Here is a 72,089-nt window from a genome sequence, read left to right on the forward strand (position 1 = left end):
TGAATAGGAACAGTCAGCATGGTTTTGTGAGTGGAAAATCATGTCTCACGAATTTGATTGAGTATTTTGAAGGGGTAACCAAGAAGATAGATGAGGGCTGGGCAGTAACGTGGTCTAGATGGACTTCAGCAAAGTCTTTGACAAGGTGCCGCATGGGAGGTTGTTATATAAGGTTAAATCTCACGGGATCAAAGGTGAGGGAGCCAATTGGATACAAAATTGGATTGACGACAGAAGACAGAGGGTGGTTGTGGAGGGTTGTTTTTCAAACTGGAGGCCTGTGACCAGCGGTGTGCCTCAAGGATTGGTGCTGCGTCCGCTGTTATTTGTTATTCATAGTAATGATCTGGATGAGAATTTAGGAGGCATGGTTAGTAAGTTTGCAGATGACACCAAGATTGGTGGCATTGTGGACACTGAAGAAGGTTATCTAGGATTGCAACGGGATCTTGATAAATTGGGCCAGTGGGCCGATGAATGGCAGATGGAGTTTAATTTAGATAAATGTGAGGTGATGCATTTTGGGAGATCAAATCGGGCCAGGTCCTGCTCCGTTAATGGTAGGGCGTTGGAGAGAGTTATAGAACAAAGAGATCTAGGAGTACAGGTTCATCGCTCCTTGAAAGTGGAGTCACAGGTGGATAGGATGGTGAAGAAGGCATTCAGAATGCTTGGTTTCATTGGTCAGAACATTGAATACAGGAGTTGGGATGTCTTGTTGAAGTTGTACAAGACATTAGTAAGGTCACACTTGGAATACTGTGTACAGTTCTGGTGACCCTATTATAGAAAGGATATTATTAATCTGGAAAGAGTGCACAAAAGATTTACGAGGATGCTACCGGGACTTGATGGATTGACTTATCGGGAGAGGTTGGATGGACAGAGACTTTTTTTCCCTGGAGAGTAGGAGGTTTTGGGGGTGATCTTATAGAAGTCTATAAAATAATGAGGGGCATAGATAAGGTAGATAGTCAAAATATTTTCCCAAAGGTTGGGGAGTCTATAACGAGGGGGTATAGATTTAAGGCGAGAGGGAAGAGATACAAAAGTGTCCAGAGTGGCAATTTTTTCACTCAAAGCGTTGTGAGTGTCTGGAACGAGCTGCCAGAGGAAGTAGTAGAGGCGGGTACAATTTTGTCTTTTAAAAAGCATTTGGACAGTTACATGGGTAAGATGGGTATAGAGGGATATGGGCCAAGTGCAGGCAATTGGGAGCAGCTCAGTGGTATAAACTGGGCGACATGGACATGTTGGGCCGAAGGGCCTGTTTCCCTGTAGTAAACTTCTCTGATTCTCTGATTCTATAAGTTTAGTATTCATTTAAAAGCAGTGGTGCCTTTGAATTGCGTATTCATTTGATATTTGACGTTCTGTGATTGTTTCTTGAAGTTATAATTTTTAAGTGCTGGGGTTTCGAACAGTTTTCTTGTTGGAGAACTGCACTGATGTGAATGATTTGAATATTGAAATGCTCTTTATTTTCTCACTATATATTTATCCTGGAAGGGCACGAATGACTTGTACCGAATGTCTCGTGCTGCTTGATCTGGGGAGCACGCTGATTGTGCACGAGTGAAGTCGGACGCGGGAATCAACCAGCAAGCGATGTGCATGAGGAAAATTCATTGAAAAACGGATCTTAGACATGTCAGTCACGCTGACAACGCAACTACATGAAATGATGACTGTGGATCAGGAGAGTGAGACCATCTATTGGACCACTACTGACTTGAAACTTGTACTCAAGGCTCTGACACATGCTTCATAGAAAAAAACGACCTTCTGCATTAAGCTTAATGAAAGAACCAGGATGGTGTTCAACACACTGGTACCGATCAGAGCTATTGAAGTTAAAATAGAGAAGGGCATCAAATTGGAAATTCAGAATTCAGAATGAAACCTCTAAACATGAATTAAAATGACACGTAATATGGTTAAGAGTAAAATTGGACAGGAGGATCTTTTAAGTCGAATTGATGACGTTTTGATATATGGAAGTGCACGGGGAGAAATAGGTTTTGAGCCTTGTTTACCATTCAATGTAAAATGATATTCATAACAATTTTAATGATATGTTATGCCTAATTGGTAGAATTCTGTTCAGTATTGGCCTTAAAAACTGTAAAGACAACAATGGGGTGATTGTAAGGGAAGGGTTAATCAAACTGTCCTGAAGCTCATTAGTGTTATTCTGCTATTGATTTCTCTTTATACTTTAGTAATTTTAACCTTTAGCCTTTGCCCTTTAAACGGGGAAGTTTGATTCATTTTCAAATAACATCGGCTATTGGGCCTGGGCTCATCCTGCAGCAATGTTCACTTTCAGGATATAGTAATAAGAGATTCAGTAAAAGACGTGCCATTCCATGCGGAATCACTTGATAAACAATGAAACAGCGGTGAACAGTTACATCTGCAAACGGAAATATCATACATCACGCGGCATACATCACACTTCCAACTGGTTCGAATGATACAGATACAAAGACAGAGTTATAATTAACGGTTTCAGTTGAAATATAGAAGTAAGATTGAACAAGATTGAAACTGTCGATAAGATAACAACGTGGCGGAGTTGTACTTGTTCGCTCAACGGAAATGGAGCTCATTAATTAAGGAACTCTAAATTTATTGATAAGAAATAAGTGAATTAAACTTGTCTTACATGCAATTGTATTTTAACTTTTATATAATTTTATAATGCAGAATAGTGTGGATTTCATATACATATATAGAGAGAAATATATTAAATTTGCCAGTTTATAATGATTGCTTTCATTCGTAAAGGCCCAAGATACTGAGCCCAGAATGGTAATACGTTTGGATCCCCAAACAACCATCATCAGGTGTGGTTGTACGTATTGCCTTTTAAGTGTATGTTTACGTGATGTGATATGAGAACATAAGAACATCAGAAGTAGGAACAGGAGTAGGTCATATGGCCTCTCCCAAGCCTGCTCCGCCATTCAATTAGATCCTGGCTGATCTTCGACCTAAACTCCACTTTCCCAACATACCCCCATATCCCTTGATTCCCTTAGTGTCCAAGATCTATCTATCTAAGCCTCGAATTTACTCAACGACTGAGCATCCGTACCCCTATGTAAGTAGATAATTCCAAAGATTCACAACCCTCTGAGTGAAGAAATGTTTCTTCATTTTGTCCCTAAATGGCAGACCTGTTATCTTGAATCTATATCCCCTCGTTCTAAACTCTTCAGCCAGGGGGAACGGCCTCTAAGTATTTACCCTGGCAAGCTCTATAAGAATGTTATACATTTCAATGAGATCAGGTCTCATTCTTCCAAATTCCTGAGAGTATAGGCCATTTCTATTCAATCTCTCCTCAAAGGACAACCCTCCCTCCCCAGGAATCAATCTGCTGAACCTTCGTTTCACCCCCTCCAAGCAAATGTATCCGTCCTTAGGTTAGCAGACCAAAACTGTACACAGTAGTCCAGGTGAGGTCTCACCAGAACCTGATAAAATTGAAGCAAGACTTCATTACTCTTATACTCCAACCACGTTGCAATACAGGCTAACATATTATTTGCCTTCCTAATTGCTTGCTGTACCTACATGTTAACTTTCTGTGATTCGTGCACAAGGACACTCAAATCCCTCTGATTAACCACATTTCTCAGTCTCTAAACTTTTTTTAAAAAATTCTGTTTTTCTATTCTTCGTACCAAAGTGGATAATTTGACATTTCACCAGATTTTACTACACCTTCCACCTTCTTGCCCCATCTTAACCTGTCCATATCTCTTCCCAGCCTTTTTGCATCCGCCTCACAGCTGACTTAACCACCTAGTTTTGTATTGTCAGCAAACATGGATACATTACACTCGATCCCTTCATCTAATTCATTGATATATATTGTAAACAGCAGAAGCCCAAGCACCGATAATAGTTACAGTCTGCCAACCTGAAAATGACCCGTTCATTCCTACTCTCTGTTTTCTGTCCATTAACCAAATCCCTATCAATGCTAATATATTACCTCAAATCCATGAGTCATTATGTTGTGTACAACCTCTTCTGTGGCTCCTTACTGAATGCGTTTTGAAAATCCAAACATACTCCATCCATTGTATGTGTAATAATTCAGTGAATCCTTTCATGTCACATTGAATGTGATAATGTTCACATGTTTAATGTTTGAATGTTGTGGCACCCTTAATGTTGAACAACCTTATTGAAAACCTTTTGCGGACAGGACTGTTGGAAAGATTTCAGATCTTCATAACATTTAATGAATTTAACAATTATATCAAAGGGAAACTTCACCGCATTCTTCAACTGCTCTCTGAATTTCGTCTGGGTCACAGCATAAATACAGGGGTTCGTGCAGCATCTCAGGAGCTGGAACATGAATCCCAGTTCTTGTATAAATTCATGATAAATATTCTGAATAAAAGCCCAATAAATGCATTCGGTTCCATATAGAATACACCATGAAAAATCCCCATGACAGTATGAAATTCCCCGAGATAACAAACAGTAAAATAATGGATTTCCTTCTGCTCTTCATCTCTGGGTCACTTGGACTCTCCCAACCGCTGTGAACACGAAGTCTCCTGCGTGCTTTCCTGACCACTAAAATGTGTCGGACGGTTAAAGCATTGAGCAGCAGAATAAGAACAAATGGGACCCGCGGGGTTAGAATACAATGAAGGATTTCAACAACAGCCCAAATCCGTGAAGCCATAACACTGGGTGTGACAGCACAGAACCAGGGTTCATTGCCAAGCACGTAGCCACTCGTATACATAAAGTACCAGAACGTGTCCTTTAAACAGCTCAGCACAGTCACAGTTCCTAGAACCACAGCCGCCGTTTGCTCGGTGCAATACTTAATTTTCAGCTTCTGGCAACAAATGGCCACAAATCGATCAAAGGTAAAAGTGACGGTGAACCAGACAGAACAGTCTGTAGCTGCATAAAGCAGGACGGCGTGGATATTACACACGGGGATGGACTGCACGAATTGAAACTGGGAACAATAAGCAATTGGAATCTGCCTCAATGTAAGATCGGTGATAATGACCACTAGATCCGCCGCTGCCATGGCCACCAGGTAGCGAGTGACACATTTGGAGAGACCGCACTGTCCCCGAGATAGGATCACAATCGTCACTAAGTTAACTAAATGAAAAAGAAGAAATAAACGCAAGAAGGAAACATTAAGTGTGAGGAACAGTGTGATTGGGTTGGCAGTTAAATGTCCAGCTGTGTTCCTCCATTCAGTGATCGAATCTGATCATTGGGTCAGTGAGAAGCTCCTTCTCATCACTCTGCAGGTGATGGGGGTTTCCTCTGATCATTGGGTCAGTGAGAAGCTCCTTCTCCTCACTCTACAGGTGATGGGGGTTTCCTCTGATCATTGGGTCAGTGAGAAGCTCCTTCTCACTCTACAGCTGATGTAGGTTTTTCCTGTGATTATTGGGTCAGTGAGAAACTTCTTCTCCTCACTCTACAGGTGATGGGGGTTTTTCTTCTTCTGTCACTGGACCGGGGCCGCTTTGTTTTGCTCAGAGTCCGCTATTAAAATAGAAATAATCATTGATTAATTCGCAAAGAAATAAATAGATGGTAACAGTAAATAATGGAATGAAGGATAATGAAACGGGAGCTTCCCCCCACCACTCTGACTGGACTGACTGATCACTGTTTCATCGATCTATAAAGACCAGAAACGTTTGTTGAGTTAGTCTAACTCAGGTAGTGCGGCTATGGCAGCAGGTTTGGCCGAAATATCCACTTCCCCAGCCCACAGATTTAGGGAAGAGGTGTCTCTGTTTGTTCTTGTGATCTCTGTACAGAGGTACAAGCTGAAAGGCTCCAGTGCCTGGAGGCGAGATACGGACAGGATTGGACGCGGCTGTCATTTTCCACAGTCCGATGGTCTTCAGACTTACACTGCCAGGCTCACACGAGAATGAGGTTTTGCCGAAGTTACCAGAGGTCAGTCATGGCTTTAGGATGTGACCGGGGGAAGAGGCAGCGCTTTCAGGAGAGGAAAGAAACTGAATCATCATAGCAATAATAATAATAATAGTAATAATAATAATAATAATAATAATAATAAAACATACTAATAGAACAATAAAATTAATATTCATAACACTCGTAATAATTATTTGAACAGCTGAAATGGGCTCTTCGTCCCAACAGGCCACTGGAAGTGCACAATGGGGAAGGAGAGGGACATGAGCAGCAGAATGTGAGCAGAGTCCTCCACAGCGACAGCGATGTCAGATGTTCCATTGTGGACTGGAACATCCTTGGCTGTGATTCCCCAGAATGCACTGGAGGGGACCCAGGGGTCAGGAACCGAGCTGAGAACTTCAGGGCGGAAAGCTGATTGTATCATAAGGAGTTTCAGACGATTCTTAAACTGCTAATGTGGCGCCTTTCACATCTTACTGGAAATCATAAATGTTTCCACTGAACACAAGAATTATTGCAGCTCGTCAACTGGATAATGTCTATCGAGGGACACCTGGAGATTGTAGAAAGTCGGGCTCGGGCTTGCTGACAGAACCATTGGTCTGATCGAAGAGGGCTCGTATTGTTATCTCAAAACTGTGATTCAAAATAAATCCTTTGAAAGATAACTGAATATACATTTCAAACAGCTGACTGGAAACCTAATTAATAGTGAAAAATGTCCAAACTTTCTGAGTGAACTATGGTCTGTCTGTCAGGACTGGTCTCTGCAATTCGACAGAATTTACCCTCCTGTGGAAACGAAAATAAATCAGGTGAACACATAGACCACGTGACCAGTGTTCCACCCGTGTTCAGTGCAGCCAGCAGATTGCACGCTGTCCTGTTCAAAGATTCATCAGTAACATTGCTCGTGGTGGGGACTAAACGGACAATTAATAAAACCGGATCATACAGAGCTGATAGGGAGGACTAAGAATCTATTACTCATTCAACAGAGACCTGTGAATGGCCGACTGTGTACCAATCGCATCAAGGGATCACGGTGGATTCTCAAACACACAATAGGAATACATGAATTAAAAATAATAGCTGGATAAAATCACGAGAATAATACAGTTAACAAGTTTACAGAATAGATAGTTGGATAGAATGAGTTACCAGGAACACCAATAGCAGCGAGAATGGGATAGTAAATCATCTCTATATCCCAAAGAGCGAATAGAACCACCATATCTGCTCAATCGCGACACCTAATTTTGTTGTTCATCATTGATTCTTGTTTGTGATAGAAACAGTGCTCCAATTTATACTGTGAGGTTATATATTGAAGGCAAACCTGATTCATAAGGGAGGGAATCCCTCCGCAGAGACAAGCTGGGGCCATGGAGAGTTCCATTAATCACACTCCTTGAACAAACAGGTTCTGTTTGCTCATTTCAGCCCAACCTTTTTTTCTGCTTTTCTTTCTGCTGACCAAAAAACTGAAACCACCAGTAACTCCGAATCTCATTTTTTGGAAATATTGGGATGGCGACTAACCGTGAAACAGATTTTTTTCCAGCACTGATGTGACGTCAGAGTCTGATATCATCTTACCATTTCAATAAGGTTCTAATCCACGTTCTCGTGATGAAGTGTACCCACAAACAAGGGAATTTATTGATTTAAGTTACCAAGGGCGTTGTTTTTTTCACAGAGATCTCTCCTGTTTATCTCTCCTCCTCACTCTATTCACTCACGATGCGTCTGTTGATAAAGTAGAAATCAGTGTTCGGGTATTGCAGTATGAACACATAACCAGTTCGTCACACACTCTTCAATCACTATTATAATTCTGCTGTGACAAAATGTATTAATAAATGTTTGCACCACACACTTCACATGCAGAGCAAAGCTCCACACTCTCATGTTAAGCATTTGTAAGTCAGGCATATGCTAACTGAATTTGAGTATAAGACTCGCTCGATACTGTCCCATTCTGTGCACCCAGTTCAGGGACAGAAGACATTGAGTGCGAAATAAAGCGCCCTTTTGAAAGTATGAGGCGCTGGAAACTTCCCAATATGTTTGGATACGAGGATCACTGGAAATTCTGCTGGCCTCACGAGCCCTGTTCATGGCCGATCAGGTTTTAATGTTACAGACAGGGCTTTCCGTGTGCATGTCTGTGTATGTGTGTTGGGGAGTGTGGGGATGGAGCGTGTCATGGTGTGAGGGGAGGTGGGTTGGATTGTGGTGGGAGTGGTGTTGAGTTAGGATGTTGGTGGGGGTGGAGGTGTTGCTGGGAGGGAGTGATGGTGGGTGCGGTGGTTGGGGGTGATTGTGGGAGGGCGTGATAGTGGTTGGGGTAATGGTGGGAGAGTGTGATGGTGGGAGGGTTCGTCGGGGGTGATGGTGAGAGGGAGTGATTTAGGGAGGGGTGGTTGGGGGTGATGGTGGGAGTGGGTGATGGTGGGAGAGGTGGTTGGGGTGATGGTGGGAGTGGGTGATGGTGGGAGAGGTGGTTGGGGCTGATGGTGGGAGGGTGTGATGGTGGGAGGGGTGGTTGGGGCTGATGGTGGGAGGGTGTGATGGTGGGAGGGGTGGTTGTGGGTAATGGTGGGAGGGTGCGATGGTGGGAGGGGTGGTTGGGGATGATGGTGGGAGGGTGTGATGGTGGGAGTGGTGGTTGGGAGTAATGATGGGAGGGGGTGATGGTGGGAGGTTTGGTTGGGGGTGATGGTGGGAGGGGGTGATGTTGGGAGGTTTGGTTGGGGGTGATGGTGGGAGGGGGTGATGTTGGGAGGTGTGGTTGGGGGTGATGGTGGGAGGGTGTGATGGTGGGAGGGGTGGTTGGGCGTGATGGTGGGAGTGGGTGATGGTGGGAGGGGTGGTTGGGAGTTAAGGTTGGAGGGGGAGATGATACGGTTGGGGGTGTTGGTAGGAGGGGGTGATGGTGGGAGGGGTGGTTTGGGGTGATGGTGGGAGGGGATGTTGCTGGAGGTGGGGATGTTGGTGGGAGGGTGTGATGGTGGGAGGGGTGGTTGGGGGTGATGGTGGGAGAGTGTGATGGTGGGAGTGGTGGTTGGGGGTAATGATGGGAGGGGGTGATGGTGGGAGGGATGGTTGGTGTTGATGGTGGGAGGGGGTGATGGTGGGGGTGGGGATGTTGGTGGGAGGCTGTTATGGTGGGAGGGGTGGTTGGGAGTGATGGTGGAAGGGGTGATGGTGGGGGTTGCGGTTTTTGATGGGAGTGCTGGTTGGGGGTGATGGTGGGAGGGTGTGATGGTTGGGGTGGGGATGTTGGTGGGAGGGTGTGATGGTTGGAGGGGTGGGTGGGGTTGATGGTGGGAGGGTGTGATGGTGGGAGGGTGTGATGGTGGGAGTGGTGGTTGGGGTTGATGGTGGGAGGGGATGTTGGTGGAGGTGGGGATGTTGGTGGGGGGGTATGATGGTTGGAGGGGTGGTTGGGAGTGTTGTTGGAAGGGGTGATGTTGGGGGTGGGGGTTTTTGATGGGAGTGGTGCTTGGGGGTGATGGTGGGAGGGGGTGATGGTGGGACGGTGTGATGGTGGGAGGGGTGATGGTGGGGGTGGGGTGTTTTGATGGGACGGGTGTTTGCGGGTGATGGTGTGAGGGGGTGATGGTGTGAGGGGTGGTTGGAGGTGATGGTGTGAGGGGTGGTTGGAGGTGATGGTGTGAGGGGTGGTTGGAGGTGATGGTGTGAGGGGTGGTTGGAGGTGATGGTGGGAGGGGTGGTTGGAGGTGATGGTGTGAGGGGTGGTTGGAGGTGATGGTGTGAGGGGTGGTTGGAGGTGATGGTGTGAGGGGTGGTTGGAGGTGATGGTGTGAGGGGTGGTTGGAGGTGATGGTGTGAGGGGTGTTTGGAGGTGATGGTGTGAGGGGTGGTTGGAGGTGATGGTGTGAGGGGTGGTTGGAGGTGATGGTGTGAGGGGTGGTTGGAGGTGATGGTGTGAGCGGTGGTTGGAGGTGATGGTGTGAGGGGTGGTTGGAGGTGATGGTGTGAGGGGTGGTTGGAGGTGATGGTGTGAGGGGTGGTTGGAGGTGATGGTGTGAGGGGTGGTTGGAGGTGATGGTGTGAGGGGTGGTTGGAGGTGATGGTGTGAGGGGTGGTTGGAGGTGATGGTGTGAGGGGTGGTTGGAGGTGATGGTGTGAGGGGTGGTTGGAGGTGATGCTGTGAGGGTTTGTTGGAGGTGATGGTGTGAGGGATGGTTGGAGGTGATGGTGTGAGGGGTGGTTGGAGGTGATGGTGTGAGGGGTGGTTGGAGGTGATGGTGTGAGCGGTGGTTGGAGGTGTTGGTGTGAGGGGTGGTTGGAGGTGATGGTGTGAGGGGTGGTTGGAGGTGATGGTGTGAGGGGTGGTTGGAGGTGATGGTGTGAGGGGTGGTTGGAGGTGATGGTGTGAGGGGTGGTTGGAGGTGATGGTGTGAGGGGTGGTTGGAGGTGATGGTGTGAGGGGTGGTTGGAGGTGATGGTGTGAGGGGTGGTTGGAGGTGATGGTGTGAGGGGTGGTTGGAGGTGATGGTGTGAGGGGTGGTTGAAGGTGATGGTGTGAGGGGTGGTTGGAGGTGATGGTGTGAGGGGTGGTTGGAGGTGATGGTGTGAGGGGTGGTTGGAGGTGATGGTATGAGGGGTGGTTGGAGGTGATGGTGTGAGGGGTGGTTGGAGGTGATGGTGTGAGGGGTGGTTGGAGGTGTTGGTGGGAGGATTTGTTTGGGGTGATGGATGTTCGGGTTGTTGATAGGTTGAGTTGGTGATGGTGGTGGGAGCTGTGTTGTGTTAAATTCTCCATTTATCCTCCTTTCGGTGATTGCTGACTTTATTCAGAGCAATTCGCCCGCCTTGGGGCAAGATTTGAACACAAAGAACAGACGTGAAAAGGTGAAAAGTCACGCACAATACACGGGAACACCTGCCCATATCCTGGATGAGATTTCAATCTGTCTTTCAGGGTACAAAGCCCAGAATCTAACACACTTTATCATCGACTCGCTCTCTGGGCTGCACTGAACCCAGGGCCAATGGTGAAAGGGAATTCTCAAACATTACTTTGTTTGTAATTATTTTGAAACAGCCATGAAACTCCCTTTTTACAAATATGTTCTGATGATGCGACTATATTTTAAAAGATGTTTTGAATAGTTAAAGGCTCACACTTGCATTGGACCCTCAATTATAAGACCTTTGGGAAATGGGATCTGGCGTTGTGATTCGCTGTTTAAACAGGGTCACTGTGCTAATGGTGAGAATCTCTTCAAACAGGTTCATGATGCTGATTGTGAGACTCTCTATAAACAGGGTCATGGTGTTCATGGTGAGACACGTTCTTTAAAGAGGGTCATGATTCTGGTGGTGAGACTCTCTCTTCAAATATAATCATGATGCTGATGGTGAAACTCTATCTTTCAACAGGGTCGTGATGGCGATGGTGAGAATCTATTTAAACCGGGTCATGATGTTGATGGTGAGACTCTCCCTTTCAACAGGGTCATGATTCTGGTGGTGAGATTCTCTATTTAAATATGGTCATGATATTGATGGTGTGGCTCGCTCTTTAAAGCGGGCCATGTTTCTCATGGTGAGACTCTCTATAAACAGGGTCGTGATGTTGCTGGTGAGACTCTCTCCTTAAAAAGGGCCATGATGCAAATGGTGAGAATCGCTCTTTAAACAGGGCCATGATGCTAATGGTGAGACTCTCTCTTTAAACAAGGCCATGATGCTAATGGTGAGACTCTCTATAAGCAGAGTCATGTTCTTGATGGTGAGACTCTGTACAAATAGGGTCATGATGCTGATGGTGGGACTCTCTCTTTAAACATGGTCTTAATGTTAATGGTGTGACTCGCTCTTTAAACCTGGTCACGGTGCTAATGGTGAGATTCTCTTTAAACAGGATTATGATGCTGATGTTGATACTCTCTCTTTAAGCAGGTTCATGAGACTGATGGTGAGACTCTCTCTTTATACCTGGCCATGATGTTGATGGTGAGGCACGCTCTTTAAACAAGGTTATGATGCAGATAGTGAAACTCTCTCTTTGAACAGTGTCGTGATGCTGATGGTGAGAATCTCGAGAAACAGGGTCATGATGTTGCTGTTGAGACTGTCTTTCAACAGGGTCATGATGCTGATGATGAGACTCTCTCTTTCAACAGGGTCATGATGCTGGTGGTGAGACTCTCTCCTTATAGCTGGCCATGATGTTGATGGTGAGAAACGCTCTATAAACAGGGACATTATGCTGATGGTGAGACTCTCTATAAACAATGTCATGATGCTGATGGTGAGATTCTCTTCCATCAAGGTCATGATGTAGATGGTGAGGCTCTCTATAAACAGTGTCATGTGCTGATGGGGAGACACGTTCTTTAAACAGGGTCATGACTCTGGTGGTGAGAATCTCTCTCATTACATCTGGCCATGATGCTGACGGTGAGACTCGCTCTTTAAAATGGGTCACGGTGCAAATGGTGAGAATCTCTCTTTCTGCCTGACCATGATGTTGATCGTGACACACGTTCTTTAAACAGGGCAATGATGCTGATGTTGAGACACTCTCTTTAAACAGGGTCATGATGTTGCTGCTGAGACTCTCTCTTAAAACACGGCCATGATTCCAATGGTGAGATTCTTTCTTTAATCAGTGTCATGATTCTGGTGGTGAGATTTTCTCTTTAAATAGGGTCATGATTCTGATGTTGAGACTCTCTCTTTTAGCAAAGCCATGATGTTGCTGCTGAGACTCTCTTTTTAAAAAGGGTCGTGATGCTGATGGTGAGAATCTCTCCTTAAATATTGTCATGTTTCTGGTGGTGAGTCTCTCTCTTCAAACATGGTCATGATTCTGGTGATGAGATTCTCACTTCAAACAGAGTCATGATGCTCATGGTGATACTCTCTATAAAGCGGTTCATGTGCTGATGGTGAGACTGTCTTTAAACAGTGTCATGGTGCTGATGGTGAGACTCTCTATAAACAGGGTCATGATGCTGATGGTGAGACTCTCTATAAACAGGGTCATGATGCTTACGGTGAGACTCTCTATAAACAGGGTTATGATAGTGATGGTGAGACTCTCCATAAACAGGGACATGATGCAGATGGTGAGACTCTCTATAAACAGGGTCATGATGCTTACGGTGAGACTCTCTATTATCAGGGACATGATGCTGATGCTGAAACGCTCTTTATACATGGCCATGATGCTGATGGTGAGACTCTCTATAAACAGGGCCATGATGCTGATGGCGAGACACTCTTTAAACAGGGTCATGATGCTGATGGTGAGACTCTCTCTTTAAACCGGGTCAAGATGCTGATGGTGAGACTCTCTTTAAACCGGGTCACGATGTTGATGGTGAGACTCTCTTTAAACCGGGTCATGATGCTGATGGTGAGACTCTCTTTAAACCGGGTCATGATTCTGATGTTGAGACTCTCTCTCTAAGCAAAACCATGATGTTGCTGCTGAGACTCTCTCTTTAAAAAGGGTCGTGATGCTGATGGTGAGACTCTCTCCTTAAATATGGTCATATTTCTGGTGGTGAGACTCTCTCCTGAAACATGGTCATGATTCTGGTGGTGAGATTCTCACTTTCAATAGAGTCATGATGCTCATGGTGAAACTCTCTATAAAGAGGTTCATGTGCTGATGGTGAGACTGTCTTTAAACAGGGTCATGATGCTAATGGTCAGACTCTCTATAAACAGGGCCATGATGCTGATGGTGATACTTTCTATAAACAGGGTTACGATGTTGATGGTGATACTCTCTTTAAACAGGGTTATTATGTTGATTTTGAGACTCTTTTTAAACAGGGTCATGATGCTGATGGTGATAATCTCCATAAACAGCGTCAGATTGCTGATGATGAGACACCCTCTTTAAACAGGTTCACGATGTTGATGGTTAGACTCTCTTTAAACAAGGTCATGATGCGAATGGTGAGACTCGCTCTTTAAAGGGGATTCACGGTGCTAATGGTGAGACTCGCTCTTTTTTCCCTGGCCATGATGTTGATGATGAGACACCCTCTTTAAACAGGGCCATGATGCTGATGGTGAGACACTCCCTTTAAACAGGGTCCTGATGTAAATGGTGGGACTCTCGATAAACAGGGCCATGATGCTAATGGTGAGACTCTCGAGAAACAGGATCCTGATGCTGATGGTGAAACTCTCTATAAACAGGGTCATGATGCTGATGGTGAGACTCTCTCTTGAGAGCTGGGCATGATGTTGATGGTGAGAAACGCTCTTTAAACAGTGTTAGGATGCTGATGGCGAGACTATCTTTAAACAGGACTAAGATGCTAATGGTGCGACACTCTCTTTAAACAGGGTAATAATGCTGATGGTAAGATTTTCTCTTTTAACAGAGCTACGATGCTTATTGTGAACATAGCAACATAGGAACATAGGTACAGGAGTAGGCCATTCAGCCCCTCAAGCCCGCTCCGCTATTTGATAAAATCATGGATGATCTGTGATCCAACTCCATATACCTGCCTTTGGCCCATATCCTTTAATGCCGTTGGTTGGCAAAAAGCTATCTATCTCAAATTTCAAATTAGCAATTGAGCTAGCACCAATTGCCGTTTGCAGAAGAGAATTCCAAACTTCTACCACCCTTTTTGTGCAGAAGTGTTTCCTAATCTCACTCCTGAAAGGTCTGGCTCTAATTAGTAGACAATGCCCCCTTGTCCGAGAATCGCCTAACACCGGAAATAATTTGTCTCTCTCCACCCTTTCTGTTCCCCTTCATATCTTATAAACTTCGATCAGATCAACCCTTATCTTTCCAAACTCGAGAGAATACAACCCCAATGTGTGTAATCTCTCCTCGTAACTTAACACTTGAATTCAGGCGATCATTCCAGTAAACCAACGCTGCACTCCCTCCAAGGCCAATATGTCCTTCCCAAGGGGCGGTGCCCAGAACTGCTCACAGTACTCCAGGTTCGATCTAAACAAGGATTTGGATAGGTGCAGCAGAACTTCTGCACCCTTGTATTTTAGTCCTCTCGATATTAAGGCCAGCATTCCACTCGCCTTATTGATTATTTAATGCACCTGTTCATGACACTTCAATGATATATGTACCTGAACCCCTAAGTCCCTTCGGACATCCACTGTTTTTAACTATTTTACCATTCAGAAAGTACCTGTCCTATCCTATTTTGGTCTAAAGTGGATGACCTCACATTTGCCGACATTGAATTCCATTTGCCACAGTTTTGCCCATTCACCTAATCTATCAATATCCCTTTGTAATTTTATGTTTTCATCTACACTGCTTTCAATGCCACCAATCTTTGTGTCATCAGCAAACTTAGATATAAGACTTTCGATGCCTTCATCTAAGTCGTTAATAAATATTGTGAATAATTGAGGCCCCAAGACAGATCCCTGCGGGACTCCACGAGTCACATCCTGCCAATGTGAGAAACTACCCATTATCCCGACTCTCTGTCGCCTTTCGCTCGGCCAACTTCCTAACCAAGCCCGTACTTTTCCCTCGATTCCATCCGCTTCTATCTGAGCTAACAGTCTCTTACGTGGGACTTTATCAAATGACGTCTGGAAGTCCATATAAATAACATCCATTGACATTCCCCTGTCCACGACTTCAGTCACCTCTTCAAAAAAAAACAATCAAGTATGTCAGGCACGACCTACCTTTCACAAATCCATGCTGGCTCTCCCTGACTAACTGAAAATTCTCGAGGTGTTCAGTCACCCTATCCTTAATTATAGACTCAAGAAATTTCCCCAAAACAGATGTTAGGCTAACTGATCTAGAATTCGCTGGTTTCCCTCTCTCTCCTTTCTTAAAAGGCGGAGTAACAGATGCAATTTTCGAATCTGCGGAGACGTTTCCTGAAACTAGTGAACTTTGAAAGATTATATTTGGGGCATCTGCAATGTGCTCACTTTAAAACCCTGGGATGAAAATCATCTCGTCCTCGGGATTTGTCACTCTTTTATGTTATTATTTTTTACATTACTGTAGTTTTACTTGTGTTAATTGTATTGATTCAATATTAGTTTTCTTGGGATTTCTGGCATCTATTTTTCAACTGTAAATACTGACGCAAAGTAATTATTCAACATTTCCGCCGTTTCCCCATTGTCAATGACAATATCCACCACGTTCAGTTTTTAGGTGGCCAACACTGCTCCTGACCACCCTCTTTTGCCTAATGTAACTATAAACGTTCTTCGTATTGGTTTTGATATCCCTTGCAAGTATATTTTCATACGCCCTTGTTGCACCTCTTACTATCTGTTTTGTGACCCTTTGTTGAACTTTATATCTTTCCCATTCGCCAGGATCTGTACCATTTTTTGCTTTTTTATGTCCTTTCCTTATGTCTTATACTGTCCCTTTCCTCTTCAGTTGTCCATGGCTGTTTTTTTGGCAAGTGCAGTTCTTGCCCCTCAGAGGTAGAAACCGGTTCTGTATCACATTAAATGTTTCTTTAAACATTTCCCACTGATCGTCAGTCGTTTTACCCATTAACAGATTTGCCCAGTTTACTGTGGACAGTCTCTGTCTCATCCCATTGAAGTCTGCCTTACCCAGTCTAGAATCTTAGCAGCTGATTCATTTATTTCTCTTTCAAACACAACTTGAACTCGATCATGTTATGATCGCTATTGGATCGATGTTCAAGCACAGTTAAGCTGTTAACTAAATCTGGTTCATTCGTCATTATTAAATCCAGGATGGTTTGCCCCCTTGTTGCCTCTCGGACATACTGCTGTAGAAAACTATCCTGGACACAATCAAGAAATTCACTACCTTTCTGATAGTTGCTTGTCTGCTTTTACCATTAAGACCACTATGCCTTTGTTACACGCATTTCTGATCTCTGGATTTATACAATCCAGCACTTCAGAGCTACTGCCAGCAGTCGTATAGACAACTCGCACCATAGCCTGAGATCATTTCCTATTTCTCAATTCAACCCATAAGGTCCCTATTTGGTGCTTACCTCTGGTTATATCATCCTTTATCATTGAAGTGATTTCATCTCTGATTAATAAGGATACTCCTAAACCTCTTCCATTTTCCCTGTCTCTCCAGTAAAACTTATAACCCGGTACATTTAGTTCCCAATCCTGACCATTCATAGGAACATAGGAACAGGAGTAGGCCATTCAGCCCCTCGTGCCTGCTCCACCATTTGATAAGATCATGGCTGATCTGTGATCTAACTCCATATACCTGCCTTTGGCCCATATGCCTTAATAACTTTGGTTGCCAAAAAACTATCGATCTCAGATTTAAATTTAGCAATTGAGCGAGTATCAATTGCCGTTTGCAGAAGGGAGTCCAAACTTCTACAACCCTTTGTGTGTAGAAATGTTTTCTAATCTCGCTCCTGAAAGGTCTGCCTCTGATTTTTAGACTGTGCCCCCTACTCCTAAAATCCCCAACCAGCGGAAATAGTTTCTCTCTATCCACCCTATCTGTACCCTTAATATCTTAGAAACTTCGATCAGATCACCACTTAACCTTCGAAACTCTATAGAATACAACCCCAATGTGTGTAATCTCTCCTCGTAACTTAACCCTTGAAGTCCGGGTATCATTCTAGTAAATCTACGCTGTACTCCCTCCAAGGCCAATATGTCCTTCCGAAGGTGCGGTGGCCAGAACTGATCACAATACTCCAGGTGCGGTCTAACCAGGGTTTTGTATAGCTGCAGCATAACTTCTGCCCCCTTGTACTCCAGTCCTCTAGATATAAAGGCAAACATTCAATTTGCCTTCTTGATTATTTTCTGCACCTATTCATGACACTTCAATGATCGATGTTCCTGAACCCCGAAGTACCTTTGGACATCCACTGTTTTTAACTTTTAACATTTATAAAGTACCCTGTTCTATCCTTTTTTGATCCAAAGTGGATAACCTCACATTTGTCTACATTGAATTCCATTTGCCACAATTTTGCCCATTCACCTAATCTATCAATATCGCTTTGTAATTTTATGTTTTCTTCTATACTGCTTACAATGCCACCAATCTTTGTGTCATCGGCAAACTTCGATATGAGACTTTCTATGCCTTCATCTAAGTCGTTAATAAATATTGTGAATAATTGAGGCCACAGGACAGATCCCTGCGGGACTCCACTAGTTATATCCTGCCAATGTGAGTACCTTCCCATTATCCCCACTCTCTGTCTCCTTTCGCTCAGCCAACTTCCTAACCAATCCGTACTTTCCCCTCGATTCCATGGGCTTGTATCTTATCTAACAGTCTCTTATGTGGGACCGTATCAAATGCCTTCTGGAAGTCCATATAAATAACATCCACTGACATTCCCCTGACCACTACTTTCGTCACCTCCTGCAGCCATGTCTCCGTAATAGCTATCATATCATATCATACCTCCAATTTGAATTTGTACCTGTAGTTCATTTAATTTATTCCTTCTACTCCGTGTATTTGTATATCGAACTCTTAGTTGGGCCACACACCCCAGCCTGACCTTTAGCTATGATGCTGGATTAATCGCTTTACACCTTCTAGTTTTTACTTTATCTGTAGTGCCAAAAGTACATTTTATTTCTGCTGCTCTACGCTTTTCCCTTTCACTTGTTCTTGAACAACCATTTGTACTGATTGTGTTGTAAATTTCTCTTGATCCTCCTCTCCCTTGTTGCTTTCAACTTTACTCTATTATGATTCCCCGCTCAAGTTCCCATCTCCCTGCCACTCCAGTTAAAACCCTCGCCAACAGCAGTAGCAATACCCTGCGAGGATATGAGCCCCGGATCTGTTGAAAAGCAATCTATCCGGCTTGTACAGGTCCCACCTTCCCAAGAATCGGTCTCAATTCATCAGGAATTTAAATTCCTCCATCCTGCACCAACCCTGCAGCCACGCATTCATCTGGCCCATTCTCCCACTCCGATACACACGAGCACGTGTCACTGGGAGTAATCCTGAGATAATTACCCGTGAGGTCCTGCTTTTTAACTTATTTCCTATTTCCTTATATTGTGCTTGCAAGACCTGGTTCCTCTTTTTACCTATGTCGTAGGTACCGATATGTACCACTTTCTCTTTATACCTGTCCGTGATGTTGATGGAGAGATACGCTCATTAAGCAGGGTCATGATGTTGATGGTGAAACACGCTCTTGAAACAGTCCATGATGCTAATAGTGAGACTCAATCTGAACAGGGCGATGAGGCAGATAGTGAGACTCTCTATAAACACTGCCATGATGTTGATGGTGAGACACTCTTTAAAAAGGGTCGTGATGTTCATGGTGAGGCTCCTTTTAAACAGTGTCATAATGAAGATGGAGAGAATCTCTCTTTAAACATGGTCATGATGCTTTTTAAAGTGGGCAATGATGCTAATGGTCAGACTTTAAAAAAAAATAGGGTCATGATGCTGATGGTGAGATTCTCTTTTAACAGTGTCATGATGCTGATGATGAGACAATACCTGTAAACAGGGTAATGATGCCATTACAGACCTCATTACATCCTTGGTCCAAACATGGACAAAAGAGCTGAATTCCAGATGTGAGGTGAGAGTCACTGCCCTTGACATCAAGGCAGCAGTTGACCGAGTGTGGGACCAAGGAGCCCGAGTAAAATTGAGGTCAATGGGAATCAGGGGGAAAACTCTCCAGTGGCTGGAGTCATACCAAGCACAAAGGAAGATGGTAGTGGTTGTTGGAGGCCAATCATCTCAGCCCCAGGACATTGCTGCAGGAGTTCCTCAGGGCAGTGTCCTCGGCCCAACCATCTTTAGTTGCTTCATCAATGACTTTCCCTCCATCATAAGGTCAGAAATGGGGATGTTCGCTGATGATTGCACAGTTTTCAGTTCCATTCGCAACCCCTCAAATAATGAAGCAGTCCGAGCCAGCATGCAGCAAGACCTGGACAACTTCCAGGCTTGGGCTGATAAGTGGCAAGTAACATTCGCGCCAGATAAGTGCCAGGCAATGACCATCTCCAACAAGAGAGAGTCTAACCACCTCCGCTTGACATTCAACGGCATTACCATCGCCGAATCCCCCACCATCAACATCCTGGGGATCACCATTGCCAGGAAACTTAACTGGACCAGCCTTATACATATTATGGCTGCGAGAGCAGGTCAGAGGCTGGGTATTCTGCGGCGAGTGACTCACCTCCTGACACCCCAAAGCCTTTCCACCATCTACAAGGCACAAGTCAGGAGTGTGATGGAATACTTTCCACTTGCTTGGATGAGTGCAGCTCCAACAACACTCAAGAAGCTCGACACCATCCAAGACAAAGCAGCCCGCTTGATTGGCACCCCATCCACCACCCTAAACATTCACTCCCATCACCACCGGCGCACTGTGGCTGCAGTGTGTACCATCCACAGGATGCACTGCAGCAACTCGCCAAGGCTTCTTCGACAGCACCTCCCAAACCCGCGACCTCTACCACCTAGAAGGACAAGAGCAGCAGGCACATGGGAACAACACCACCTGCACGTTCCCCATCAAGTCACATACCATCCCGACTTGGAAATATATCTTCATTCCTTCATCGTCACTGGGTCAAAATCCTGGTACTCCCTTCCGAACAACACTGTGGGAGAACCGTCACCACACGGACTGCAGCGGTTCAAGACGGCGGCTCACCACCACCTTCTCATGGGCAATTCGGGATGGGCAATAAATGCTGGCCTCACCAGCGACGCCCACATCTCATCAATGAATAAAAAAAAAATCCCTTAATACCTTTGGTTGCCAAAAATCTATCTGTCTCAGATTTAAATTTAGCAATTCAGCTAATATCAATTGCCGTTTGCGGAAGAGAGTTCCAAACTCTTACTACCCTTTTGTGTAGAATGTTTTTCTCATCTCGCTCCTGAAAGGTCTGCCTCTGATTTTTACACTGTGTCCCCGACTCGTAAAATCCCCAGCCAGCTGAAATAGTTTCTCTCTATCCACCCTATCTGTTCCCATTAAAATCTTATAAAGTTCGATCAGACCACCACTCAACCTTCGAAACTCCAGAGAATACAACCCCAATTTGTGTAATCTCTCCTCGTAAATTGATCCTTGAAGTCCGGGTATCATTCTAGTAAACCTACGGTGCACTCCCTCCAAGGCCAATATGTCCTTCTGAAGGTCCGGTGCCCAGAACTGCTCACAGCACTCCTGGTGCGGTCTAACCAGGGTTTTGTATAGCTGCAGCATAACTTCTGCCCCCTTGTACTCCAGTCCTCGAGATATAAAGGCCAGAATTCCATTTGCCTTCTTGATTATTTTCTGCACCTGTTCATGACACTTCAATGACCTCTGTCCCTCAACCTCGAAGTCCCTTTGGACAGCCACTGTTTTTAACTTTTTACCATTTAGAAAATACCCTGCCCGCAATATAATGGGAAGAGCGGACTTCAAATATCACCCTCTGAGTCTGAAGAACAAAATCTGCGCACAATATAATGGGAAGAGCGGACTTCAAATATCACCCTCTGAGTCTGAATAACAAACACTGCCCACAATATAATGGGAAGAGGGGACATCAAATATCACACTCTGCACAAACACAAGATTGCAGGGTGTGAGAAAGACAAATCAACGGTCTTCTGATCACTCGCTAAATAACACATTTACCTGGGGAAGAACAGAAATAAAACTAATTTCTTGGCATTATCTATATTTAACATTATAGCTGCGGCTTTAATTTTGAAAACCGCCCATCGCTGAGCTGTGAGTGCGACAGAAAACTCTGTCGTTCAAGTAAACGATCAGTTAACACAGTTGGTGTCGGGAACACATGAAAAAGAAACAAAATGGAATCATAGAAATGATAGAAATTTAACGCACAAAAGGAGGCCATTCGGCCCATCGTGTCTGTGCCGGCCGAAATAAGGGCTGTCCAGCCTTATCACACTTTCCAGCATTTGGTTTCTCGCCTTATAAGTTAAGGCAGTTCAAGTGGATATCCACGTAATTTTTAAACGCGATGAGGGTTTCTGCCTCTTCCAACCTTCCAGGCAGTGATTCCAGATCCCCACCACCCACTGAAAAACATTCTACTCTCCCCTATAATCCTTCTAACAAGTCATTCTTCAAAATCATCCACCTTCTTCAAAATCATGACGGGTCCAGACAGAGCAGATTGAGAGAAGCTGTTCCCATTGGCGGAAGGGTCAAGGACCAGAGGAGATAGGTTCAAGGTGATTGGCAAAAGAACCAATGGTGACATGAGGAAAATCTTTTTTGCACAGAGAGTGGTTCGGATCTGGAATGCACTGCCCGAGGGAGTGGGGGAGGCAGATTCAATCATGGCCTTCAAAAGGGAACTGGATACGTACTTGAAGGGAAATAATTTGCATGGTTACGGGGACAGGGCGGAGGAGTGAGACGAGCTTGATTGCTCTTGAATAGAGCTGGCGCAGACTCGATGGGCCGAATGGCCTCCTTCCGTGCTGTTACCTTTCTGTGATTCTATGAATATAAGTGGATGGAGCTTGCACGACTGAAACTGTGCTGTGTTGTCTCTGAACATCAAACTCACCGAGTCCCTTAACTGCTGTACGTTGGAGAGCTCAGACCACCAATGTGGAGACCATTGTTTTTTCCAGCTGTTATTCACAACTTCTCTTTCAGTAATTTTCCCGGTAGCTGAGAATGAAGTGAGCTGAAACGAGCAGGTCCAACGAGTTGGTTTGGAGCACAGGCCAATGACTGATCGCAGCTTGTTACTCAGTCAGTCAGCTCCGTTACAGCCGCTCCTGTCAGTAACAATTGAAGAGAAACTGTAAATCTGAAACTAAAATAGATAATTTACAATACTTTATATCATCCCACACTTCGCTGTTTCACAGTTTGTCAAACCCAAAACAGCCTCTGTCTGAGAATTGAATGGTTATCGGGGCCGTCACTTAATATCGGAACTCGTTGATTTTTCGGGGCTGATGCTGGTTTATTTCTTTCAGTGAGTGACCCATTTTACACCAAGTGAAGGTCCAATTCTCAGATCAGAGTCTGGGACACTCTGCTATGTCCAGTCTCCGTTTTGCGAAATTCTAAACCCCTCTGGTCCGGTCATTTCTTGGGAATGAGTCCGAAGCAGTCGGGCCACTCGTTTTTAATATCTGTGTCCTCACTGCTAAATAATAAGATTGCGGGTTTCCTTATCAATAATTGTAAATTATTATACTGACTGTTGAGAATCCAATGGAATTGAGCCCCAGATATTCAGTCTGTGCATCTCCTCATAATTGTTGGTGTTTCTCTACGAGTAATAAAAGCAACCGTCTGGTGAAGTAACTCATTGCACAAATATTCCCCGCAATTAATTCCTCTCTTGTTTAATGCAAGGCGAGTGTAGCTCGAATATTATTTTGACGACTATAATTATTTCCCGAATTTCTTTCCACATTGTGCTCCATTTTTTTAGGATGATTTGTGAATGATATTTACCAAATGAGCATTTCCTGCTCAGTGGTGATTTATATTTACCTCCAGCAAAAGCTGATTTCTCCTGACATATTACTCCTGCTCCGAACTACAACAACAAGCTTGGTGTGAAATATATGAACGAAAGTGTTTAATAAAATGGAATAGGGAGAATTTAGATATTTACAAAAGTTTGCCCAACATCAGATCGTCCCCAGATTCACAAGAACAGAGTGAAAGAAGAGGCTCTGTGGCGCGACGGAAAGCACATTGGACTTTTAGTTCAAGACTGTAACGACATTTGAAAGGTTCTGAGCTTGAGTTCTCTCAGAGTTATATTTCAGATCAGGCCTCCATAATCATGATGCTGTGTTCCCCCACAGTTAGATTTCAGATCAGGCCTCCATAATAATGATGCTGTGTTCCCCCAGAGTTATATTTCAGATCAGGGCTCCATAATAATGATGCTGTGTTCCCCCAGAGTTATATTTCAGATTAGGGCTCCATAATAATGATGCTGTGTTCCCCCAAAGATATTTTTCAGATCAGGGCTCCGTAACAATGATGCTGTGTTCCCCAGGAGTTATATTTCAGATCAGGGCTCCATAATAATGATGCTGTGTTCTCCAGGAGTTATATATCAGATCAGGGCTCCATAATCATGATGCTGTGTTCATCCAGAGTTATAATTCAGATCAGGGCTCCATAATCATGATGCTGTGTTCGTCCAGAGTTATATTTCAGATCATGGCCCCATAATAATGACGCTGTGTTCCCCCAGATTTATATTTCAGATGAGGGCTCCATAATAATGACGCTGTGGGTGAAACAAAAATCCAAGCTGATGTCCATGAAAGGCAACTGCCGCCCCGACACTTCCTGTTAAGCGAGTGGCGCCGGTCCACCCCGACTTTCTCAATCCTGAATTCCCTTTGATCTGGATTGACGAACCGCTCTCAATGATGACGTTTTAGGCCTGCACTGTTCTGGTCTCCATATTACGGAAACGGATATAGAAGCACTGGAGAACGAAAATAAAATATTCACGAGGATCATAACAATTCTAAGAGGTTATACCTATCAGGAAAGATTGAACAGTGTGGGACATTTTACTCTAGAAGAGAGAAGACTAAGAGGTGACCTGGTCGAGGTCTTTACAATTATGTCGTGGTTTGATAGGTGGGGATAGAGAAGATGATTCAACTTACGGGGAGCCGAAATTTTCGGGTGATCAGTAGAAAATAATCACTCATACCTTCAATAAGGAATTCAGGAGAAACATCTTTACTCAGACAGTAGTGAGAATGTGGAACTTACTGCTACATGGAGTAGTTGAGGAGAATATCTTAGAAATATGTAAGGGGACGCTAGATAAGTACACGAGAGAGAAAGGAACAGAAAGATATGCTGATAGTTTTAGATGAGATGGAGTTGGAGGAATATTGTGTGGAGCATAAACACCAGCAGAGACCAGTTGGGGCGAATGGCCCGTTTCTGTAAATTCTATCTGGAATCTATGTATTGTTTTATCGCAGGGTTACTCTGTCGTATTGTGTAGTGTTTTGTTTTAAACACAGGTTCTGGATCTGAGACAATATAGTACACAGGCGAAAGTAAAAGGTACTACTTTATTGTAACACTTATAACATACAAGTACTGTAACAGACAAACAATCAATCACAAGCTCACGTGCGTCTGCCCGTCGGGGACCCCTGAAGTCGACGGCTGGTAATTGAGCCTGTGGTTCTCCAAGGCACCGTATGCACTCGCAGTCCTCGGTGAAGTCCCCAGAGTCTGGAAAGTCCCCGATAGTTATACTGGGGCATAAACAAGTGCATTTGTGGCGGACGGCCAGGTCAAGCAGCTGGTGGCATGAGGCGTCTTGCGCGTTGAAAACACATTTAGCTGCTGACAACACTTGTGATATGTCATAGAGTTCACCCGAATGTTCCAGTGCCCACATGAGAACACGAAGAAGGAGATGCTTCAGGGAACAGACCAGCTGTCCCTTGAACTCCGGTGGAAATGTTAGAAGCAAAAGTTTAAACTGCTCCAGGTGAGGCTCGAACTCACAACCTCGGCATTTCTTGAGCCTGAATACTGTTATATAAGTACCGCGCGCTCACCGATTGCGCCACTGGAGCCGCGTTGCTTTAGTAGTCTCATCAAACACACTCATTTTCGGCCTGTAAGACTGCATATTCTTTCAGGCAGGTTTCCAAGTGGACAGATGCCGCCACCTGCCACTTGGGCATTGGTGTTTTGGAAATCGAATTCTTTCCTGCCACACACGAAGCAAGTGTTCGATTAACGCCCAACGTCGGAGCATTTTCATTCTGCATTCATGACATCGCGTGAATTGCGATAAATTCATATTCAGCTTCGATCTGCACAACATCTTGAGACACTTTCTTTTCTCCATGTGTGTTGTTTTCAGTTCACCTCGGCTTCTCTACGCAAAGGGTGGGAGACGTTTTGGAACGCTCTTCTGCAGATGGTAGTTGATGGTAGCGCACTTGTGAATGCTAATTCTGAGATTGATAGATTTCTGTGAAACAAGGGTATTAAGGGATATGGGGCGAAGCCGGGTACATGGAGTTAGGTCACAGCTCCGCCATGATCTCATTGAATGGTGGAACAGGATCGACGGGCTAAGTGTCACTGCCACTTGCTGCCTCCTGATATGCGCCACCTTCACCTGCAAGAAAGCGGGATGTGTGGCTGAGTGATGTGCCTGTCATGGTTAAATAGCTGCCAGTGTGTGTGACCTATGAGTTGTGGGTGGGCGGCTTGCAACAGTGGTAATGTGTAAGAGTGAGAGGAAGCCTCTGGTTACAAGAGTTGAGTGCTGATGGAAAGAGTTTGTTGGTATGTGGGGGATGGGGGTGTATTGCGTGGTGCATTTGGGCGGAGATGCCACTTGAGAGTTGCCCTCACTCACCTTGACCACTCACGTCAAAGTATTGAACGTGTTCCTGCACTGCATCCATGTTCATGATGCTGTGCGCCTGGCATTGACTTCGTCCCCCGCTGCCTCCCACTGCCTTTTGGATATATGTCTGGAGGGCCTCTTGCCCGCGCCCACCCCTGTGGATAAAGCATGCTCCTCCTCCTGTTCAACTGCACCACAGTCTCTCAGCATCATCAGAGAACCTTGGTGCATGCACCCTTCAGGCCTGGTACCAAATCAGATCGGCAGATTGGTGAGGTCTGGTGTGCAGATTGGAGGATGTGGGATTTAATTGTGCACAACTTATATTCAATGTTTCAACATAACTCATCAATTTGCAAACATTGGGATGGAACCTGCAAACCTGCATCTGTGTTTTATGTGTACAATGTCTAATCTCCGTTCAGACTCCGTTTGGAAAGTAGACTGTTATTTTAAGCAAATAACAGGTACCAGCTGTCTTTATTCGATTTCTGAGAAACATCCTCCTTTAAAGAGATTGAGCTCCCCCCGGCGGTGGAAAGTGCGAATTGCATTGATTCCACGTCCAAGGCCCGAAAGAGAACGCTGATTGCAGGTGAGTGCTCGGGCAGCTGAATCTTGCGTCCTGCCTGCCCAAGAGTCATTGGGCACGGGGTAACAGGGCATCACACTATCTGCGATCAAAAACTACCCTTATCCAATTTTCCCCCCAACGTTTCCTGCGTGCGCCAGTCGACAGGATTCGCAAATGGAGCCACTGGAAGAATGATTGCATTTTGATAGCGCCCGTCGCCACCTCGGACGTCCCAAAGCGCGTTACGGACAATGTAGCACTTTTTGAAGTGTAGTCACTGCTGACATGTAGGAAACGAGGCAGTCAATTTTCGCACAGCAAGATCCCAAACACAGCGATGTTACAATGAACAGATAATGTATTATAGTGATGTTACTGGAGGGATGAATATTGAACAGGGCTCCGGGGAGAACTGGTTCCCCTTAAAGGTGAAGACAAGGTGATTGTATCAGTTCGAGTTTTGACCTTTCTAATGTTTTTCTTTCCTTATTTTTATCTGTTTCAGATTCCAATTGATCAGAAACTGAAAACTAAATTCTTAATGAATTTTCGATAAATCTGTCACTCAAAATAAACAATGTTATAAATAAAGAAATAAACCGGATTGAGACGGTTCACTTCACTTCACTGAAACGTCTAATTCCGGTTGAACCGGCGCGGCGGAGTCACAGCAGCTCATCGCTGATCTGCACCTCAACTCCATTTAGCGAATTAGAAACTGGAAATCTCATGTTTCGAGACGAGTTTACTAATTTCCAGAAAAATGATTATCACTAAATCAGCAAAACATTCCCTGCCCTGATTAAACACACAGCAAGGGGATGTCTCGGATATATAGCAAGAAACCGGCGATTTCATTATTACACGGATAGAATCCCGTGCTCAATATTAACATTAACACTGAGCGCCAGGTCTGGATCTGACCCGTTTACCCCGTGGTGCGGGACCCCGTCCGCGTTTATATTTACCAAAAAAAGAAAAACAGGAAATAATAATCACACCCAGCAGAATTGGGAATTGTTCGTATTTTAAAGGACAGGATGAGGCCACTCGGCCCGTCGGGCTTGGATAGTAAATTCTGTTCACATTCTCCACTCGGTGTTGTTCTCCGTGTACATTTTTAGTGTACATGTTTGTCTTTTCTTTTATTTCCCCACTCTCCATTTTGCAGACAGAGTGCGAAAGAGATTCGCTTTCGAGGCTAAACATTTTGATCAAAGATTTGAACATTGTTTATTCTGATTGTAGGTTTCTCGGAGACCCAGCGGGAGTTCAGTTCTCAATTTCCTGATTAGTCGGAAACATCAAGGGAATATGCTGCAAGAGAGAAAACAATAAATTAACAAAATCAACAAATTGAAAGTAAGAGAAAAATACAAGCAGAGTCTTAACCATCCCTGCCTCGGGTTTAACATCATTTGGAGAGCGCTTCCCTCCCGAACCGCGTGGCCTAATGGATAAGGTGTCTGACTTCGGTATTAATCGAGTTGTTATCAGACGATTGCAGGTTTGAGTCCTGCCGAGGTTGTTTTACTCGCTGGGTGAAAATGTGTCCAACATGCGGCGGAACTGTTTTGCACCCGACCGTTTCCAACAATCGGATAGAACGGAAATCCGTAAATTCCTTTGTTTACCGATGTTGACTCTGCACTTTCAACATTGTCGATCTGGCTGCTCGGGCAGGACAGAGTGTAAAAGTGACTTTATTTCTACTGTTTGGATTCAGAAATGGTCGGCTAATCCACTGTGCTCTGCACGTATGCGTCCGAATCCCACCCTCGTCGTTATTGTATTGAACTTATGATGCAGCCCGACTGAAGTTTTGTACAATCAAAATGGGCTTGAATGCTATTATTATCAATCCGACACGGGAGTTTTAAGTCTGTGTCCCTGGATTGTTTATATTTTGTTTAAATGGAGAGGGATAATTTCAATTTTTCACTTGCTGTAATGGAATAAATGTCGAGTGGAGAGGACGGATCGGAGGTACATCTTTTTGTCCTTCCTTGCTTCCTCTGTGGTTTACAGCGAATGAAAGATTAACGGGAAATGCAAATGATGAGGGAGCTGGAACATAAAGGGTTAACTTTACCAATCAGGAAGAAATCTAATTTCAAAACTTTTTAACAATCTTGAACCAGTCCTGTTATTAGATTTGAACCAAATCTGCACATTTTTCCGTTCAATTTAATTCCTCCACCCGCTCATAATCAAGAAAAATTAAATTTCGAAGGAAGTCCGGTCCAGATTTGAGCCCCGGATCTCTCTCATTGTTAACAGTCTCCCGTTTTGAACTGGAATCTCACCCATGGCTCGGTTCCCAGTAACTGCTGCAGAGATTGAAGGACTTCGGTCCCTCCTGCATCTCGTGCATTTCACCATCTCCCGATTATTCGATCGGTATTTGGGAACATGGGAGAAAGGCTGGGTTTAATTCCCCAACATTTTAATCCCCAACAATCCGTCTGTTGATCCCATTCCACGGTGTCTTTAGTTAACAATAACCGCGGGAGCGCAATTGGAATCCAGTCCGCAGTTTGTTTCCTTCTCTGTTCCAGTTCTCTCTCGATGTCTCTAAAAGACGATACACTGTTTGGATCAGGAACCGAGTTCTGATCAGCCCTGTGACAGACAGACAAGAATCCGTCACTGAAACCCAGAGACACAGGGAATGCTGTTCATTCTGTTGCAGGGACACTTCGTGAGTCGCTGAAACGTTCGAATTCCCATTCCCACAAAGGACAGAGCCAAGCGGAGGAGGGACGTGTTTCTCAATGATCGGACATTGGAGCCCATCGCAGTGTGAGGTCCGATGGTCGATGGGTGGCTGTGGAACGCCGTGAGGGCTTTGGTTTCCTCCCTTAAACTTGGACCCTTCAGTTCGCTCTTAGTGTTCAGCTGTTTTTGGTGGTGTTACTGAGTCAGGAATGTTGGACAAGACAGCGGGAGCATTCCCTGCGCTTCTTTCAACAGCGCTGGGGAATCTTTAACATCCACCGACAGGGCCTCATTTAATCGTCTCTTCTGTAACCTCCCGCCACTTATCCCTCAGGACTGCACTGATCTGGGACACTAAGGACATTCAATTAATCAGCATTTTAAACAGAAAACATCAATCCCTCCCACATCCTGATACATTGTGGTATCTGTACTTTCATTCGTTACCTTGTTTTCTCTCCATGAACCGACTCTCATTCTCTACTCCTCCTTTTGCTCCGATGCTCTTTGCTTCCAAACGGTTCTGCCATGAGCTTCACCTGCCGGCTATTTCCCATCGCGCTCCCGGTAGCCTGCAAGTTCTGCCCCTAATGGGGAGCGCTGAATCCGTCCTGACAAAGAATGGGGAAGTTTACCTGTGCGGTGTGCTGGTTGCTACTGGAATTTAGTTGTTGAACTGCAGTTTTCCCCCTGCAGACACTCGGGGTCCCCAAGCCTGGGCCTTCCGAATCGGCATCAGGAGAGAGTGAGAGGGGGGAAGTTAGAAGGATAGAGAGAGAGAGAGAGTTTTAGCGAGAGAGATAGAGAGAGAGATAGAGAATGTCTGTACGAGAGAAAGAGATGGGGAACGCTCCATGTAATGGGCAAACACAATCTGTAACTGTGTAGATGATTCAGTCGCTGATTTGAGCACCCTCACTCCACAAATCACACTTGGCTTTCGAGCTGTTTATATTATAACGTGGCTATTGTGACGTATTGGGCTTTTAGATCAAATCCAAAACAGGGATTTTAAAAGTTGTGAGCTTCATTCCCAGTGGAGTCGAATTTTAGGCCAGCTGCTTTCGGCGCTGAAATCTTGCATTAAATCTTCAACTGGTTTATTCAAGTCCTTCGAGGAAGGGAAACTGCCGCCTCAACACTTCCCGTTGTACAAGTGGATCCTGTCCCAACCGTCTTTCTTGATGTGTCATTGTCTCTGAACTGGATTGACGAGACACTCACAACAAGAAGGTTTCACCACCTGCTCAGGGCAAGTTGGAAAAAAAACAAATTTTAAAAATTAGTACAAAGAAGTCAATCCTTCCAGACCGCTTCTGTCCATCCAAATTCGCTTTCTAATCTAATGTACAGCAATATCATAGAACTATAGAATCACACAGCCCAGAAGGAGGCCATTCGGCCCATCGTGCCTTTACCTGTTCTTTGATAGAGCTATCCTGTACTCCCCTGCTCTTTCCCTGTAGCACTGCAATGTTTTATCCAATTCCCGATTGAAAGTTATTGTTGAATCTCCTTCCACCACCCGTTCAGGCCGTGCATTCCAGATCACAACAACTCGCTGCATGAAACATTTCTTCCTCAAGTCGACTCTGGTTCTTTTGCCAATCACCTTAAAGAGTAAGGCAGTCTTAATGCAGTTGTACGGGTTTTAGGGAGAACTCACCTGGAGGTCTGCGTACAGCTTTATTCTCCTCATCTAAGGAAGGATATACTTGCCTTCCAGGCGGTGCAACAAAGGTTCAATAGATTAATTACTGGGATGAGAGGGTTGTCCTCTGAGGAGGGAATTAGTAGATTGAGCCTGTACTCTCCGGAGTTTAGAAGAATGAAAGGTGATCTAATTGAATCATATCATAATATGAGGGGCCTTGACAGGGTAGATGCTGAGAGGTTGTTTCCCCTGGCTGACGAGTCTATGATTCGGGGGAATAGTCTGAGGATAAGGGGTCGGCCATTTACGACTCAGATTGACGATCCGGATTCTTTCCCCTCAGTCTGGTTCAGTAATAACTGAAGTCGAATACATTTTAAAGTTCAACACATCTTTAATAGCAGGGTTCTTAGTCTGCAGCATTGATTTGGACTCCTGATAGAGTCCCTCTATGCTGGCAGAGCAAGAACAAAAACATACAGAAATCCACACGTTTTTATACAATCAATAGGGGTTGGAACATACTTAACGAGGGTCAACACCAATCATAAGCCGGGCATAGGTTGCCATGCGAGGTTACATTATTTCCGACCAATCATAAATCGTCCATGTGCTGATCATGCTGCTGTTAGACATCAAAGGGGATAACTTCCTCACTTTCCAACTTGGAAGGTTCTTCCCTGTTCCTTCTGTTCCTTATCTCCCAACCTGGAATGACTTTCAACTTTGGCTAAGCTCGTTACCTATATTGATCTGCCATAAACATGGAGACATTCAGACCAGTCCTTGACTCACATCAAAGACCTATCATTGATAAGACAATGCAGGCCTGCTGACTAAGCAAACATATGGCCCAGCAGGAGGGCCAGGCCACTTGTATCAATCTCAGTTACTAACTAATTAACCCTTTCTAACCATTTTGCATTCTGCTTCTTTGCCACGTAGGCATTTTAATATTTTACCGAAAACTGACCACGTAGGGATTCTCATTCCCCCCTTTTATCATTTAATGATAACCAATTATTACGGTGCTCACTGGTTCTGCAGCGCAGCAACATTTAAGTAAGCAATAAACTATAAGAATTATAACAATGAATATGACTAGCCCTTGAACTAGAGAAGTCCCAATAGAACACAGACATATTTCATCCATACGCCTTTGTACTCTTATCTGTTCTCAGGAACAGACTCCTTCTAAACATCTCTCAAATAAGCTGCGAATGTCCTTGGTCAGCTAAACCTATTCATGTTAGTTTGAAAAGGCTAACATAGTCAAATATCCTATGGTGATTTATATTCTGTATCCAGCCTAACTAGACTGAATGGTACCTTTCAGACCATTTTACACCTGTGAATTGGTGCCCTCCCCATTATATCCCTTCATCCAAATTCTCCCTACAATATCCCGTTAGATGCTGTACCTCATCCTAACCAGGTTCCCTTCGTGTTGGCCACCAGTCCGGGTGGAAGAGAGGCAGAGCATCTGATAATCCTATCAAACTATAATTGTCTTCCCTTTTACATGCACCTTACCCCAGCAGGTGCTACTCCCGGTACCATTAAGATGTGTTCTTAGTTGAAACCACAGAGACAATGGGGACATTCTCACCCAGGCTCTGTTTTACTATCTTTGCCAAACCCTTCATCCTCTGCTTACATTTCTTACATGCAATGAAAATCAAGAAGCACATTACAACAAACTGCACTACGACTAATACATATGAAACTAATCTAATCCAAAGATGGATCTGTATATTCAGTCCCAAATTCCAGAGGTCATTTCACCAGGTGGTGACTTTAATTTGGTCAATGTCATGCTTAATGTTGTTATTGTCCTGTTGTAGGTTATAATAAACCTTCTGGGAGAGGCGTATCTCCATTCGCAATGCTTTCAAGTACTTAGGCAACAGGGGTGTCAGATACCAAATGTGTCCTGATATGCTTTTAAGTCCTTTCTGACATTCTCAGAAACTTGTACGGTGGTGAGGTTATGCCGATGTATCTCTACCAGTTCCTCGGGTCCAATCCGAACCAGGACTTCAGAAATGGAGTAGAATTCTGAACTTAAAATATCACAAGTTAGATTGGCATATTTAAACGTTTTCAAATTAGTTGTAACACAATATTCGCCCTCTCCGGCATATGCCACTTAAGTGGGTTTTAGATCCGCCTCTAGGGCCTCCATGGTACAGTTAATATCCCGATTGGTACCGGTATTATTAAACCCACACTGTGCTTCTAGGCTGTGTCCAACACTATGTGGACACACAGTGACAGCATGTCTAGTAACACATCCCTTTAATTTTGTTCCAGCCAATCAGCTTAAATCTACGTCCTCTAGTTCTTGAACCCTCTGCTAGGGGAAACAGGTACTTCCTGTCTACTTTATCTGGGCCCCTCATAATCTTGTAATTTTGTATCCATCGTGCGGATATCTTCTAAATATTGTTTCTCCCAATTTTATTGTTAACTGACGGGAACCTAACCCTGAATTTTGGAAATCCAAATTACTGTGTCCCTCTTTACTTTAATTTCAGTCCTTTTGATTGATACCAGTGTTTCCTGACTGTTTCATTAATTAGTTGGTTTCTCTATGGACCATGTGTCAGTGCCTTGTTTAAAAGGATTTCTCACTCGCCTGGACCACATTAACCATTTTCCTGTTGTGCTGTTGTCAAGTAACTGAGCCTGTCTGAGACTCATTCTTCAATGTATCTTCTTCATGTATCTCCGCATACTAGCAGCATCTCATAGGAATGAGCTTAGTGTTCTTGGATATTAACTTTCTGCTGGCCAGTCTCTTCTTCCTCATGGTATTTCCGAACATTTTCCATGGCACACATCATATGTCCTGTAGGATTCAGTCCTGTAAAAGCAACTGGTTTGTTTAAAGAGTGGTTGCAATAGCTCACCAGGCCATAGGCCTTTGTAATCATGTTCTTCATCCTGATCTCCGTTTCAGATGATGGCAACATACATTTGTATCTTTTATGTCCACTGTAGCCATTCTTAGGTTTTCAGGTTATCTTATCAAAAAGATCAGGGGTGTCTAGAGTGCTTATCTCTCCCTGAATGGTCCCGATGTCAGGGTAGTGGCCAGGCTATTGAGTGTAGTTTTCTCATTATTCATTATAGCAAGGACACAAATATCTCCACGAGAAAGCTATCAATTTACTATTCTCAACTACACTTTCCTGACTTCCACTAGATTGTATATTTATGCCAGATTGATTTTTTTATCATGCCCAATTCAATGACTTTAGAGAAATTCCCATATCTCCCCACCTCGAGCATTCTGTCTCGGAAGACAACAAATAGGCTAAAACAAAACAAATCAAAATGTTTTCAAAAGAAGAGAATCAGGTTGATATCACCATGCTGTGAAATTTGGTATCCGCTGATGTCTGCAGCTAAAGTCTTAAATCTTTAACACCACTGGATCGTTTCCTGCACCAAATTTCTCCAGCAAAGGTTGCACCGTAACTTTGTAACTACTCTTGGTAATCCTGCACCATCAACACTCACGTGGTCCCAAAAAAAACCAGGGTCACCTGTTTTAAAAGAAACACAGAAAATCCATTGCGGCTCTTCTTGAGATCCCAAGTGATTAATTTGTCAAATCTTCATTTATTATTTATTTATCCAAAGGAATAATCACTATACCCGAAACAAATTCAGAAAACAAAACAGGAGAGAGAATTTGCCTAGTTCCACTCTCTCCCTCTCTCTGAAGCACGCAGCCTGTGTGAAATAAACACTGTCTCTCCCACATACAGATGTACGCAGGGCTGCAGACTGGAATTTCTAACTCCAAGTCCTAATCTCTGTGTTTTCAAGATGTAAACAATTTTACAACACCAAGTTATAGTCCAGCAATTTTATTTTAAATTCACAAGCTTTCGGAGGCTTCCTCCTTCCTCAGGTAAATGATGTAACCACATTAAGCAGATGTAACCACATTAAGCAGATATCATTAGCAGCCGCCTGCTAAGATACGTTATATTCCTCTTTTATTAAATTAATTAATGGTTTGGGCATGTGTTTCTAGCACTGTAGCTATCCTTTGCAAATATATGGTCAGCATTTGATCCTCAGACAATTCCTTATCTGTATTTTCATTTATCTTTTAATATATATTGAATGCGAGACCCTAAATCTCTGACCTTTTGATATAATGTTGTCAAATCAATGGTGTTAACAACTGAGGCAAAGGCAGTTGCTATATCACTTATCACAGATCTTTACCTCTCCATATTTGCCTATCTCTTTTTACGATGTCCACCTCCATTCCATGTGGCTCTTTGTTTTAACACTTGAGTTAGGAGGTGTTGATCTAATTGATGAGTTTTCTTAGCATTCTCAATGCGAGTTATATAATTTGTCAGGGAAGGTCTCCCCTCTCTGGTCAGATCTTGTATTCTACTATTAATTTCACATAAAATTGAATAGCCCCAGAACTTGTCAAAACTTTCTTATCATACTGTGGCAGGGTAAAACTGATAGGTGTTTAGTACCCTGTGTCAGTACATAGCTCAAGTAATGGACTTCCAATTGTCTAACCTATGCTTCCTTTTCATATGATTTGTTTTACATTCCTTTCTTATCAATTTTTCACTGTAGCTTGAAAACTTATCTCTCAGTCAATTGTAGCCTTTGGCATTTCCGAGTGATTGGGACAATTTTACTAATATAACCTATACCAATTATTACCTCATGTTCACCTGTGTTCTGGGCAAGCCTCAGACAGTTCTCAACCGACTGGGTCATTTCTATCTGTTTGAACTGGTCTTGGCATGACAGTCTGGCTTCTTGGGATGGAAGGGGTTAATATTAACTTGCTCTTGTGGTAGGAGTAACTTGATCCTTCTCCCTTTTGAGATTAAGTTCCTACCTTCAAAATTTCTCTTCACACAGGTTTGACTGATTGTTTTACTTCTCACGTTTGTGGATTGCTTTATACTATATTTTTGCACACTATTTTTTCACATACTTTTAGTGGATCTGATTATAATCAACGCTGCGAGCTGTTCCAGCTTTCCGACTTTTCCTATCACAGTGATACCAGATAGTTTTTTTAATGTATCCCGTTAATTTTTAACCTCTTTTTAAACCACAGCCAATCACAAAATAAACATTCAAAATGACAATTTGTTGAAGATCCCATGTCTGGAATTTAACATGCCCACACTTTATAAGAACCAGAATTAAATAGGTGACTTAACCTCAATAACTCCAATTTTAATTCGGCAGTATCAGAATTAAACACACGACAAGACAGATACATTACACAAAGGAAGAAAACACGCAAGACACAGTAAGAAGGGGGCGTGGCCCACAACACCAAAAAAAAACACTGATCAAGACAGGCTTTTTAAAGGGACATACACTTAAACAACAAAACCTTTCTTTTTCGGGTCTCTGTCTTTTAAACCTTTGTCGAGTCACTTAATTCTATCCATATTTTTTTACAGTACTGTCTCCATAAAGCAATTTGTTCTTTGGCTGAGGTACCTCTGTTATTTTTCCAAATTAATTCCTGAGCCTTTTTTTTCCGGCATCTAAGTTTTTATCAATAGTTCCTGTTTATATCCAATCACCAGGAACTTAAACCCTGACTACCCTCAGTGATATTAACCACTGACCTACCGCTTACAAGTTATTCCCTCAGTGATATTCGACCACTGACCTCTTCCTGCTATTTCTGTGTATTCGCCAGACTGACCTGAATCTTGTAAGGACGCCACGCGAGTGTTAGCCATTGGACGATTCGTCGTCAGACTGACGGATTGGAGGAAAACCGACAGAGTAAATTAAGACAACTTACATCGGGGCGCCATTTCCTTCCTCCGTGTCTGAGACAATCCGCCTCTTACTCCGCGAACTCTCGGTGAACAACCGTTAAGATCCCACCGCTGCCACCAAATGACGATCCGGATTCTTTCCCCTCAGTCTGGTTCAGTAATAACTGAAGTCGAATACATTTTAAAGTTCAACACATCTTTAATAGCAGGGTTCTTAGTCTGCAGCATTGATTTGGACTCCTGATAGAGTCCCTCTATGCTGGCAGAGCAAGAACAAAAACATACAGAAATCCACACGTTTTTATACAATCAATAGGGGTTGGAACATACTTAACGAGGGTCAACACCAATCATAAGCCGGGCATAGGTTGCCATGCGAGGTTACATTATTTCCGACCAATCATAAATCGTCCATGTGCTGATCATGCTGCTGTTAGACATCAAAGGGGATAACTTCCTCACTTTCCAACTTGGAAGGTTCTTCCCTGTTCCTTCTGTTCCTTATCTCCCAACCTGGAATGTCTTTCAACTTTGGCTAAGCTCGTTACCTATATTGATCTGCCATAAACATGGAGACATTCTGACCAGTCCTTGACTCACATCAAAGACCTATCATTGATAAGACAATGCAGGCCTGCTGACTAAGCAAACATATGGCCCAGCAGGAGGGCCAGGCCACTTGTATCAATCTCAGTTACTAACTAATTAACCCTTTCTAACCATTTTGCATTCTGCTTCTTTGCCACGTAGGCATTTTAATATTTTACCGAAAACTGACCACGTAGGGATTCTCAAGATGAGGAGGAATCTCTTCACTTAAATGGTTTTGAGCGTTTGGAATTCTCTACCCGAGAGGGTGTGGATGCTGAGTCATTGAATATATTCAACGCTGAGATCGATAGATTTTTGGACTCTGGGAGAATCAAGGGATATGGGGATCTGGCGGGAAAACGGAGATCAGGAAAAAGATCAGCCATGATCATAGTGGATAGTGGAGAGGGCTCGAAGGGCCGTCTGACCTACTCCTGCTCCTATTTCTTATCTTCTTATGTTCCGAAGCTTTGTATCAAATGTAAGCGAGATTGTTTAATGCAAAGCCGCAGAACGAATTCTGGTTGTTTTTAGATCCTGTTCTCCGCAGGAAAAGGATTAAAATTAAAAAGAGACATTTAATATTTTGAGATAACGCGCTACAGACCAGGCAGGAAACTGAGACGGGAAACAAAAATAACATCAACAACTTGCATTTACATAGCGCCGTTAACCTAGTAAAACGTCTCAAGGCTCAGTGAGTGTCGAATCCAACAGCGTAACCTTTCGCCGTAACAACCAGCGGGCAGGTAGCAGAGGCTGAGGCTGATCTGTTTCATGTGGGAGCAGAACACAATATTCCTGCTGTGTATATTAATTATCCTGCAGAATATTAAATAATGTTCTCAACATCTTACATTCCTGATAGGAACTTGGAAGGGGAAGAAGTTGTCGTGGGCCATGTTGGGAGCAATGACATCGGGAAGATCAGGGAGGAGGTCCTGCCAAGGGAATATCAGAAGTTCGGAATGAAATGAAAAGAAGAGAACCTCAGGGTGGTAATCTCGGGATTGCTACCCGAGCAACATAATAATTGGCACAGGGATAGGCAGATCAGGAAGGTGAATGCGTGGCTGAAAGACTGCTGTGTGAAGGAGGGGTTCCATTTCATGTGACACTGTCATCAGTACTGGGACAGGTTGGAGCTGCACCGCTAGGACGGGCTCCACCAGAACCGGAATGGGACCAGTGTCCTCGCGGAAAGGATGAATAGGTCTTTGAATAGGACCTTGTAAAATGGGGAGGGATCTCTTCAAAATAACATAAGTCTGAAGATAAAAGAAATAGGATATGAGAGTAATGATCAGACCAAGGTAAGAAACGAGCGTAACATAAACTGTCAGGGAACAAATACAGGTATAGAATATACGTACTAAATGACTGTTAAAAATTAAGGGAGGTGTAACAAATATTAAAAATGTATTAAATTGCCTGTACAGCATCGCGTAGAGCATCCAAAACAAAACAGAGGAACTGGAGGCAATAATTCGGAGCGAGGAGCCAGATGGTTTCGGGGTAACTGAAACATGGTTACATAAAGAACAGGACTGGCAGTTCAATATTGCAGGATATGACGTATTTAGAAACGATAGGGTAGGAAGGGGTAGCTGTAATAATTAGAGACAATTTAATGGCAAGAGAACAAAAGGGACATTATTAATATTAGGATAGAAACAGAATCCATGTGGATTGAGACAACGAATATGAAGTGATGAACCACGGTAATAGAGGTACACTGCAGACCAGCTAATAATGGAAGGCAAGTTGAGGAAGAAATATGTCCGCAACTCTATGAAATGAGTTAAAAACAACGAATAATAATCATGGGACATTTCAACTACCCCCAAATAAACTGACAGGAAGAGGTAGGGAAAGGGGAAAGGGAGATGTTGTTTTTACAGTGTGTGCAGGACTCCTTTCTTACTCAGTATGTGAGAAGCCCAACAAGAGAGGAATCACTGCTGTATCTCGGAATTGGAAAAGAACCGGATCATTGGGGAACATGTAGGCAATAGCGATCAGATCATTATAAGATTTAAAATAATGATTGAGAATGGCATAAATAAGACAAAGACCAAATTAATAGATAGGAAAAAAGGTAATTTTGAGGGGATGAGAATGGAACTGGTCAAGATAAACTGGAAAAAATGTAGAAACACGAAGAGTGAGAACAGCAGTCGGAAATATTTAAAATGGTGATCAGTAGAGAGAAGGAGAAATATATCCCTCTCAAAAACAAACGCAACTAGCCAATAATGAAACACCATGGATGAATAAGGAGCTGAGGGTAAAAATGAAACGAACGAAAACGACATCTTCTAAGTATGTAGACAATAAAGGAGAAGATGACAAAAGGGAATGAGAAGAGATTAGGAAAAATGTCAAATAATAATTCGGAAAGCAAAGAGGAACTACGAAATTAAAGTAACAAGGAATGTTAAAAACAATAATTAAAGTATTCTACAAACACATAAATAACAAAATATAAACCAGGATAAGGGTAGGGCCACTAAGGAATGCACAAGATAAGCTCACAGATAATGGCAGCTAAATGGCAGAAATATTGTTTCGTTAATTTGCCTCAGTATTTAGCAGGGAGACTGATAAGGTGGGTATGATATCAAATGAAAGACCATGAATGAATAGAGAGCGAATGGTAAAATTGAAACTAAAGAGAACGGATCTAAAGATATCGAAGATAGAAGGGGTGGAGATAATTGATAAACTAATCAAACTTAGAGAGGATACAACCATCAGTCCAGATGGATTACATCCATGAATGTTAAAAGATATTAGGGAAGAGATAGCAGAGGCACTATTGCATATATCTAAAAATTCATTAGAATAGGTAATAGTGCCGGAGGACTGACGGGCAGGTAATGTTTTTCCTGTATTTAAAAAGTGAGATAGAACAAGTCCAGGGAGCTATAGACCAGTTAGCTTACCGTCTGTGGTAGGAAAGCTAATGGAATCTGTACTCAAAGATGTAACAGAAAAGAAACATCTGGAAAAAGTAAATATAATAAAAATAAATCAGCAGAGATTTCAGAAAGGAAATTCATGCTTGACAAAACTTATTGAATTCTTTGAAGAAGTAACAGAAATATTAGAAAAGGGTAATACAGTAGATGTAATATATTTCGATTTTGAAAAGGCCTTCGATAAGTTACCACCTTGCAGACTCATGAGTAAGGTCAGTGCAAGTGTAGTCGAGGTACAGGTAGCAGAATGGATAGCAAGCTGGCTACAAAACCGTAAACAGAGAGTAGGGATTAAGGGTAGCTACTTCAAGCAGCGAAGGGTGGGAAGAGGTATTCAACAGGGATCGGTGCTGGGATCACTGTTGTTCACAATTTACATTAACGATTTGGACTCAGGAATTTCAAAATTTGGGGAATTCACAAATCTGGGAGGTGCAGTTAATAGAAAGGCATAATGTGTCAACATGAACGAAGACATTAATAAACTTACAGAATGGGTGTGTAATTGGCAAATTAATTTTAATATAGATAAGTGTGAGGTGATGCATTTTGGGAGGTAGATTAAGGAGGTCACATATTGCTTGGATAATAAGAGTCTAAATGGAGCACTGGAGCAATAGGTTCTAGGGGAACAGATACAAAATTACTAAAAGTAATGACGCAGGTTAATAGGGCGATAAAAAAGGCAAACCAAACATGGGTTTTATTTCGAGAGGGATAGAATTGTAAAGGAGAGCAGTTATGTTAAATTTGTATGTAACCTTGGTTCGACCACACTTGGAGTACTGTGCACAGTTCCGGCCTAAATATTATTAAATGGAGAGTAGGCAAAAAAGTTTCAAGAATGATCCCAGGACTGAGGTTATATAATTATCAGGAAAGGCTAAACGGGCTGGGGCTCTTTCCTCTAGTAAAGAGAAGGCTGAGAGCGAACGTGACAGAGATCTTGAAGAAAATTAACGAATTTGGTCGGGTGGACGTGGAGAAAATGTTTCCATTTGTGGTGGAGTCCAAAACTAGAAGTTATCAATGTAAGATCGTCACTAATAAATCCAATAGGGAATTCAGGAGTAACTTCTTTACCCAAAGAGTAATAAGAATGTGGAACGCGCTACCTCAAGGAGTAATTGAGGCAAATAGCATAGATGCATTTAAGGGGAAGCTCGACAAGCACAGTCGGAGGAAAGGAACAGAAGGTTGTGCTGATAGGGTCAGAAAAAGTAGGCGGGAACAGTTTTGTGTGGAGCATAAATGCCGAAAGGCCTGTTTCTCTGCTGGACACTCGATGTGACTCGATATAAGTATTGGAGATGTTTAGAATATTGCAATGATTGCTGAGATTTTTTCCCAATTTTATTAATTCCCTGCAAATTTAAAATAACTAAACCCGCGATACATTCTCTGCCGAGATTGTATACATAATACAGGGCATGTGTCGAGTAGAAAGCAAGAAACCCGCCATTTAATTTATTAAAGGGCGAGAGTACATATATTCGCACTGAGCGCCAGATCTGTATCGCAGCTGTTAACCACAAGTAAGGGACCCCGTCCGCCTTTAGATTTAACATAAAAAGAAAATCAGAAGCCACTCGGCCCGTGCGGATTGGACAGTAAATTCTGTTCACTCCATCAGCTCTGTGCTGTTCTAAGTGTGGAGTTTAATGTGACTAATTTGTCTTTTATTTTATTCCTTCACTCTCTATTTTCTGGGTGGAGTGTGAAAGAGGTTCGGTTTGGTGGCTACACATTAAATGAATGATCTGAACATTGTTTATTCTGATTGTAGATTTCTCGGAGACTCAGCGGGAGTTCAGTTGTTAGTTTTCTGATAATTCGGAAGCTGAAGAGGCAACTTACCAAATGAAGAGAGAAGACAATAAATGAACAACATCAACAAAGTGAAAGGAAGAAAGAGATGGAATCTGAGTGTTTAATCACTGCTCCGGGTTTAAGATCATTTGCAGACAACTGTTTATAATTGATCGCGTGGCGTAATGGATAAGGCGTCTGATATTGGTTCGTGTGCTTGATGTCAATCAGAAGATTGCAAGTTCGAGTTCTACTGCTGTTGTTTTATAAACTGGGTGAAAACGTGTCTTTCCTTGCCTGGAACTGTTTCACACCCGACCATTTCTAACAGCCCCTGACCTGATGCAACGAAAATACATTAACAAATCGACACAAAAACACACAGCAATTACATTTATTGAACGACACAGCCCGCCCCCAATCGCTTCACAGACAATTAATTATATCTTAACTATCATAGAAGGTACAGCAAAGGAAGAGGTCATTTGGCCCATCGTACCGATGGCGCCTCTTTGAAAGAGCGATCCAATTAATCCCATTCTATTCCCCTGTTCTTTTCCCAGAGCTCTGCAAATGTTCAGTGACGGAGTTGATCAATTGTCTCTCTGATGCAATCAGTCAGCGCGTTGGGCCATTAATTAAAAATGTTGTTGGTGATTCGAGCCCCTCCAAGGACGGGTGTTTCGAGTTTATTTATAACGTTCACAGTCTGACAATTTCACCTTTTCAATGTGCCTTTTGGCTGCACCGTTGTGCTGAGTACAGGTTAAGTTGCGGCACCTCCCGCAACAAAAGTCCCGGGAAACATCTGCCTCCCGCCCATAAACACTCTTGTCACCGGCACCGAGACATCCGGGATCTCCTCTTCCTCTCGCCCCTTAAACACACTGGTCACCGGCGCCCACAGTCCCGGGACGTCCTCCACCTCCCGCCCCATTAACACATTGATCACCGTCACTAACAGACCCGAGATCTCATCTGCTTCCCGCCCCATTTACACAATGGTCACCGGCATCGACATACCCGGAATCTCCTCTACCTCCCTGCGATTAACACACTGTTCACCGTCAGCAACAATCTCGCGATCTCCTCTACCTCCCGCCACATTCAAACACTGGTCACCGGCACCTACAGATCCGGGACCTCTTCTACCTCCCGCCCATTAACACACTATTCTCTGGCACCTGCAGTCTTCCTATCTCCCCAACCTGCGGCTCTTTGAACACACTGTTCACCGGCACCTTGCATTGTTGTTTATTTTATTGCCTTTTAATTATTTCAATATTGTCAAACATTTGGTTCAATTTCTAGCCAAATATTATTTTACAACTTGAGATACAAACTTTGACAAACGCTGCAATATGAGTTCATAAATACCCTCAGGTTATAAAGGGTTCAGTGTTTTCAGAATAAACACATCCTGTTTTGTGGAATCACGGTCTGGTGGGGAGAGAATCAGACACCGTATGACACATAAATGATTCAGTTCATCGAAAATCTTCATATCTTCTCATTATTTGATGAATTTAACAATTTGAATGAAGGGATATTTCACCACATTGTTCAACTGCTTTCTGAATTTAGACTGTGTCACCGCATAAATACAAGCGTTTGTGCAGCAACTCAGGAGCTGGAGAATGAATCCCAGTTCTTGTACAAACACAGGTAGAAATATAGATCGAAAACCCAAAAACCACATCCTGTGCCATATAGTAAACACCATAAACACCACCCATAACAGTATAAAGTTCCCTGATATAACAAACAGTAAAATTATGGATTTCCTTCGGCTCTCCATCTCTGGGTCAATGGGACTCTCCCCACTGCTGTGACTCCGGAGTCTCCTGCGGGCTCGGCTGGCAAATAAAATGTGCCTGACGGTGAAAGCATTGAGCAGCAGAACCAGAACAAATGGGACACCAGGGGTGAGAATATTATGAATAAATTCAATTGCTCCCCACACCGGGGAAGTTAGAACATTGTCTGTTATATCGCAAAACCAGGGGGAATTACGCGGGGTATATAGACCAGTGAACATAAAGTACCAGGAGATGTTCTTTAAACAGCTCAGCACAGTCACTGTTCCGAGAACCACAGCCGCCGTTTTCTCGGTGCAATATTTAATTTTCAGCTTCTGACAACAAATGGCCACAAATCGATCAAAGGTGAAAGTGACGGTGAACCAGATAGAACAGTCTGTGGCTGCGAAAAGCAGGACGGCGTTGATATTACACACGGGAATGAAGAACCTGAAATCAAACTGTGCAGGATAAACAATTGGAATGTGTCTGAGTATCAGATCGATGATAACGACCAGTAGATCCGCCGCTGCCATGGCCACCAGGTAGTGAGTAACACATTTGGAGAGACCGCATGTTCCCCGAGACAGGATCACAATCGTCACTAAATTAACTGTAAGGAAGGGAAATGAAGAGGGAAAATATAGATCAGACTGGGGTGCCCAGTGTATATTAATACCGTCTCTAAGTCCACTGTAAATATTAGTAGCGTCTCTGGTTTCGCTGTAAATGTTTGTACCGTCTCTCGCTCCACTGTAAATATTAATACAGTCTCTGGATTCACATTAAAAAGTAATACGGTCTCTGGAACCCCTCTAAATATTAGTACTCTCTCCAGATCCCCTGTAAACATTGGTACCGTCTGTGTAACGCCTGTAAATATTAGAACCGTCCCTGCTCCGCCTGGAAGTATTAATACCGTCTCCGGAACTTCTGAAAGTATTAGAACTGTCTGGTTCCCCTTTAAATATTAGAACCGTCCCTGCTCCGCCTGGAAGTATTTGTACCGTCTCTGGAACTTCTGAAAGTATTAGAACTGTCTGGTTCCCCTTTAAATATTAGAACAGTCTCTGGATCCCTGATATATATTTGTAACATCGCTGCAAAGCACATAAATATTAATATCGACTCTGGGTCCTCCTGCAAATATTAGTACTTTCTCTGGTTCCCCTTTCAATATTAGTACCGTCCCTGCATCCTCTATAAATATTGGTAACATCCCTTTATCCCTTGTAATTATTAGTGCTGTCCCTGGTTACGCCAATAAATATTAGTCCCGTTTCTGCATCCCATCTAACTATTAGTACCTGCTTTGCATCTCTTGTAAATATTCGTACCGTCCCTGTAGCCCTGTAAATATACGTACCATCTCTAGATCCCTGGTAAATATTAGTACCTAATCTGGATTATCTATAAATAGTAGAACCGTCTCTGGTTCTCCTGCAAATATTCGTACCATCGCTTGATCGCACTGTAGACATTAGAACCATCTTTGGATCCCTATAAATATTCGGACTATCTCTGGAAACCACTGTGAATATTAATGCTCTCTCTGAAATCGCTATAAATATTGGCATAGTCTCTGGTTCCCCAGTAAATATTCGTACCATCTCTGGACCCCTGTAAATATTAGCACAGTCTCTGCATCCTCTGTAAATATTAGAACCGTCTCTGGATCACCTGTAAATATTAGTAACTTCTCTGCATTGCATTGTAACTATTAGTGCCGTCTCCGGATCCCTTGGAAATATTAGCGACTTCACTGGATTCCACTGAAAATATTAGTACCTTCTCTTGATTCCCCTGTAAGTATTAGTAATTCGCTGCAACCCAATGTAAGTATTAATGCCGTCTCTGGATAACACTGTAAATATTAATACTTTCTCCGGATCCCCGGTAAATAGTAGCACCGATTCTGGATCTTCCTGTAAATATTAGTACCGACTGTGCATCCCCTGTAAATATTAAAACCATCTCTGGATCGACTTTTAAATATAAGTATAAACGCAATGTAAGGTCTTCTACAAGTATGGAAAAGCGAAGAGAGGAGCAAAAGTAAACGTTCGTATATTAGAGGCTGTATCTGTCTTCACAGTAGAAGACAATAAAAGCATATAAGAAATAAAGGGAACTAAGGGGCTCATGAGAATGAGGAACTTAAAAGAATTAATATCAGTGGAGAAAAAGTACACGAGAAACTAATGGGACTAAAAGCAGATAAAGCCCCTAGACCTGATGGCCTATATCCTCGTGTTCTAAAAGAGGTGGCTGCAGACATAATGTATGCATTGATTATGACCTTCCAAAATGCCCTACATTGTCAAACGGTCCCAACGGATTGGACGGTAACAAATGTAACCCCGCTGTTCAAGAAAGGGGTGAGAGAGAAAACAGTTAACTTCGGGTCAATTAGCCTGATATCAGTCGTCGGAAAAATGCTGGAATCCATTGGTAAGGAAAAGGTAACATGGCACTGAGGACATCATAATGTGATAAGGCAGAGTCAACGTGGTTTTATGAGAGGGCAATCGTTTTTGACAAAGTTATTCGAGTTTTTTTGAGAATGTAACGAGAAGCGGAGACACATGGGATTTTCAAAAGGCGTTGGAATAGGTGCCACATGAAAGGTTGTTACGCAAGGTAAGGGTTCATGGGGTTGGGGGCAACATATTAACATGGATTGAGTTATGGATAACGGACAGAAAACAGGGAGTAGGAATAAACGTCCCATTTTCAGGTTGACAGGCTGCAACTAATGGGGTACTAAAAGGATCGGTGCTTGGGCCTCGGCTATTTGCACAATATGTTCATGACTTCAAGGATGGGACCTAGTGTAATATGTCCAAGTTTGCTGACGATACAAAGCGAGGTGGGAAAGTAAGCTGTGAGAAGGACACAAAGATTCTGCAAAGGGATATAGACAGGTTAAGTGAGCGGGCAAGAAAGTGGCAGATGAATTATAATGTGGGGACATGTGAGGTTATCCATTTTGCTGGGAAGAATAGAACAACAGGATATTGTTAAATGGTGAGAAACTAGTAAATGTTGGTGTTCAGAGAGATGTGAGTGTCCCTGTACAAGAAACACAAAAAGTTAGCATGGAGGTACAGCAAACAATTGGAAAGCAAATAGCATGTTGGCCTTTATTGCAAGGGGGTTGGAGTACAAGTAAGGAAGTCTTACTACAATTGCACAGAGCTTTGATGAGATTGCACCTGGAGTACTGCGTACAGTTCTCGTCTCAATATCTAAGGAAGGACAGACTTGGAGGCGGTGCAACGTAGGTTCACTCGATTAATTCCGGGGATGAGATGGCTGTCGTATGAGGAGAGTGACGAGACCGGATTCTTTACTCTTAGTCTGGTTCAGCAAAAACTGAAAGCGAATACACTTGAAAGTTTGAACACAATTGATTAGCTGCAGCTGACCCTATCTATAGAATTGATTTCAACTCTTGACAGAGTCTGGTCAATCTCATAGAACAGGCAATTTACACAGTCAAAGTTCACACAATTATACATTTTCAGAGTGGGGAGGGACATGAGTAGCAAGGGGTTAAAACCAATCATAAGCTGAGTCTGGGCAAGCCATACTAACTGACATAATGACCGACCACTCACAGGTGATACCTGTTCATACGTAGGTCACAGGAAAGGGAGTCTCACTTGTCTCAGGCCTGGGATGTTTTTCGACCTTGTCCGAAATAAGGATCCATTCATCAGGTAGCTGCAAAACAACACTCCCTACACCTGCTTACCCCAGAATTCAGCTTATCATATCGCTTTGCTTGATTCATAATAAAGCATACATTTTCATACAGGAAATTAATAACATAAACGAATGATCAAGGATAAACTCATTTGAAAAGCTCATTGTTCTAATTCTAGCCAGCAAAATGGGCCACTTAGATTAACCCTTGGTTTACCATACTGCCATTTTGTTATGGAGGCATCTTATTGAGCTACTGAAAGCTTACTACATATGCATTTCATTGGAGGGGCACCTCGTAGGTATTCTCATTCCCCCCTTTTATCATATATGATAACTAATCTTTGCTCAATCAACAGTTCTGATTGGTCAAGGCTCTATACTCGGATTTGGTTGATGGCTATCTTGCAGACAATTTTGATGCTAAGAACGGTTATGGCGAAAATGAGTATTGCTGCAATTAGGATAACCAATCCATGCACTAGATACGCTCCCCATGAGGTACCGAAAAGCCAGTCTAACCAACCCTCCCTTGGGGTTTGGCGTAATTTCTTTACTTCGTCCCGTATGTGCTTAGCCAGATTAGTTATATTTTCTGAGTTATCTGGTATGCAGGTGCAGCACTCTGATCCAATCAGCGCACATGTTCCCCCTTTTTCGGCCAACAGATAGTCCAGAGCCATGCGATTTTGCAAGGCCACTGTACGCATGGCTATCATTTCGGCGTTAATGTCCTGCAGTGCGTCTGCTGTTTCATTAGCTACCTGTTCTAAGACGGAAGCGATAAGCCGAATTTCCTTGATTGTCCTGCCCACCCCATACCCAGGGAACAAAATAGCGAAGTATCGTTCTGTCTCTGTGATTTCCCTTTTGGGTCGGTAATGGCGATGATCTGCTAGGGAGGGCAAGTGATGGATGTATGGTACCACATATCCCAAATAGCAGGACCCAGTCCATTTCTGAGGCAACCATGGGTATGCCTTATGGCCGCATATGAAATACGTACCATTGTAGGCTGTCAGATTGGAGGGCAATTCCGTGAATGGGGGCACCCCGTCTGGTCCCAGAGGTTGTTCCCCCCCACCCCCGGAGTCTGTGCTGCAATACTGACCCATTTCCGCAGCCGGTCCATTGGATGGTACTGGGGCTGGCATACATTGTCACATTGATGTATTGAGTACAACTGCTCCATCCCATTACGAGTCCACCCGTGGTGTTTTTAGAGAGGCATATGACCCCCTGAGGCCTTGACGTGTTGGTGAGCATCAGGAATGGGGGCTTATAGGTACGATTGTAATTGGGTTGGTACCACCCCTTAAATTTGATCCCACACTTGGTGTGGTTGGTGTATTTTCTCCATTGCTCCCCCACTGGAACTGGCACTGTTAAATCGTATGCTCGTACATAGCCATTGTCTCTAATGCCGTTCCCGTCAGTTTCATTCCGATTTATCACCCATTCTGCCATTTCTGGGGAAGTTAGGGGAATCGGCCTTAGAGGGATACCTCCCTTGGAATGGGTAGGGATATGGGAGCACACCCAGCAGGAGGACATGTTTAAGCTTGGGCATAGAGATGAGACATACAGAGAAAAGTATTTAAATACAGTCCCCTAGATACCCGAGTCACAGAGCGCCTGATCCCTCCTTTGGAGCATGGATCTGGGGCTGGGAATTCACTTTCGTTTCGGTGGCAAACAAAATCAAATTTGCATTTAGTCCGGTAACATGGTAAGTGACTGTTCCTTTGTTGTGCTCCCAATATCAGCGTGCGGTAGGGCTGCCGCAAGAGCCCGGTAGAGGCGTCCACCTGGGTGACGTTCCATATTCCGAATCCATCTGGGTCGTTGCATCGAAGTACGTCTCCTGAGCATAGGTGGTATATGTGTTCAGGCTGGTCGCGCTGACAGGTATCCTGTTTGTTCACTCCCAGGGTCAAGCAGAGTGGAATAGAGGAGATCCGTAGTAAGGCTTTCATGGCTGGTCACGGCACCTGTATAGGAACGATTTCTTGAAAGAAAAGAGAAGTTAGCATTTTAAATTTAAAACGTGGGACTGATAGTTTTACAATGGTGGAGGTGAACCCAAGCACTCTTCCCCTCCACTTTCACAGCGGTAGGGGTGGTGAGTAAGACTTGATAGGGCCCCTCCCAACGAGGTTCCAGTCCTTTCCTTGTCCAATTCCTGATTAACACGTACATTCCAGGTTCGATTTTAGATGGACTGGCTATAGGAGGAAGTTCGATGTAGGCAGTTCGTAACCGAGAGTGAAGGCTTCTCAATGCCTGAGTTAATGACAAAACATAGTTAGTCATTTCTGTCGTCATGTGGTGAAAATGGACAGTCTTCGGAACGTTTTGATTCCACGGGGTCTTGAGGGGTCGACCGTATATAATTTCAGCAGGACTTAACCGCATTGCCCCAGCCGGGGTAGTACGTATCTGAAATAAGGCTATAGGAAGAAGTTTGAGCCAAGTAGTACCAGTCTCAGCCTGCAGCTTGGCCAGTTTATCTTTCAAAGTCTGGTTAGCACGCTCAACCAACCCAGCGGCCTGTGGCCTGTAGGCACAATGTAGCTGTTGTTTGATGCCCATCTGGGTGAAGAATTCCTTATTCACCTGGCCTACAAAATGAGGGCCGTTATCTGAACTCAATTGATTTGGGATTCCGTATCTAGGAATGATCTCTTTCATCAGAACTTTTACAACAGTGGAGGCTTTATTATCCGTTGTCGGATAGGCCTCTATCCATTTACTAATTACATCAACAATAACTAGAACATATTTATAACCCTGACATCTTTGCAGCTCAATGTAGTCCATTTGGAGGGTTGTGTTTCTGACAAATAAGGCAACGACTGCTGATGCCCTGGGCTAGGGCTTGCAACCTAGGATGCCACCAAGTGGCCAGCAGTGTATCGCTAGCAGCTTTGGCCCCACAATGAGTTGCAAAATGTACACATTCAATAACCCATACTGCTAATTCATCCGACATACAAGTCTGCCCCGCAGGGGTAAGCCACAATTTAGATACACAGTCATAAGTACAACCAAGTTGTTCCCACAATTTCTTGTCACAGCCAGGAGCGTCCTCCTGTAATTTAATGACGTCTTGGATGGTTGGCATTGGTTTTTCAGAGGAAGACTTGCTCTTGTTTGAGCTTTTAGTCTGACTCATCATTCTAGGGACAACCACCCTCTGTGTCTGGGACGCTTCCTTTGCTTCCCGATCAGCATATCTATTCCCTATATCTACTGAGGTCTGTCCTGTCGTGTGGGCGGAGCATTTCATAACCGAGATCTGTCTTGGTAGCATAAGGGCTTGTAATAAATCTGAGACTAACTTCTGATGGGAAATCTGCGTACCTGCAGAAGTCAGAAATCCCCTGTTTTTCCATAACTGTCCAAAATCGTGAACTACCCCGAAAGCGTATCTCGAATCTGTATAGATGTTCACTCTCAAGTTTTTTCCTAAAATGCAGGCTCTTATTAATGCAAACAGTTCCGCTTATTGGGCAGAATATGGAAATTCAAAAGCAGCAGATTCAATAGTTTCACGGTATTGATTCACGATTGCATATCCCGAAAGTTTCTCCCCAAAAGGAACCAATAGAGGCACTCCCGTCTACATACATCGTTAGGTCTGGATCCTTTATTGGGACATCAGACAGATCGTCTCTGACAGAGGTGTCTTCCTTAATTAAAGATAAACAATCGTGTCCTGGGTCAGTTTGTTCAAAGGGTGGTTCTGTGAGAAAACATGCTGGGTTGATGGTAGTACAATGTTTAAATTGCAGCTTAGGATTATTCAGCAGATATATCTCATACTTATTTTGTCGGGCCATGGTAAGATGTTGAGTCTGCAGCTGTCCTAATAATGCAGTCGCCGAGTGTGAACTGTATACAGTGATGTCCTGTTGTAAAGTCAGATGAGCAGCCGACTGCAGGCTGTTGTAAATGGCCGTTAAAATCTGAGTACAAACTGGATGTCCCAGTGCTACCGGGTCTAACTTCGAAGAGTAGTACGCTACCGGTCTATGCTTGTCTCCATGTTTTTGAGTCAGAACAGCAGTCGAGCAATCAGTGAGGATAGTACAGTACAACTAAAGGGTCTGTCGTACAGGGTTCTCCCCAATGCGGGTGCTTGTGACAAAGCTGCCTTTAATCTCTTGAATGCCTCTAAAGCTTCGGAATCTAGTTGAAATTCGCCCTCTTTGTTGGTATATGGCGTTAATAATTTAGTGTCCAAGGCAATATTAGGGATCCACTGTCTGCAATAGTTTACCATTCCCATCCACTGCCGTACCTCCTTTGCAGTGCGAGGTACAGGGAATTGACAGATTGGTTCAATCCTGCTTCTTTCTAAGCCTCGCTCAGTTGCTGATAGCAAGACGCCAAGAAACTTAACCCTCTGTTGGGCCACCAGTACTTTCGACTGGGATAGTATGTACCCTAGCGAGGATAAGTGATTTAGCAGTTGGGCAGTGTCTTCCCGGTTACTCTGCTCATCAGGGCTGGCTATCAACAGATCGTCCACATACTGGACTAGTGCAGACCCTTGTTTTAAAGTCAATGTCTGTAATTGCTCCTGTAGGCATCTAGAAAACAACGTTGGGGAGTTAACGAAGCCTTGTGGCAGTCGGGTCCACGTATATTGCTGTCCCTTGTAAGTGAAGGCAAAAAGATACTGGCTAGATGGGTCAAGCGGCAAGGCGAAAAAGGCATGTTGGAGATCAACTACTGCAAAGATTTTAGCTGCTGCCGGGACTTGAGCCAGAATATGGGCCGGATTGGGGACAAGTGCGTGTAGCGATTGTACAATAGCATTAATAGATCGTAAGTCCTGTACTAATCTGTACTGGTCTGGTTTCCCTGGCTTCGGAACTGCAAGAATGGGCGTGTTACACGGGGACTGACATTTAATCAAAATCCCTTGCTTTAACAACCCAGCGATCAGTTTGTCAATGCTTGGTATTGCCTGTTGCTTTAGTGGATATTGTCGAATAGAGGGTAATGCAACATTGTCCTGCAGGACCACATGAATAGGAGTCATCTTAACGCATCCTACCTGTGTGGGGTCCTCTGCCCACACTTGCGGATTGACATATTCTGGTTTTTCTTTGCCCACATGGTGGTGCAATTGTGCCCTGTTAATCTTTGGTGTCTGATAAAACAGAATAGTCCGGCCATTTGACAGGATCTGCTTCTGCCGGTTATTTGGATCAGCTTGTTCGACTGCCCGATTTACCATGGGTCCTAGATTCCTCGCATGGTGCGGGTAATTCACCTCCCGGGTGATATGTGGGGCTCCTTTTATTTCAAAGTATCCTGGATCCCATCCCATTGTTTTTGCAGCACGTCGAGCGATGTAACCTATAATAGGTGCTTCCTTCCATAACTCTGAGGGGATCTCAACATACTCTGCTCTCCCTTCTGGTCCTGTAACCATAGCTCGACGGATAACTTCCCATTCCGTTCCTACATAGCTTCGGTAAAAGTCCTCCAATTCCTTATTCTTCCCACTCATATCGTAAGCCAAGGTTACATGAAGGGGACCCTCATCCTTAAAATCTAGAGACCACCATTGTGGGGTGATAGAAACATAACGCTGCCTTTTGGGGGCCCATGGTTTCACAGTCAGTCCTTTGTCCCCGCACTCAATGCTCAGGCGAAATGTACAGAGCAAGTCTCTAGCCATGAGGTTACAGTCTCGTCCATTTGTGATTATAAATTGGTGTTTTATTGAATCATTTTGCAAAATATACTTCCACTGGTATAGATATCGGGTATTGGTTCACTTGTCCCTCGAAATCAGACAGACTCTGTCTTTGCCCGGACTCAGGGAGATTGAGCTCCGATCGGACAGATGACATAGTTGCTCCGGTGTCTACTAAGAATGTATGTGGGTTTCCTTCGATCATTAATGACAGAACGGGCTCCTGTTCTGACAAGATCCCGTTCACCACAAGGTTAGCTAGTCAATACTGGGGGAAGGGATTATTTTGGGAAAAGTCCGTATATCTTCCTCGTCCTTGACTTCCTTGCCAACCTCCTCTTCGCTGCCCCTGCATCTGTTCCCCTCTTTGTTGTCTACGGGAGGGACATTCCTTGCTCCAGTGGCCCCGCTGACCACAATTGAAACAGCCATCTGACCCTGTCTGTCTCCCTCCTCCTCTTCTCCGTTCAGAATTACGTCTCGGGGGAACATAGGGTGGGCCATAATTAGGGGCGGTTGGTCCGTTAGGATGTGTAACATATCCATTCCCTTCCCTGTCCACCCATCCTGGGACAGAAGATTGAGGCTCCATCTGATATCCTGTTATGAGTTTTGGCTCTTCCTTTTTCATCACATACTCAGTCTTGACCCTAACTTGGGCTTGACTTTCCTGGTGCTTATTATTCGTCCAGTAGTATTTTACTGCCCTATTCATCTGGGTGGGAGTATTCTCTGACCAGTTCATATTATTAGTCTTAATTGCTTGAGCAACCTGACTCGGTAGGCAGTTCAATAGCATAGCGCAGTACTGTGGTGAGTTCTTTTTGTCACGGTATGCTACATCCCCTGACTGATTCTCGTATATTTCAGAGAATCTTTCCAAATATTCTTCTGCTCCCTCTCCCTTTTTAGGCTTGGTGTCTAAGATCTTGGTTATGTCAACTGTTTTTTGTAGAATAGCACTAAGGGCAGCAAAAAGACACTGCTGGCGGTGTTCATCATTTGCTACCTGTTCCACCAGTGCGGCATGATTCTGATAGGTGAACTTTGCTAGGAATTTAGTATGTGCAGCAGGGGTTAAAACTTGCTGTATTAGCGACCATAAGTCCCTTGATTCGGCTTTATAGACGGAAATGGTAGTCCGAAGAAAGTCCACGAATGACGTAGGTGCTTGTTTTCTATCCGGTATCCCGGTTCGAATGGCCATTATTTCGTGGGGTCTCCATGGACAGTACACATTTATCGTTTGGGGGTTGTCAGCGTCTCCGGCGTTAGCCGCGACATAGGCGGGATTCGGCACCTGTCTCATTGGTAACTGACGAGGGGTCGGTTCATATCTAACTTGTGTCTCAGTATTACGTCTTGAGTCCAGTGATATCAAGTCGTCAACCGGCTCTCTAGTGTCTGTGTCTCTCAGTCCCTGACTGTCCAGTCTCAGCTGCTGTCCGGAACTAGGTGGGTTGGCTGAGGGTTTAAAAGTTGGAGCCAATATGCCCTTAGTTTGACTTCTGGTACGGGAGGAGACTGGGGAAACAATTTGAGGCGTTATGACAGCGGTTTGAACAACCGGTCTCGGAGCTGCTGAGGGATAGAGGCTACTGTATGCAGGAGGAGCACTCGGACCCTGGGGAGTTACATGGGACCTGAAGTTCCATTCATCTAATTCATCGTCTTCCCCGGTCAAAGCCATGCCAACCATTGGATGACGTAATCCACTCCTATCAAGTGTTTCAGACTCGACCGAAGTCTTTTCAGACTCCCGTTCTGCATGAGCACATTCTTTTTCGAGGAGTTCAGCAGACTTAACTATTCCTCCTTCAGTGAGTCCTATTCCTAACTTTAACGCGTTATCTTGCCAGCTGGCTAATACTGACGCTCCACTCAATTCCTGACAGTGCTGTTTCCATAAAGCAATTAACCCTTTGGCTGGTTTACCTCCGTTATTTTTCCAAATTAGTGCCTCAGCCTTAGTGACGGCATCTAGGTTTTTACTGCCCCCCAATGGCCATTCCCCATTGCCCAGTCTTTTATTCAGCCCCCCTGACAACTGTCTTAATTGTTTTACCTTGTCTGGATATTTTACACACAAAATTTGTAAGGGACTTCCCGGTTCCGTAGTGACATCCAAACAATTACCCATCTTATCCTGTTTTGTTACCCTTAGTCGATCAGTTAACACAACTGTATTGGTCGCTACCCAGTCAAGTCAACTAGTTAACGCTACCGTATGTCGCCACCCAGTTACTTACTGGATTTAATGATGGTCCTGACTGCTTGTGCCTCACAATCCTCAGTGCCCTTTGTGCCTACACCCACTTCAGGGTCCTGACCTTCGCCTGGAGGATCTCCTCTCTTAACAGCCAGTCTAAGGCGGGGTGTGTGACAGGCACTTCCTTCTGTAGTCGATCAGCACAAGCAATCAGTTCCTGTTTGTATCCAATGCCCAAGGATTCAAAGTACTGGTTTATACCCAATCACCAGAGACTTGAAACCTAACCCTTAGTGATATTGATCACTGACCCACCGTGTTCAAAGGTCCTGTTTATATCCAATCACCAGGAACTCGAACCGAGTGATATTTTGATCACTAACGCACCGTATTCGCACTTCCTGTTTATTTTCAATGACCAGGAACGCGAACTTGGACTCAGTGATGTTTGTTGATCACTGACCTACCGCTTCAGAGTTGCGGTTTATACTCAATTACCCGGAACTCAAAGCCTGACCTAGTGGTGTGTTGATTACCACTCCCTCAGTACGCCGACTGAACCTAAGTGATATTAATCACTAACCGATATCCGTCTATTCGCCAGACTAAGTACTAGGCTGAATCTCGTAAGGACGCCACGCAAGAGTGAGCGATGGGACGATTCGTCGTCAGACGTGACAGATTTAGGAAAGCCGGAGTGGTAAAGAAGTGTTTACTCACCCGGGGCGCCCTCTCCTTCGTCCGTGTCCAAGACAATTCGTCTCTTACGCCGCGAACTCTCGGCGATCGACCGGTGAGATCCCGGACCTGAGCCCCCAAATGGCGATACCGGATTCTTTACTCTTGGTCTGGTTCAGCAAAAACTGAAAGCGAATGCACTTGAAAGTTTTAACACAATTTATTAGCTGCAGCTGACCCTATCTATAGAATTGATTTCAACTCTTGACAGAGTCTGGTCAATCTCATAGAACAGGCAAATTACACAGTCAAATTTCACACAATTATACATTTTCAGAGTGGGGAGGGACATGAGTAGCAAGGGGTTAAAACCAATCATAAGCTGAGTCTGGGCAAGCCATACTAACTGACATAATGACCGACCACTCACAGGTGATACCTGTTCATACGTAGGTCACAGGAAAGGGAGTCTCACTTATCTCAGGCCTGGGATGTTTTTCGACCTTGTCCGAAATAAGGATCCATTCATTAGGTAGCTGCAAAACAACACTCCCTACACCTGCTTATCCAAGAATTCAGCTTATCATATCGCTTTGCTTGATTCATAATAAAGCATACATTTTCATACAGGAAATTAATAACATAAACGAATGATCAAGGATAAACTCATTTGAAAAGCTCATTGTTCTAATTCTAGCTAGCAAAATGGGCCACTTATATTAACCCTTGGTTTACCATACTGCCATTTTGTTATGGAGGCATCTTATTGAGCTACTGAAAGCTTACTACATATGCATTTCATTGGAGGGGCACCTCGTAGGTATTCTCACCCACGTAACTGAACTCCCTCATCCCTGGACCTATACCAGTAAATCTCCTCTGCATCCTCTCCAAGGCCTTCCTAATGTGTAGTGCCCAAGAATTGGACACAATGCTCCAGCCGAGGCCTAACCCAGCGATTTATAAAGTGTTGCCTAACATTGTTTTATAACTATATCCAGTTCACTGTGGAGGATCCAACAAAAAGCCAAAGCCAGAAGGTGAGCAGCAAGAAAGTCTCCTTTTCATTGTGCCCTCTCCGTGAATCCAATACTGACAGTGTTTGAAATGTAGAGACAACTTCTGTGAGGAACGTTCAGCGGAAGTCCAGCTCTCTCTGCTGGATGAGGACAGACTGAAGCCTGGGATCGCCTCTCTTGGTTTCGAAGGATTATAGGAACAGGAGTAGGCCTTTAACCCCCTCTAGCCTTTGCCGCCATTTAATGAAATCATGGCTGTTCGGTGACCTAACTCCATATACTCGCCTTAGCCCCATATCACTTAATAACTTTGGTTAACAAAAATCTATCAATCTCAGATTTAAAATCAACAATTGAACAATCATCAACTGCCGTTTGTTGAAGAGAGTTCCATACTTATACCACCCTTTGCGTGTACAAGTGTTTCCTGACTTCACTCCTGAAAGTCCTGGCTCTAATTTGTAGGCTCTGTCCCCTCGTCCCAGAATCCCCAACCAGCGGAAATAGTTTTTCTCTATCTATCCTATCAGTTACCCTTAACATCTTGAAAATTTCGATCAAATCACCCCGTAATTTTCTAAATTCCAAGGAATACAACCCTGGTTTGTATAATCTCTACTCATAATTTAACCCTTCGAGTCCAGTTATCATTCTAGTAAATCTACGCTGCACTCCCTCCTGCCGAAGGTGCGGTGTCCAGCACTGAAGACAGATCTCCAGCTGTAGTCTAACCAGCGCTTTGTGTAGCTGTATCGTAACTTGTACCCCCTGTATTCTAGTCCTCTAGAATCAAGGCTGGCATTCCATTCGGCTTTTTGATTATTTTCTGGACCTGCCCATGACATTTTAATGATCCATGTACTTGGACCCCTAAGTCTGGTTGGAGTTCCACTGGTTCCAGCTTTCCACCATATAGAAAGTACTTTGATCTATAATTTTAGGTCCAAAATGGATGACCTCACAGCAACTTACATTGTGATCCATTTGCCACAGTTTTGCCCATTTACTTAATTTATTAATATTTCTCTGTAATTCTATGCTTCTATCTACACTTTTAAAATGCTGTCTATCATTATGTCATCGACAAATTTGCCTATGTGGCTCCCTACCCCGACATCTAAGTCGTTAATAAACACAGTGAATATTTGTGGTCCGAGCTCAGATCCCTGTGGGACACCACCATTCATATCCTGCCAATGTGAGTACCTGGCCATTATCCCAAGTATATGAAGTAGAGAGAATCCGGAGATATTCCCGTGAGAGACTGTTGAACAAGTTCAGAGGAAAGATCACACGCAGTCTTCAGGCAACAGAAGGAAATAACTTGCGTTTATCTCGCGCCTTTCAGGGCCTCGGGAAGTCCCAAAGCGCTTCACAGCCAATGAAAATAGTCACTGTTCTAATGTTGGAAACGTGGGAGCCAAAAAGTCAAATAAACAGCAATGGGAGAATGATCAGATGATCTTTTTTTCGTGATTTTAGATGTGGGATAAATGTTCGCCAGCACGCGGCAAAGAACTCCCCTACTCTTCTTCCAACAGTGGCCGTGGGATCATTTACATCCACCTGAGAGGGCAGAGGGGGCCTCAGTTTAACGTCTCATCCGAAAGACGGCACCGACGACAGTGCAGCACCCCCTCGGCATTGGCGACCTAGATTGTGGGCTTAATCATCTGGAGTGGAGAACGAATCCACGACCCACTCAGATGCAATGGAGCGACCAACTGAGCTCGTTGAAAGAGCAGGATATAATTGGAGGGAGTGAGGAATAAATGTCCATTTAAGAACATCCATTGTCTCCTTACTCCCATTGAACTGGTCAGTGTCCCGTTACCTTGAACATGGGCATATAAAGAATAAGAAACACTGGAACAAGTGTTTTCAAATGAGGTGATAGATATTGATTGCCACAAGCTGGTTTAAATGATGGATATCGTGTATGAAAATAGCTGCTTTCGATCACAAGAATGTCACTTCAAATAAGTAAAACCTGCTTTAATTAATACATGGTTTTAAATGATTCATCCACTGCTTGAAGTTATATTTGTTCTCTGAAATTTTAGATAAGCGATTTTAATGTATAGACATTTTGCACTAAATTACACATAGATAAGTCAGGTAAATGCGTGGCTGGAACAATGGTGCAGGAGGGATGGCTTCAGGTTCCTGGGTCATTGAGATCAGTTCTGGGGCAGGAGAGATCTGTACAAGCTGGACGGTTTGCGCCTCGATAGAGCTGGAACAAATTTCCTTGCGTGGAGTTTAACTGGTGCTGTCGGGGAGGGTTTTAAATAATTTGGCAGTGGGTGGGCACCAGAACGAAACATTGGCGTGGAGTAACAAGGTGCACAGAGGACTGGGAGAGACAAATTTCAGTAGAGTAAAGAGTAGTACAGAAATAGGAGGAATCAAGCAGTGAGCCAAAGTGATGAGGCAGCCTACGATGTTTTTGGAGTGCGTGTGCGTAATTACTGGTAGCGTGGAAAATAAGGTTGGTGAACTCCATGCACAAGTCGCCTCATGTACTATAATATAGTGGTAATCGCAGAAACCTGGCTCAAGGAAGGGTAGGATTAGGTACTTAATATTCTGGGCTACACACTATTCTGGAAATATAGGGAAGGAAAGAAAGGATGGGGTCGGTGGCAGTTTTGATCGAATAAAGTATTTTAGCACTGGAAAGGGTTGATGTAGTGCGGGTTCAACAAAATAATCTGTTTGTTCAGAATTAAGGGACAAAAGAGGAGCTATGTCACTAATGGGTATATATTACAGGCCACCAAATAGTGGGAAGGAGATAGAGGAGCAAATGGGCAGGCTAATAACTTAAAGATGCAAGAATTATAGAGTGGTGATAATGCGGTTCTTGAATTATCCCAAATATAGACTGGGACAGTAACAGTGTAAAGGGCAAACAGGGGAGGAATTCCTGAAATGTATACAATTTCTTGATCAGTGTGTTTCCAGCCGAATGAGGAAGGAAGCAGTCCTGGACCTAGTTCTGCGGAATGAAGTAGGCAGGTGGAGCATGTATCATTGGGGGTGCATCTGGCGAACAATGATCACAATATTATTAGGTTTACAATCGTTATTCAATAGGACATGGAACAACCAAACATAAAAATACTTAAGTGGAGGATGGCTAATTTCATTCAGTTGAAAAGAGACCTTGTCTTATAGAATTTTATAATGGTTTCAGCAGAGGACGGGTCATTTGGCCAATCTAACCCGTACCTGCACTAATAAGCGGAGGCTCGTTAGTTCCATTCCCCCGCTCTTTCCCTGTGGTCATAAATATTTTCCATTTAAGTATTTATCCAATTCCTTTTTGAAAATCCTTCGTGAATTCGAACCATGAATTGGGAGGCAAAGCAGCAATTGAACAATGGGAGGCCTTGAACGATGAGCGAGTTCAGGTACAGAGTTGACACATTCCCACGGGGGAAAGGAAGGACATCGAAAGCGAGAGCTCTCTGGAAGACTAAAGATGTGGAGATTAAAATGAAACAGATAAAGGAGGTTTATGACACTTGTACGGTTCATAACACAGCAGAGAACCAAACGAAATCTGAAAAGTAGAATAAGTGGAGCAAAGAGAGAATGTGATAATAGATTAGTGGCAATATTAAAAAGGTATACAAATGTATTTTATGAACATATTAATAGTGAAAGGATAGGTAATCGAAGGGTGGGGCCGATTAGAGACAAAAATGAGATCTTCCTGTGTGGGCAGAAGGTATGTCTGAGGTACTAAATGAATTCTTCGCATCGGTCTTCACTCGATAAGAGGACGCTGCCAATGTAGCAGTGAAGCAGGAGGTAGGAATGATAATGCACAGGCTAAAATAGATAAAGAGGAGGTATTTAAAAGGTTGGCAGTACTCAAAGTAGAACAGTCACCCGGTCCAGATGGAATGCATCCCAATTTACTGATGGAAGTAAGGGTAGAAATTGCGGAGGCTCTGGCGACAATATTCAAATCCTCCTTCGATATGGGGCCGGTGCCAGAGGAATGGAGAATTGCAAATGTTACACGCCTGTTCAAAAAAATTGAATACAATAACCCTGGAAAGCATTAATTGGCACTTGGAAAAGTCAGCACTGATTCGTTAAAGGTGTTCAAAGTCATGAAAGTTTTTGACCGAATAAATAAGCGGAAATTGTTTCCAGTGACAGACGGATTTGAAACCAGAGAATACAGATTTAAATTAATTGACAAAAGAAACAGAGGCGACATGAGGAAACTTTTTTTAAGCAGAGAGTTGTTATGGCATGGAATGCTTTGGCTGAACGATTGGTGGGAGCAGATTCAATCCAATATTTCTCAAGGAAATTGGAAAATAATTGATGGGGAAAAATACAGTGCTATGGGGAAAGACCAGCGGAATGGGACTAATTGGATAGAACTTTCAAAGAGCCGGCACAGGTAGGATGGGCTGAATGGCTTCCTTCTGTGCTGTGACATAAAATGATACTACTTTGATACGCAGCGAGTTGTAATGATCTGGAATGCGCTGCCTGAAAGGATGGTGGACACAGATTCAATAATAACTTTCAAAAGATAATTGGATAAATACTTAAAAGGAAAAAAAAATCGGGGCAATGGGGAAAGAGCAGTGAATGGGACGAATTGGATCGCTCTTTCAAAGAGCCGGCACAGGCACGATGGGCCGAATGGCCTCCTCCTGTGATTTAACTACTCTGATAATATGACACGATGAAGGTGCCAGTGACCATTGCGTTAATTACGCGAGGGGTAGAGGATATCCCGGGACTGTAGGTTGCGGTGACCAGTGTGTTCGTGGGGCGGGAGGTAGGGGAGATCCCGGGACTGTAGGTGCCGGTGACCAGTGTGTGAATGGGGCGGGAGGTAGAGGAGATCCCGGGACTGTCGGTGCCGGTGACCAGTGTGTTAATGGGGCGGGAGGTAGGGGAGATCCCGGGACTGCAGGTGTCGGTGATCAGTGTGCTCGTGGGGCGGGAGGTAGAGGAGGTCGCGGGACTACAGGTGCCGTTAAGCAGTGTGTTAATGGGGCTGGAGGTCGAGGAGTTCCCGAGACTGTGGGTACCGGTGACCAATGTGAAGATCTGAAGACTTTCGAAGAACAGAGTCAGTCCTGTGTCAAAGAGAGTCTGATCCTCTCTCCATCAGGCCGCGGTGCTGCAAATCTGTGTATCCAGCAATCAATGAAACATTTATAACCTGATGCTGTCTATGAACTCAATTTACAGCGTTTGTGAATGTTTACATCTCATGCAGTTATAAGTTGTAAAATAATATGAGGCTACTAATTGCACCAAATGTTTGATCATATTGGAGAAAGTACAAGGAAATAAAATAAACAGGGAAATAAAATAAATGAAGTGCCGGTGACCAGTGTGTTCAGGGGGCGGGAGGTGAAGGGGATCCCGGGACTGTAGATGCCGGTTACCAGTGTGTTAATGGGGCGGGAGGTAAATGGGATCCCGGGACTGTAGGTGCCGGTGACCAGTGTGTGAATGGGGGGGGGGAGGTAGAGGAGATCCCGGGACTGTCGGTGCCGGTGACCAGTGTGTGAATGGGGCGGGAGGTAGAGGAGATCCCGGGACTGTAGGTGCCGGTGACCAGAGTGTGAATGGGGCGGGAGCTATAGCAGGTCCAAGGTTTGTAGGCGCCGGATGGTTCCTGGGAATGTAAGTGTTTACCGGGTGCCCCTGAGAATGTGTTTACCAGATGGGACCTGGAAACTGAACTGTTTACCTGAATGTGCCTGAGAATTTGAGTGTTTACGGGTGGTCCCTGTGAATTGGCATTTTTTTTTACCGAATGGTCCCTAGGAATGGAAATATTTACCGGACGGTCTCTAGGAATGTAAGTGTTTACCGGGTGGTCCATGGGAATGGCAGTGTTTACCGGATGGCCGCTGGGAATGTCAGTGTTCACCGATGGTCCCTTGGAATGTTCTTGTTTACCGGAAGGTTATTTGAATCCTAAATGTTTACCCTATGTCTTTTGAAATGTAAGTAACGGACGGATGGTCCCTGGAAATGTAAATGTTTGCAGGATGGTCCCCGGGAAGGTAATTGTTTATAGGATGGTCCCTTAGAATGTAAGAGTTTGCAGGCTGGTCCCTGGAAATTTAAATGTTTAACGGATCGTCCTTGGGAATGAGAGTGTTTCTGGGATGGTCCCGTGGAATTTAGGTGTTTGCCGGCTTGTCCCTCGGATCATAAGTGTTTATTGGATGGTCCCTGGAAATGTAATTATTTACAGTATGGTCTCTGGGAAAGGCTGTGTTTACCGGATAGTCTATGGGAAGGGATGTGTTTACCGAATGGTCTCTGGGAAGGGATGTGAATACCGAATGGTCTTTGGGAAGGGATGTGTTTACCGAATGGTCTCTGGGAAGGAATGTGAACACCGAATGGTCTCTGGCAATTTAAGGGTTAACCGGATGATAAACGGGAATGCAATTGTTTACTGGATGGTCGCTCGTAATCGAAATGTTTACAGGATGGTCCTTGGGAATGTACGTTTTTTTTACCGGATGGTTTCTGGTCCCTTGTAGTGTTTCCCGGATGGTCCCTGGGATTTCAAGTGTTCACCAGATGCTCCCTGAGAATGTTAATGATTACCAGATGGTCCCTGAGAATTTAAGTGAATACCAGATGCTCCCTTGGAATATTAGTGATTATCGAATGGTCACTGGGAATGTTAGCGATTACTTTATGGTCACTGGGAATGTAAGTGTTTACTGGATAGTCACTGGGAATATAAGTTTATTGGATGGTTCCTAGGAATATCAGAGTTTATCGGATGATCTCCGGGAATTGACGTGTTTACCGGAATATCCCTGGGAATATGAGTGTTTATCGCATGCTCACTGTGAATGCAAGTGTTCACCGGATGGTGCGTGGGACGGTTCGTAATTACCGGATGGTCACTGGGAAAGTAAGCCTTTACTGGATGATCCCTCGGCATTTCAGTATTGAATGGATGGCCCCTTGGAATGTTACAGTTAATCGGATAGTTCCTGGAAACTGACGTGTTTACCGGAAAATCCCTGGGAATAATAATGTTTTATCACATGCTCGCTGCAAATGCAAGTGTTTATCGGATGGTCTGCGGGAATTGAAATATTTGCTGGTTGGTCGCTGGGAATGTAAGTGTTTAACGGATTCTCCCTGGGAATGTAAGTGTTTAACGGATTCTCCCTGGGAATGTAAGTGTTTAACAGATTCTGCCTGGGAATGTAAGTGTTTAACGGATTCTCCCTGGGAATGTAAGTGTTTACCGGATTCTCCCTGGGAATGTAAGTGTTTATCAGAGGGCCCCTGGGAATGTAGGTGTTTACTGGATGGTCCCCGGGAATGTAAGTGTTGACTGGATTGTCCCTGGGAATGCAATTATTTACTGCATGATCTCTGAGAATGTAAGTGTCTACCGGACGATCCCTGGGATTTAATGTGTTTACTGGACGAACTCTGGGAATGTAAGTGTTTACTGGACAATCTCTGGGAATGTAGGTGTTTACTGGACGACCACTGGGAATGTAAGTGTTTACTGGACGAACGCTGGGAATGTAAGTGTTTACTGGACGAACTCTGGGAATGTAAGTGTTTACTGGACGATCCCTGGGAATATCAGTGTTTTCTAGACGAACTCTGGGAATGTAAGTGTTTGCTGGACGAAGTCTGGGATTGTACTCGTTCTCGTTCCTCCGACAAGTCACCTTAGATTGTGCGCAGGCAGATTTTTTTAATGGCCTGGTTTAAATTTGAGACTCCCTCTCTCCAGATCATTGGTCACTCTGGGATGAAACCGGGGTAGAGTGGATTGGACACAATATTAAATAGAGTTGAGTTCTATTCAGAAAAAACTGCGTCTCAACCCGTTATTTAATGAATTTAACAATTACAGTGAAGGGATAATTCACCACATTTTTCAACTGGTCTCTGAATTTAGTCTGGGTCACTGCATAAATAAAAGTGTTTGTGCTACAACTAAGAAGTTGCAGCATAAATCCTGCTTCTTGTACACATCTAGGAAGAGCTGAAAAAACACCAAGAACATAATACATACGGTTCCATACAGATTGCATCATAAGCATTGCCCATAACAGGATGAAATTCCCCGAGATAACAAACAGTAAAATGATGGATTTCCTTCTGCTCACCATCTCTGGGTCTCTCGCATTCTCCCCACTGTCGAGGCCCCGGAGTCTCCTGCGGGCTCTGTTTGCCACTAAAATGTTTTTGACGATTAAAGCATTGAGCAGCAGAATCAGAACAAACGGGACAAACGGGGTGAGAATATAATGAAGGAGTTCGATTGCTGTCCACAATTGTGAATCAGTAACTCCGGGTGTAACGGAGCAAAACCACGGATCATTATCAAGTGCATATTTACCCGTATACATAAAGTACCAGATGATGTCCTTTAAACAGCTCAGCACAGTCACTGTTCCTTGAACCACAGCCGCCGTTTTCTCGGTACAATATTTAGTTTTCAGCTTTTGGCAACAAATGGCCACAAATCGATCAAAGGTGAAAGTGACTGTGAACCAGACCGAACAGTCTGTGGCTGCATAAAGCAGGACGGCGTGGATATTACACACGGGGATGTACAATAGAAAAAGAAATTGTTTGGAATAAACAATCGGAATCTGCCTCAATATCAGGTCAGTGATAACGATCAGTAGATCCGCCGCTGCCATGGACACCAGGTAGCGAGTGACACATTTGGAGAGACCGCACTTTACCCGAAACAGGATCACAATCGTCACTAAGTTAACTGTAAGGAAGGGAAATTAACAGGGAAATTATACATCAGGCTGTGAACAAGAAAGCAGTTTGAAGGAGTTCAGAGTGAAATCTGCAACTCATTACTAACATTCAATAATATAATCTAATTCCATGACCTTTGGAACTGACGAGAGGGTTTATTGTAAAAATAATCGGTGAACACAATAAATAAATGGGAATAAATACATGATGAAAGTAACAGGTGTAAGATCAATGAGAGATTAAATGACAGCTGCCGACAGCCCAGCAGATAAAAACACCACCCGAGGTCACAGGGATTGAAACACCAGAACCTCTCAGGAATCCTTCGTGTCCCGGGATCAGTCAACATTTGGAGCTATGCGATCCGCTTCTGTGCCCTGTATTAGGGAAGGGGAAAATGCCACTTGGGTTCCTGCTCCTGGTTAGAATATTAATGCGGTTTCATTATATTGAGAACTGAAATGAAAGCAACAGTAAACTGCAGAAAATGCAACCTTGACATGCAATAAATACAAGTAATTGTATTTAAAATGCACTCATGTAAATTTTAAGATAATAAATACAATTGCACTGCAGTTGTAAAAATAACTAGGCGTAAAAAGTGTTTTAAAGATTGAGTTTTCTACATTTTTGTTGAAATACACAAATTGCAGCTCAGTGAAAGGAAGATTTTCCAAATAACATCACAATAACATCAGTAAGAATGGGCTGTGACTTCAAATAGTGTGATATTATTGACCATGTAATGTTCCATTAATTGCATTGATTAGTGTCGAAATCAGACGAATTATCCAATGGGCAATGTGGTCGGTGATTGATTTTGTAAAGTATCCGAATATAATTGGGAGAGGTTTGTCCTGGTACTTTTTTCACCATTGTTTGGAAATCGTGAATAGAAAAATAGACGAGGGGTTGTCAACTTTTTTCCTTATCCTCAGTACTTCAGTTCCCATCAGCTGAGATCGCTTCTCCGAAAGTACAGAAGAAGACAATAGAGGGTCACTCTGGGACTCACTGAGAGATTCACTCAACTGTGCCAGACGGGCGTACGTTTCAACTGTAATTTCAAAACAAAGATGGGAAATAAATATATAGCAATGTAACTGAATGAACATTTTGTGAGAATGTAAATTATACTTGTAATCATATTCTAACCGGCAGAAACCTTGACACTAATAAACAACTGGAAATGTTTGGAAATGAGGCACTGACTGTTCAAAATCATCAACGCATTTGGAAGAGTCAAAAAGGACAAACTGTTTCCTTATCGTTATCCAGAGGACACAGATTTAAGGTGATCGGTAGAACAGCCAGAGGCGACATGAGGAAACATTTTTTTCACCCAGCGAGTTGTAATGATCTGTGATTCACTGCTTGAAAGGATGGCGGAAGGCAATTCAACAGTAACTTTCAAAAGGGTATTAGAAAAACACTTGAAGGGAAAAAATACAGTGCTATGGGAAAGAGCAGGGGAATGGTACTATTTGGATAATTCTTTTGAAGAGCCAGCACAGGCACGATGGACCGAATGTCCTCCTCCGGTGATGTGCCTATTATGATACTATGACTGGAATTAAACCATGAGCGGATATTTTCAGACATTTAAAGGCGTGTTTGTGATGTGCCAGGATTTGCTCCTGTGACTCTGTGCAAGTTACCATAAAGAGCAGAAGGTGGAAAGTGTCCAAAACCATGAGCACATTCGTCTGATCTGTTAGAAACGTTCAGTGCAGATAGCAGACTGAAAGTTGTTCAAAAAATAGACTCGTCCAATATCATTGCTGAAGTTTGATACAGAATATTTGAATCTTGGTAACACGGTATCACGTGCAGTATCAATAGCCGATAGAAGCCTGGATAGATTGGGAAATGACAAGGAGAGAAACACAGTTAAGCATAATTTTCAGAATTCACAACTGGATATAGAGATTTACCCGCCACACCAATAGCAGCAAAGATATGCCAGTATATTTATCAATCAATATGTTAACAAAGACACAAAAAATTAAAACACAGAATGGCATTAAAAACTGAATGTCCCAAGGTAAACAGCAAGAATAATATTACAGTTAAACATGGTTTATTGAATTAATAACTGGATGTAGAAACTTACGAGGAACACCGGCAGCAGCGAGGAGGGGATAGTAAATCTTCTGTATATCCTGAAATACTTTTAGTGTCCGAATTTGATGGAAAAGGTATTGAAGATCGATCGACAAATCCATGATTTTAATTCTGTGAGAGTGGCTGATGGCTTTTTTGCTGAAAGCAATGAACTGACTGTATAAGATGACACGGTGAAGAGCGCTCTTTATTTATAGCAGGGAGAAATCCCCAAGTCACATCATTCAGCCTCATTGCAACTGGCATTAATCACAGTCATTTAACAAACAGACTTGTTGTCAGAATAACACTTTTCTACATTAGAACATAGCTTAACAGATAAACCACATTTTTTAAATTGAAGGTAAGCGAATGCGAAATATTTCATCTGCCCATAAAACACCGAGGAGAAAACAGATAGAGCGGAGTTCCTCCTCCTGTATTGAGCTAAAGCAGAGGAACAAATACGAGATAACAACAGAGAAAAGCAAGGAATGACTGCCAAAAATAAGCTGGATCGCAGAACCTGGTTCTCTGTTTTATTCCATCCCAAGCCATCAGGGTACAAATTTCACGATAAATAACTTTTCTTAAACTAGCAGAATCTCATCAAGCACGGATCCCGGCGATGGAACGATGAGCTGCTCCCGACTCAGGCCTTCAACTCGAACAAGACAACAAAAACGTGTTTCTAAAGATTGACCTTACCAAGCCAAACATATTATGGTGTTTACAGAGGGGATGGAAAAATAAAAGGAGCAAAGGATTGACACCAAGGAATCAAAGGGAAACGTATAAAATATTAACAAATGAGATAAATACCCTGGAAACATCTGAACACTCAATGAAACCAATTCGAAGCTTTTGCAGTCTCGCAGAATAAAACTGTACACTTTAACAGTCTCATAGAAACACCCTGTAAATATGTATAAACTCACACAACTATCACAGAGAGATAAACACAATCAGAGAAACAACCTGTCAATATTTGTACAATCACACAACTATCATATAGAAAGGGACGCACGCAGAGAAACAACCTGTCACTATTTATAGATTCACACAACTATCATATCGACAAGAACACACTCAGATAAACAACCTGTCAATATATATAGATTCACACAACTATCATATAGACATGGACAAACACAGAGAAACAACCTGTCACTATTTATAGATTCACACAACTATCATATAGACATGAACACACTCAGATAAACAACCTGTCAATATATATAGATTCACACAACTATCATATAGACATGGACAAACACAGAGAAACAACCTGTCACTATTTATAGATTCACACAACTATCATATAGACAGGGACAAACTCAGATAAACAACCTGTAAATATGTATGAATTCACGCAGCTAACATTTAATTGTGAAGTGATGCATTTTGAACGGGAGAATAAGGCGAGGCAATATAAATTAAGTGGGTGCAGGACTGGAGCGACCAGGGTGTGAACATATAGAAACCTTTGTCGGTGGCAAGACAAGTTGAGAAGGCTGTTAAAAAGTAACGTGGGTTCCTCGGCTTTATAAATGGAGGCACAGAATACTAAAGCAAGGAAGGTGTGTTAAACCTTTGCAAATCACTGGTTCGGCCTCGGCTGTGGTATTCTGTCTAATTCTGAGCATTACACTTTCAGAAGGATGTCAAGACCTTGGAGATGATGCAGGAAATATTAACTAGAATGGTGACAGGGATGAGGGGCGTCAGTAATGTGGAATGATTAGAGAAGCTGGGATTGTTCACCTTGGAATAGAGAAGGTTCAGGCGAGAATTAATGGAGGTGTTCAAAATTAAGAGAGGGTTTGATAGAGAATAAAAAAGAGGAACTGTTTCCACTGGCAGGAGGGTCGATATCCAGAGCACACAGATTGAAGATAATTGACAAATGACCCGGGGGAGAGATGAGGAGCAATTTCTCTACGATCGAGTTATTATGAACTGGAATGCACTGCCTAAAAGGGCGGTGGAAGCAGATTCAATAGTAACTGCCAAAATGGAATTGGATATCGACTTGAAAAGGGGAGTTGCCTTGGGATTACTCAACATTGCCAACAGACCCCATGAAGTGTAATGGCTTCAGCTCAAACTTCTTGCGGATTATCACCATTATCGCCCTCCCTCAGCTGACGAATCAGTACTCCTTCACATTGGACATCACTTGTTGGAATCGCTGAGGGTAGAAAGATCACAGAATGTACTCTGGGTGGGGGGATTTCAATATCCATCACCAAGATTGGCCCCTCAGTATCACCAGTGACATGTCCTGAAGCACGTAGCTGCCAGACAGGGCTTTTGGCAGGTCGGGCGAGAACAGACAATCGTGAATGGTGGTGGGCACTTAACCCATTTCCCCACAACTCTGCAAATATTTCCTTTTCAAGTATATATCCAATTACCATTTCAAAGTTACTATTGAATCTACGTCCACTGCCCTTTCAGGCAGTTCATTCCAGGTCATGACAACTCGCTGCATAAAAACAATTCTCCGAACCTACCGTCTGGTTGTTTTGTAAATGATCTTCAATCTGTTTGCTATGGTTCCGACCCTCCTGCCAGTGGAAACAGGTTCTCCTCTTTGACCATTTTTACTCCTTCAAAATCTCTCGCAATTTTGAACAGCTTTATTAAATCTCTCTTTAATCTTATCTGCTTTAAAAAATACAATCCCAGCTTCCCCAGTCTGTCCACATAACTGAAGCCCCTCATCAATATTATCAATCTGGTAAATTCGCACTACGCCAGTGCCAAACAATGAACATCTGCAGCAAGGGATAATCTCAACCACCTCCACTTGACCATCAATGGAATCACCATGATCGAATCCACCACCATGAACATCTTAGGGATCACTATCGACCAGAAAATCAACTGGACCAATCACATAATGCCCTGGCTGTTGGAGCAGGTCTGAGGCTGGTTATTCTGTCGCAGGTGGCTCACCTCCTCACTCCCCAAAGATTCAACACCTCCTACAAGGCACAAGTCAATAGTGTGATGGAACAATCTCTGTGGACAGGGGTAGGCCAGGCGGTGAAAACCCAAATAATTCGAATAACTTTATTACACATTTCTCATTATTAAAGACACTTACACATATTAAAACTAGGAATCTACAAATGAGCAAGTTCTCAGACGTCATATTGAGGACAATATTAGAATCTGTGAACAAACATTAATGGACTCACAATCTGTAAGGGCAGACTTGTTATGTTCTAGGCACCGGGACAGAGAGTCAGAAGACTGAGTGAATGGTAAAGACTAATAGGGAACGTTTCAGAAAAGATGAAATAGTGAGAAACAAACCGTGAGAAGAACAATGGACAATGAATATATAACATCGCACAGACTCACTAAAGAGGATTACATAATTTACAAGACGACTTAATGGGTCAACAAATCAGCAATTGCGGCAATGAACAACAACAACAAGAACAACAACAACAACACGCAATTATCATCGCTTTTAAATTAGTATAACGTCCCAAGGCGCTTCACAGGAACACGATGAAACAAAATTTGACACCGAGACGCATAAGGAGATATTACGTCAGGTGATCAAATGCATAATCAAAGGGGAACGTTTTTAGGATCGTCTTAAAGGGAAGAGAGAGGAAGAGATGACGAGAGCT

General features: G+C 43.5%; 2 protein-coding genes and 1 non-coding gene across 3 annotated transcripts; all 3 read right to left on the bottom strand.

The window, feature by feature from the left end:
- Positions 1-25,432: 25,432 nt before the first annotated feature.
- On the bottom strand, positions 25,433-25,528 carry trnai-uau (transfer RNA isoleucine (anticodon UAU)). Its single transcript has 2 exons — positions 25,491-25,528; positions 25,433-25,468 (listed from the first exon to the last, which is right to left on the bottom strand). It is a non-coding gene; the product is annotated as a tRNA-Ile (tRNA).
- Positions 25,529-43,957: 18,429 nt separating this feature from the next.
- LOC137315150 (probable G-protein coupled receptor 139) lies at positions 43,958-44,851 on the bottom strand. Its single transcript, XM_067980044.1, has one exon. It carries the CDS (start codon positions 44,777-44,779, stop codon positions 43,958-43,960), a length of 822 nt encoding a protein of 273 aa, XP_067836145.1. The 5' UTR covers positions 44,780-44,851.
- Positions 44,852-49,664: 4,813 nt separating this feature from the next.
- LOC137315184 (uncharacterized) lies at positions 49,665-53,397 on the bottom strand. The gene is given in 5 exon segments (XM_067980063.1): positions 49,665-49,815; positions 50,149-50,234; positions 50,340-50,775; positions 50,777-50,949; positions 52,255-53,397. Coding segments are annotated over 5 exon segments (1,989 nt in total).
- Positions 53,398-72,089: the final 18,692 nt, after the last annotated feature.

The sequence above is a fragment of the Heptranchias perlo genome, unplaced genomic scaffold (assembly GCF_035084215.1).
Source record: "Heptranchias perlo isolate sHepPer1 unplaced genomic scaffold, sHepPer1.hap1 HAP1_SCAFFOLD_54, whole genome shotgun sequence".
NCBI classification, from domain to species: Eukaryota; Metazoa; Chordata; class Chondrichthyes; order Hexanchiformes; family Hexanchidae; genus Heptranchias; species Heptranchias perlo.

Bases quoted from the DNA above. Each gene is read 5' to 3' on its own strand.
- LOC137315150 (XM_067980044.1), bottom strand. From the start codon at position 44,779: ATGGCAGCGGCGGATCTACTGGTCGTTATCATCGATCTGATACTCAGA.